The 72,089-nt window shown below is 42.6% G+C and overlaps 2 protein-coding genes and 1 long non-coding RNA gene across 3 annotated transcripts; 2 read left to right on the forward strand and 1 right to left on the reverse strand.

Moving 5' to 3' along the window:
• Nucleotides 1-13,332: 13,332 nt before the first annotated feature.
• On the reverse strand, nucleotides 13,333-14,908 carry LOC115203310 (uncharacterized). Its single transcript, XR_003880147.1, has 2 exons — nucleotides 14,649-14,908; nucleotides 13,333-13,528 (listed from the first exon to the last, which is right to left on the reverse strand). It is a non-coding gene; the product is annotated as an uncharacterized LOC115203310 (long non-coding RNA).
• Nucleotides 14,909-15,024: 116 nt separating this feature from the next.
• Nucleotides 15,025-39,673, forward strand: LOC115203309 (72 kDa type IV collagenase). The gene is made up of 13 exons (XM_029767887.1): nucleotides 15,025-15,356; nucleotides 15,803-16,029; nucleotides 16,805-16,953; nucleotides 17,523-17,651; nucleotides 17,854-18,027; nucleotides 18,829-19,002; nucleotides 23,199-23,372; nucleotides 23,605-23,760; nucleotides 23,980-24,106; nucleotides 30,764-30,900; nucleotides 35,073-35,232; nucleotides 35,538-35,647; nucleotides 38,626-39,673. Exons 1-13 carry the CDS (start codon nucleotides 15,201-15,203, stop codon nucleotides 38,730-38,732), a joined length of 1,980 nt encoding a protein of 659 aa, XP_029623747.1. The 5' UTR covers nucleotides 15,025-15,200; the 3' UTR covers nucleotides 38,733-39,673.
• A 1,329-nt stretch (nucleotides 39,674-41,002) lies between these two features.
• LOC115203311 (lysophosphatidylcholine acyltransferase 2) lies at nucleotides 41,003-51,953 on the forward strand. The gene is made up of 13 exons (XM_029767889.1): nucleotides 41,003-41,313; nucleotides 41,813-41,955; nucleotides 44,067-44,284; nucleotides 45,283-45,395; nucleotides 46,216-46,276; nucleotides 47,553-47,646; nucleotides 47,935-47,989; nucleotides 48,203-48,285; nucleotides 48,382-48,507; nucleotides 48,770-48,923; nucleotides 49,333-49,431; nucleotides 49,743-49,884; nucleotides 50,342-51,953. Exons 1-13 carry the CDS (start codon nucleotides 41,203-41,205, stop codon nucleotides 50,515-50,517), a joined length of 1,575 nt encoding a protein of 524 aa, XP_029623749.1. The 5' UTR covers nucleotides 41,003-41,202; the 3' UTR covers nucleotides 50,518-51,953.
• Nucleotides 51,954-72,089: the final 20,136 nt, after the last annotated feature.

Raw genomic sequence — 72,089 nt, forward strand, 5'->3', positions numbered from 1 at the left:
CACGCACGAACACACACACACACACACACACACACACTACCCGACTGACGGACCTAGCGTGTGGAAAATACACGCCTTTACTGAAGCTGGAAATCTGATATAGAAGGCTATACACTGCCCACTCACAGAGCTATAGCGGGAATAGACTTTCTACTTTGACATGTACAGTACTACTTTGACATGTTAGACCTACACTCAGCTACTTTTTTGCAGATAAGAAAACATATTGCAACATAGTGTGACTGTTATAAGAATCAATGATTGATCACAGGATATATTGCAAAGAGAAAAACACATTTGTTAGTTAATACGTGAAAAATGAGAAGAGGAGAGGCTATACAATCATGCAGAAGCAGTTGGAAATGAATACGTTTCTCATTCTGCATACATTTCCAAAGGTAGCAATGAAGTGCAGTAATGTTCCATGAGAGGAATTCACATGAATAAAAATCATTCCACTCTTTCATTTTTCTTTTCTAATTCAACCAGTCTTAACGCACGACACATTCCCCCACAAAGGCACTAAACGCTCTGTTGAAGAATGTGATTGGAAGGCGGGCGGGCCGGGTCATTGGTGTAATGGTCGCCTAGGTGATTATACCCCACAAATTGCTCTTTGCTATTAGAATAAGATTTCATGCAGATGGTGACAATGTGCTCCGTCTCTGAAATTAAAGGGCAGCAGTAATCTTAACGCCCCTCTCCTAAATATAATTTAAAGCGTTGTAGCGAGGAAACATCCCAATTCATAATCCCTGAAATATATCATTATTGGGATAATGCGAGTGGATGAATTACTTTGCATACACTAGCCGTCTGGAAGGCTGACCCTGGCTGGCAACAATTCCATACGACACTTCTCCAGAGCCATATGAATTCATTTCCATTTTCCTGCAATGGCTGTCCTAATCAGCATGCCTTATTGTGACAGAGAGTTCATTGTTGCTGTTCAGATTGCCTGGGTGCTATAGGAGTCTATGGGTGCTGTTCAGATCGCTGGGCCTGGGTGCTATAGGAGTCTATGGGTGCTGTTCAGATCGCTGGGCCTGGGTGCTATAGGAGCCTATGGGTGCTGTTCAGATTGCTGGGCCTGGGAGTTAGAGGAGCCTATGGGTGCTGTTCAGATCGCTGGGCCTGGGAGTTAGAGGAGTCTATGGGTGCTGTTCAGATCGCTGGGCCTGGGTGCTATAGGAGCCTATGGGTGCTGTTCAGATCACTGGGCCTGGGAGTTAGAGGAGTCTATGGGTGCTGTTCAGATCACTGGGCCTGGGAGTTAGAGGAGCCTATGGGTGCTGTTCAGATTGCTGGGCCTGGGAGTTAGAGGAGCCTATGGGTGCTGTTCAGATCGCTGGGCCTGGGAGTTAGAGGAGTCTATGGGTGCTGTTCAGATCGCTGGGCCTGGGTGCTATAGGAGCCTATGGGTGCTGTTCAGATCACTGGGCCTGGGAGTTAGAGGAGTCTATGGGTGCTGTTCAGATCACTGGGCCTGGGAGTTAGAGGAGCCTATGGGTGCTGTTCAGATTGCTGGGCCTGGGAGTTAGAGGAGCCTATGGGTGCTGTTCAGATCGCTGGGCCTGGGAGTTAGAGGAGTCTATGGGTGCTGTTCAGATCGCTGGGCCTGGGAGTTAGAGGAGTCTATGGGTGCTGTTCAGATCACTGGGCCTGGGTGCTATAGGAGCCTATGGGTGCTGTTCAGATCATTGGGCCTGGGAGTTAGAGGAGTCTATGGGTGCTGTTCAGATCACTGGGCCTGGGAGTTAGAGGAGTCTATGGGTGCTGTTCAGATCGTTGGGCCTGGGAGGTAGAACTTTCCTGTAATGCAGGAAATGTCAAACGTGTAGTGTATTTGAGGTTTATAAAGGATTCTGAAGTTTGTGATTTCCACTTTAAAATGTCAGACTTGATTTTCCCTTATGAAAAAATGTATCATCCCTACAAAAATGTCAATTAAATATAATCCACATAATAATTCATATTTCCTGTTACTGCAGGATTAATTTCCTGCTATAGCAAACTGGCTCAAATGAAGACCCAATATGGGTACTTTACTGTATGTTGTAACACATCAGACAGAAAGTAGGGTATGAGTAAAGGTTTACAGGATGAGGAACTGGGGGATTATAGTCTGAATAGCATCCCATCTGTAACCCAAACCAAACATAAGGTCAAAATAATCATCTGCCTGTATCTAAATCCTCACTCATAACCTAATTGTGACAGGAACATGCGACCCATGGGGCCAGAGAATCACTGCTTTACGGAGACTGACATCTATGGGTTCCAGGCAGTTTTACAGGACTTTTAAAACACAGATGGGAATTGCAGATAGGTGACATATGCATAAACAGGCCTGGTGCCGTAAATCCATACAGGCTTCTATTTGCATCACTTTGATCATGTTAAGGCAGAAGCAGGAGAGTAAGAAACACAAGCTCTGCCTGACAGGCTGATCGTTTACATTAACATTAACACCAGTAGCAATCTGTCTGTACCTCCATCTACACGTCCTGTCTAACACTAGGGGAGATGCCTTAGGGAAGACCAGACAAGTGTAGAACATCAGTGAATTGCAGAGTGCAAATGTACTGTAAGACTGCGGACATACAGTAACAAACATACTGTACCTGCAGTTAGTGTTGTTTGCTGTTAGGTGAGTGTGCACATTGTGCACAACCTGTGTCAAGTAAACCTCAAATCATACATAACCTGACCTGACCAATTTCATCATCTAGTCGTCTTGAGTAGTACTATTATCAAAAAGGTTACACATTTAAACAGAGAAAAAAGATCAGAATTAATACTTCCATTTCCTGGGAAAATTATAATCAGGGTATTGTAGAATTTGGGTCAACAGAGGCAATGTAGAATGGTGACCTCTGCACTTTCCTCTCTCAAACCCAATAGGCCTCGATATCCCCCCTCTCCCACCTCTCTCAGACCCCTTCTCACCCCCTCCCTGTAATCCTTTCAAGGATTGGTCCTCTTAAATGATTAAGCACTCTGATCTGAGGACACAGAGTGCAATTTCATACGTCAGTGATATTCACAATGCTGTAGGAAATTTCAGGGCATATTGTCCACCCCCACCCATTCACCGTTGTTCAAAACACACACACTACACACACACACACCGTAATCACCAAAGCGGGTTGAACAATGTTGTTGGTGAGGGAAATCACTGTCCCTGATATATTACAGAGATATAAAAAATGATGTGTAGGATTACGTCCTGACACCAGCTCTTATTTACTCCTATTGGTGTAATCAAAACACCTGCCTCCAGTCCTGACCCAATAGGATCAGAGGATTCATCTTGGTAAGACTAAATACATACAGATGGTCAGACAGGAGAAATTAGAAAAATATGCAATATGAATACATTCGCCTTGCGTAATATGAAATATGATTCATCTATGGAAGAGATTACAGCCTGATGTATTGGTGTACTTAGCAAAGAGACAAAGTTAATTTCTTTATAGGCCAAATGTTCCTGCCAAGACCTGGGAATAATAATGATTCTTCTGGGAATATCATATAAATTACAGTTAGGCCGTCTATCCGGGTTGCATATTAATGCTGCTGGGGTTAGCACAGAGCACTGATTCATTTCATTCCCTGTCACGTTCCCATATTAAAGATAAAATACACTCTGTCTAACATGCCTGTCATGTGCCTTTAGTTATTTTACATAGAAATAAAATGTTCATACCACAACTGAGAAACATGCACTGAAAACTAGAGGATAACAAACCTGCTACACAAACTTAATACACAAACCAGATACACGAACCTACTACACAAACCTACTACACCAACCCAATACACAAACCTACTACACAAACCTACTACACAAACCCAATACACAAACATACTACACAAACCCACTACACAAACCCACTACACAAACCTAATACACAAAAATAACGCACAAGCATAATACACAACCTATCTTTATTATATAGATATAGAGTTCATTCAAGACATCCTTATATTTGGGTATCTCAACACCAGTGGAGGCTGCTGAGGGGAGGACGGCTCATAATAATGGCTGGAACGGAGCGAATGGAATGGCATCAAGCCATGTGTTTGATACCATTTCACGAATCCAGCCATTACCACGAGACCGTCCTCCCCAATTAAGGTGCCACCAACCTCCTGTGCTCAACACAAGGCTCTCATCCCAGTGCTTTACAAACCCCCAAACACACAAACCTGTCCCCCATCAGACACAACTTCTGCTGTTACCTGGAGAGAGAGAGGTGATAAAGTAATCTAGAGCAACACCACCTCTGCTCCCCAATGGCCTGTGGGCCTCCACTTCCTGACAAAGGCCTTTTCCAATATCCTGTAAACTAACATCCCTGGCGGGCGGGCGGGCGGAGAAAGGAGAGAGGTGGCGTGCCATCCGGTGCTTAGTTAGAGAGGGGTCCTACGGGCCACAGACTGGCAGGCCTATACAACAGGACCCAGATCCTAGATCACAGGCTGCAGAAATAGGAGGAGGCATGGGCTTCCATGACCAGAACACTGGCTCATACATGGAACCACCGCCGGGCCGCCGCCTGCTAACACGCATCACAACACATTGCTGTTTTCATAACCTACCATGCAGGCCAGGCCAGTCTCTGTGGTGACAACATCCAGTAGCATGCCTCTGCAGTCTGAAGAGCTGCATGATCAGTAATAATGTCTTTATATCTGGATCAACAAGGCCACTAGTTTAAGGCTACGTGACTAAAAGTGAATCAGTGATATAAGGCTCCCGAGTGGCGCAGTGCTCTAAGGCACTGCATCTCAGTGCAAGAGGTATCACTGCAGTGCCTGGTTTGAATCCAGGCTGCATCACATCCGGCTGTGATTGGGAGTCCCATAGGGCGGTGCACAATTGGCCCAGTGTCGTCTGGGGTAGGCCGTCATTGTAAATAACAATTTGTTCTTAACTGACTTGCCTAGTTAAATAAAATTAAAAAATATATATACTGTGTGTCGTGGAAATTACAACCAGGTACACTCAAGTCAATCTTAAATGAATCATTCTTTATTACTATCAGCATGCTGGAGAGGTTCCAACCAACTCAATGCACCATAGTACACATGTCAATCAGGAGCTCTGCTGGGGCAGTCCCAGCAGTTGTCTTATACTGTATACAGCAATACACAGACAAGTTATATTTGCATGATTTAGCATAATTAATTCATCATTACCGTTTTGTTTCATTCATGTGACCGACCAATAGTGGCTCATAACATGTGACAGACCAATACCTCACAAGGCTTCTTCTCTCTAAGCCGAGACCTTGAAACTGAGATATCTTTCATTCTCAAAACAAAGGTCTGGGCGTACTGCCAAATTGCAGATACTGATAGTGAGGATTCGTTCAGTCAGTCACTTGCTTGAACATAGAAAATGGTTATTAGAAAAGCACATGAATAGAACACAGAAATGTGTGATTAGAAAAGCACAAACATTAAAAATGTCCTGCACAGGCGACTTCTTTACCAGTGTGTGATTCTGAGAGAGGCCTGAAAACAGTTGCACATTGACTGGGGTGTGTGGACAGTGTAGGCCAAAGAGTGATACTGATATAGCCAGTCTGATGTGTTTCTGTTTCTTGGGAAGGCTATAAAGGTTACATACATGGTGGAAAAGCAACGGTAATCCAACTCCCCTGGACTAACAAGGGTAACACGGGGTCAAAGTGAAAAGAATAAGTGACAGGTTTATTGAATCATGCTTCCTCACTTTCAGAGGTGATACTTTGGGTGTTATTGACAGGGAATAGGAAATTCACTTCTGTCTGGAATTTGTGACAGAGGGTACGAAACCATAACAATGCCATATTGAGCTTTAAAGCTATTACGTTTTTCCAGGAAGCAGGGCCAATAAGGTGACTGAGGGAGATTTGTTTGAACCAGTTCGAGTTGTGAGAGAGATTTAAGTTTAAAATATATATATATTTTTTTAAACATGTCAAAACTCATATTGAGGTAAGCTGTTGAAATGTGCTGTTTGATGTAAAGCGGGTAGATACACATTAAATCAAATCAAATTCCATCTGCAAGCCCAAAGCAGATTAAACCTGCTTACCTGGGTGTATTACACATTCTCTGAATTAAGAGCCTGAGGGACAAGCTGCTGGAGACCTCACATTAGACTAGAGAGAGGCAGACAGGCTATACTCAATGATGAGGTCATCTCAGCCACTAAGCACACACAGACACACACAGTGTCACACACATCACAATCACAGCACAATCACACACACAGACACACACAGTGTCACACACATCACAATCACAGCACAATCACACACACAGACACACACAGTGTCACACACATCACAATCACAGCACAATCACAGCACAATAACACACACACACGCTGTGTCGCACACACAGTGTCACACACACACACGTCTCACTCGCATACACAAAAAACAACACATTATGAAGACGACAGACTAGGGTTGGAATACATTAGTGCCAGCCAGGTGATGATACGAGCCCCCTGGAAAGAAGGAGAGAAGGGAGAATGGATTAGAGAGATGCTCCACCACCTCATGTTCAAAGAGGGATTTGTGTTCTCCTAGCCTGGGCCTCGGCATCTGCTCTCCCTGTCCCCAGAGACAAGGTAATGGGGCCTGGGAACATGTCGTTCTAAAGTGCCTATACATACCCTCCATTAAGAGTCAGTCATCAGTTACTATTCTACCATGATTTTTTTTCTCATGAGATTTACTATAGGTCAAACCTAACAACTGGAGCGCATTTACTAAAATAAGGAATCTCACATGTGTTCTTCTATCACAAAGCACTTATGACATATGTCAATCTTTTGAAGAAGGAAGGAAGCTAAATTACTAGCTTGAGATCAGAAATAGGACTCTGGAAAATACATTATAGCTCTAAAACAAAATGTGATATGCTCTTTAAATCATACACAGGCCACGGGTAAAGACATTAAGGCCATTGATTGACTACATGTAATTCCTACTCATCATGCTAATTTCCTTCACAAACAGTAATCACTAGAAACACAATTTTCCCTGTCCCCACCTGACATGTACAAACAGCATCAGGAGCTAATCTGCAGCAGAGCTCTTAGAACTGTCAGACTGTCAGACAGAATGCTTTCACTCACTTACATCATATTTCATTCACATCCCTCACCAGCGGTGCAGGTACATCCAAACCTGAACATGACTTATCAAGGCTATTCATTTTCTTCTGTGACGGCCGAATCAGAACAACCACTGAAAGATTAATCCCCTACTGTCAGCCTGCCAGCCTGTGCATAGCAAGCAAGGAAGTGAGGCTTTCCATTCCATAAATACCACTTTGAATATTTTACAATTACTAAAAGCAATTCAAGGTAACCATTCATATTTCATTTCCATGTCCGGGTACGTACCTCTCTGGGATATCTTTTGAGAGTAATTTGTCTTAGACGTGAAAAAGGCATCAATATTTGAATTTCTCTAAAACATATACATACAGGCCCAACGGTGCCATCATTGCCTAGTGGTGCTGATTCTTTTACAAACTGATTGTTTAGCTGTCTTGTATTGAGATGACAAAATGATATATGTACTACTTCACATTAAAAACTCTGATGCCTAATCTAAATCCCTGTTGTCTGACAGTCATAGATGTTAAGGAAGAAAACAAATAAATGAGAGAGAGAGAGAGAGAGAATAAAGCCCAAAGACTAGGTTCTGATGCCTTGCTCTCTCTTGGTCATTTCTATGATGTGTATTTGCGAGGCCCCACCACAGAGTGAAGCAGCAGGAGCATGAGGATCTATGCCTTGTAGTGACGCAGGGCCAGGGTCGGCCCCTTGTCCTATAAACACAATACAAATCATTTACATGCTGCACTCATCAAAGCCACCTCTTCCTCCCTCATCTCCATAAAGATTCACTGCTGATCTGAGCTCCAATTGCATCTTGGAGTGCCGCCACCGCTGCTAAGCTTTGCAACTGCCCAAAATTGTATACATTTTTTAAATACATTTTTAAAGAGACGCAAGTCTCTTCCTCTCAGCGCTATAATGGAATGTGTTATTGCATCAGTGTTTACACGGCAACACTAAAAGAGAAACAGAATGGAGGGGAAAAGCATTAAATAAAACAATTCTGTTCATGTTGCTCTCTGGGCCGGGCTCTCAGATTTCACATACAACACGTCAGTCAGTCAACTCAGCGAGTAAAGCTGTGATTCATTGCGTTTCAACTAACTTTGCTAGTTTGCAAGCATCCAAGAGGAGCAGACCTGGGTTCAAATACTATTTGAAATATTTCAAATACGTGAAATATTAATAAAAGTGTATTATATAAAAGTGCCAGATGGGAAGGGTTTACACTTCAGGGACTATTCTATTGGTTAATTACGACAGGCAAGTTCTACCAAGTACATATAAAGGATTGTAAATGTTTTTAAATAGTATTTGAACCCAGGTGTGGAGAGGAGCAGTGACACAATATGCAACAATAATGACCCAGTAGTGCTGAAGTGTCTTAGAGGGCTTATAAATAAAATATGTCCAAGATAATGGATTTATGTTCTATAATTCATCATCACAATGTTTCAAACTGAGTGATATAACATGTGTCATACTATTCGCTAACACAGTGCTTAGCCAAATTAAAATAAATGAATTGGTCAGGGGGAAGATGTTGGGTTTTGTTTACTCAGCAACCATTGCTTAATCATTTCAAACAACCAATCCTACCAGACTGATTGTCAACCTCTCTGCGTCAGTCTTAATTGCTCTCAACATAACAACTACAATTCCATCCCACCACATCGACTCGAATACTAAGGCATGCAAGGAGGGACATGGCTTCCCAGTCCCAGTCTCTTTCACTCAAAGCTGTGTATGCCACTCCATCCTCCTAAGTTCTACTACCACCAGAACCTCTTTACAACTTTGAGTGAGAGGAGAGGGTGGAAGTGTATGTAGAGGAACTGTGACTTTTACCATGTTGGACGTTTAGAGAATCATGAAGAGGTTTGGTGATTCATCAGAGGCTTCTAAGAAGAGCCAGAGGACCAAAGGAAGGGTGTGTCTTCTGTTGGACTGGGGTCAACCAATAGTACTGGAGCAGACCAAGGACCGCTGGAGAGGCTTGATACAGTAGAAGAAACTCTTCATGTCCAGTCTGTCCCATCCCTTGTCACATCCAGTGATTTATATCCAGTGCCTTGCAAAAGCATTCACCCCCCTTGGCGTTTTTCCTATTTTGTTGCATTACAACCTGTAATTTAAATAGATTTTTATTTGGATTTCATGTAATGGACATACACAAAATAGTCCAAATTGGTAAAGTGAAATGAAAAAAATAACTTATTTAAAAAAATTCAAAAAGAAAAAATTCACGGACAAGTGGTGCATGCATATGTATTCAACACTTTTGCTATGAAGACCCTAAATAAGATCTGGTGCAACCAATTACCTTCAGAAGTCACATTTAGTTAAATAAAGTCCACCTGTGTGCAATCTAAGTGTCACATGATGTCAGTATATATACACCTGTTCTGAAAGGCCCCAGAGTCTGCAACACCACTAAGTGGCACCATGAAGACCAAGGAGCTCTCCAAACAGGTCAGGGACAAAGTTGTGGAGAAGTACAGATCAGGGTTGGGTTATAAAAAAATATCAGAAACTTTGAACATCCCACGGAGCACCATTATATAAAATGGAAAGAATATGGCACCACAACAAACCTGCCAAGAGAGGCCGCCCACCAAAACTCACGGACCAGGCAGGGAGAGCATTAATCAGAGAGGCAACAAAGAGACCAAACAAAGAAAACCCTGAAGGAGCTGCAAAGCTCCACAGCGGCGATTGGAGTATCTGTACATAGGACCACTTTAAGCCGTATACTCCACAGAGCTGGGCTTTACGGAAGAGTGGCCAGAAAAAAGCCATTGCTTAAGTTCTCCAAAAGGCATGTGGGAGACTCCATTTTATCCTCATCACCCAGTGAACAACATCCCCACAGTGAAGCATGGTGGTGGCAGTATTATGCTGTGGGGATGTTTTTCCATCGGCAGGGACTGAGAAACTGGTAAGAATTTAAGGAATGATGGATGGTGCTAAATACAGGAAAATTCTTGAGGGAAACCTGTTTCAGTCTTCCAAAGATTTGAGACTGGGACGGCGGTTCACCTTCCAGCAGGACAATGACCCTAAGCATACTGCTAAAGCTACACTCAAGTGGTTTAAGGGGAAACATTTAAATGTCTTGGAATGACCTAGTCAAAGCCCAGACCTCAATCCAATTGAGAATCTGTGGTATGACTTAAAGATTGCTGTACACCAGTGGAACCCATCCAACTTGAACTAGCTGGAGGAGTTTTGCCTTGAAGAATGGGCAAAAATCCCAGTGGCTAGATGTGCCAAGCTTATAGAGACTTGCAGCTGTAATTGCTGCAAAAGGCGGCTCCACACAGTATTGACTTTGGGGGTGAATAGTTACGTACGCTCAAGTTTATATTTTTTTGTCTTATTTCACAAGAAAAAATATTTTGCATCTTCAAAGTGGTAGATGTGTTGTGTAAATCAAATGATACAACCCCCCAAAAAACTATTTTAATTCCAGGTTGTAAGGTAAAAAAAATAGGAAAAATGCAAAGGGCTGAATACTTTCGCAAGCCACTAGATGATTGACAGGGGGTGTGGTGTTTTGAAGCCACCGCGCCTCCATCTTGACACTCCCCCACCATTTTACATACATTTATGAATATTTACATTTGTTTTTTATTCTATTACAGACACCTTCATGCACACTTAAAAAAATATGAAAGAATATAATTACATTGTTACTTAAATTCACATTTTTGAATGTCACTACTACAACAACAAAAATACTTAAATACATGTAATTTTGTACTTGAAACATTTAATTAAAATACCATTCAGTCCTAGACAGCTCCTTCTGGGCTTTCAAGCCTCTCATTGGCCAATACATAGCATTAGCATTCCAGGGTTTATAAACATCATTGGTCACATCCCCATCCACAACAGGGCCACTGGGCACATTTGAGAAAGCTACCAATGGTATATTAATGACATGGGTATGTGTGGCGCATGTGACAAATACAATTTGATTTGAGTAAACTAGAGAAAGCATATTGCACACAAACTGAACATCTTCGCTATGTAAAAAAAATCTCTGCTAGCCAATAAATCAAATATATGTGGGATGTTTATGCTTATGTTTAGGCCCTGTGCTATGTATGAAGTTATATACTGTAAATGATAGAAGTACTATACGGCATATTCTATTACAATCAGGTTTGTTTCCCTTTAAAAGTCAACCATCAAGACGACATAAAATACAAAGGAGGGGATCAACACATGCAGACATTTGCAATCAAAACAACAAGAACACACACACGCATGCACACACACACGAAGGAGCGAGAACTTGAGAGTCGCTGCCTTCAATCTAAAGGAGCTGTGGCAGTAAACAAACAGAGAATAAAAGAAACAATTTACATGCAAATCAAAGTTTATCATCTCAATCTCTTTATGCCTGTATCCCCCGCAAATTTGCATTCATATGCACAAAGGCATTCACTTAGCTGTTACCCAAGTTTACACGCCTCAGCATTTTCTATTTGGAAAAGGCAGGGTGCATGTACATTTAATGGGCATCCCTCTCTATTTGTCAGAGATGTGAGAGATCTGTGAGTGTGTGTGTGTGCATGAGACTGTGTCTGTGTGTGTGTGTGTGTGTGTGTGTGTCCCACTCCCTGCGTGTCAGTCTGCGCAGATGGCTGCATGTATCAGTGCATGAAATGAAGCCCTGCTCTGCAGTGACAGGCCCAGGATATTGTAGGCAAATGGATGTTACATTTACTCTGCTTTAGCCACAAACAGGCCTATGCTATGAAAAATTAACTGTACTCTTGGCTAAAAGAACAGGAAATTGGTTTGTGAGATAAGCCACAGAAATCCTATTTGCTAGCTACAGTATATCCGTCTGTCTGTCAGATCTCTGGGTAAAGTCCTTTGGCTTCCTCTATTAAGGAGTCAGTCCACAGTCATACTGTCAGGGGTAATCCACAGTGATAGGAGAAACAAAGAGATGTCAAATGGAGTTAGGATATCTCTTAGAGACCCTGAGCCTATGTGATGCGGCTGGCCTAGTGTTGCTCTATGTGAGCTACTGATGAGAAAGAGATGCATGGCTTTGTTCAGCCACTAGAGGGAAATGATACAAATCCACAACCCTTTAATGATGAAGCTGCCTCACCACAATCCTTTACATCAAGCTGCCTCACCAAACAGGACAGGCTCCTATGAGCTGCTCTGGCTCGTGGAAGGCTACTTACTATATATCTGTTCTAGAGTATAACAACAGCTCAAGGATATGATGTTAAAGGGACTACAATACAGCACAATGTACAGTAACATACTGTATGGAAACAGAGGTAGCAAACATGAGTCAAGAAACACCTATGTCTTTAAACAAAACACATTTTCTAAGTGAGATAATGACAGCAAGCCAAAGTCTATGTTGCCTTGTGTGGTGCCCAATTAAATAGTTCCCCATGATTTTCCTGACTGCACTTCTTTCAGTACATAATGTATTTACACAGCATGACCACCAGATGTCAGCCTTTCACCTCATATTGCATCACACAGAGTTCCGAGATGGAGCATAATCTGGCCCAGACTGAGAGGACCTCCATGTATGCAATGTTGTAGTGGGTTACATCTTATGACTTTCTCTGGTGGTTTCCTTGGTCTACTACAATTTAAATAAATACAATAAATACAAATAAAATTGAAGTAAAGTCCTAATGAAAGGAAAAGATCAAAGCAGAAGCTGCTTGGCGTCTGTTGTTGAGCCATTCGACACATTCAACAAACCGCCATTATGTTGTATAGGCTGCTATACTCTACCATCCCTGTCATACTGAGGAGCCTAAGAACATAGGCCTATTATTGGGCCAATGGGTCCTTGTCCCATCTTCATTAGAGTCCGACTGAAATTGGGTTTGTGGGTCAGATTGAGATTTTTTGGAAGGACAAAATTTACCGATATATCTGCCAATTACAGCAGGAAATTCAAAAGTGCCGTTGTTCCACACTGAGTTCTCTTATATTGCCATCCAAAAGCGCACTTGTCCAAGAAATTGACACATCATGAGAATGGCCACAAGTGTTCAGATAAGAATGAGACTGACATTTTTTGAATATCGGTTATCGGTGGGATTGTCACACTATATCAGCTCTAATCTCCATGACACCACTAGAGATGATGTATTGTCACCATCGTGGTTGAATTATGAAAATGCCTTTGTTTTGCCATAGACTGCTTACTTTCCAAGATGATCATTTATTTTCCATAATACATTTTCCAAGAGCCACATTTTGGAATAAAAAAACAGTCGCACAAAATCAGCACAGAGGCTGTGTGAAGAGATTAAGGGATGATTTACTCTGCATCCATTGGTACCACTGTTCCCCATCAGAGTCCGAACAGCAAAAGGTCCAACAGCAAACTCTCAGAAGCTGTGAAAAAAAGAGCAGAATAAAGTGCATTCCATGACATGTTCACATGGAATTAGTGCTTGATATAGCTAGTGCTTGATGTAGCCTAGTCCATGAGAGCAACATTACTTTTCTTATCATGATTTGAAGCTATACATATTTTTTTAGCTAACACAACATTTAAAAAAATGTGGGTTATGGTAAGATACATTATTAGTAGGCGGTCTAAGCTTGCTAGGGTACATTCTTAGAAAAAGCGTTCCAAAAGGGTTCTTCAGCTGACCCATAGGAGAACCCTTTTCGGTTCCATGTAGAACTCTCTCTGGAAAGAGTTTTTACATGGAACTCAAAAGGGTTCTACCTGGAACCAAAAAGGGTTCTTCAAAGGGTGTTCTTATGGGGACAGCCGAAAAACTCGTTTAGGTTCTAGATAGCACCTTTTTTCTATGAATGAAGTAGTAAGAACACCTAGGCCCAGGATACTAAATGTGCTGTTCTTTGCAGCAACAGGTGTCAGGGAAACATTTTTACTAACGCCTTTTGTAGGCATTTTGCTAACATAATCAGAAACGTCTTAAGAGGGGCGCTGCTCACCTTTTAGCCAGGACAGAACAGGTGAACTCTCAACTTCAGGGCCTGGTTAGAGAGCGCCTTTGCTGAACTCATGTTCCAACTTTTTCAGTGGTTTTAACATTTTGTTAAACTTAACTATTTCTAGCGATATTAGGCTACACACTTTACCATTTCGTTGACACTGTTAAAGTGATTGTTTTGATTCCTTGCCGCAACATTTGTCTCTTTCCTTAATTCATGTCATTATCAGGTGTTTGGTCCTGAGTGGATGAATGCGGTGTATAGGAGCTCATAAACATTTGCTAACACTTCCGCTTTGAACACACCGACATAGTCATTGCATTTTGGTACACCAGAATTAAGTTAATTTCCAATGAAAGCTGCGTTTGCCTTGCAGCATTGCGTTGGATTTATTGAACATATGCGTCAAACTGTATGCGTAGATGGCTTGACAGAAATGGTAGCAGAAGTCTAATGTTGAACTTTTGTTGAATACATATCCAGATGATGCTGCTTACTATTTTGCGCAATGACCCTGTCGGTGTGATCGAAGCGTCACAAGACATACCCTGTAGTCCCGCGGCGGATGGCCTCTGTTCGTCCATAGCCTAGAAAGGCGCTCTCTTTTTTCCTTGTTGAGTTATTTTTATGCTATGACATAGACCTTGGTTACAACTGTGTTCATTGCAATTTATGCTGAATTTTCCCTATCTGTTTGGTTTCATTGTCAATCTATCTACTATTTATGCTGGATTAGTGCATTCATTGTACCCGTTTCAATGTATGCGCAAATACAACGAATAGGCCTAGCCTACAACGCAATGAAAACAGACCACAGAGGCTAGGAATTACGCAGTAAACTCGTAATTGGAACAGGTATCCGGTTACATTTCTCCAACGTTCCCCGATTTGGGGAGACTGCGCAGTCTGTAGCCTACACTTCCCGTGGAAAGCAGCATACAAAAATTGCATGTGTAAGCACAACTGAGTTAGCAGACCTGGGTTGCAGTGCAGAATGTCCCGTTGAGGAGAATATAAAGCAAGAGGACTACATCCAGCCCAGAAGCGTTCTGTTTTCTCCATCCCGATTACATACACAGCGATTCTCCACCGGGGAAAGATGGGGTGCCACACGGCATTTAGCCCTCGACACCTTGTCCTCAAAGTGTTTTTGGTACAGTTAATCGCCTTTCTCCAGAAAACCTCTGCAGCTCCCTCGCCCATTATCAAATTCCCAGGAGACGATAGTCCAAAAACAGACAAAGAAGTGGCTCTGGTAAGTGTTCCTTCAACAACTTTTCATAGTGGGAATGTAATGTGACTTTTGCTTCAAACTACTTTATCGGTTATTTTCAATAAATTCAGGAATAGCGAACTTAAATGCCATTATACCATTTGTGAATTACTTTAAAATGGCAAATCATTCATGAAATTCCTAATGTTTTGGCTTCAGACCTGATAGTTGGATACCCACTGGGTACACACTGGTTGAATCAACATTGTTTCCACGTCATTTCAATGAAATTACATTGAACCAACGTGGAACAGACATTGAATTGACATCTGTGCCCAGTGGGGATGTTTCATTGTGTAATGCACACAAATGTTCATGTATTCATTGATACAGTATGTCTACATGGATGAATGCACTATATAGAATAGGAAGGCATCAGAATAGATCTTATATCAACTCATAGGCTGTTCTTTTATTCCCTTCTGCAGCACTATCTGAACAAGTTCTATGGCTGCCCACAAGACCGATGTAATCTCATGGTGCTGAAGGACACCCTGAAGAAAATGCAGAAGTTCTTCTCGCTACAAGAGACGGGTGAGATTGACCCCAAGACAGTGGAGATCATGAAGAAGCCCCGCTGTGGAGTTCCTGATGTTGCCCAATACAACTTCTTCCACAGGAAACCCAAGTGGCAGCAAAACGCCATCACCTACAGGTCAGTGGTCAAAACATGTTCGTTTGGCCCAAATAGTGTTTTGGTATAGGGAGTTGTGCAATAGGCTTTGAACCCCATGTGCAATAGGGTTGTACTCCATATAACTCCCTATGTTGCTGTGCAATGTGCTGACTGCTGAACTAAGGAAATGACTCCTCCAGCCCCTGCAGCTTGTTTTGGGGAGATGAAAACCTCAACTATGTGCTGCCCACCAACCCAACCACAATCTGCTAACTCCAAGATTCCTGTACAATGTGTGCTTGTTTGATATTTTTAGTTTGAGGTTAAGAAGAGAGTAAACTTCTGTTGTTTACATCAGCCCTTTCTGTGTCCTCATGACCACTCACTTACTGTATGAACCATGGGGAGACTCAGACAGACTCACATAGCAGGGGTTAGTTGCTGGACTCTCTCATGAAGCATTCTAACCACATGAGTCATAGGCAAGGCCTGAAGACTGATGGACTTTTTGTCCAGAAGGGGGGTTTAGGAAAGCTCTGCTCTATTGCTTTTGTCCTGTAAATAGAAGAGTGGTGTGTACAAGCTTTTGTCTTCTGCATTTTGACATAGGTGAATCTCACATTTGAGGGTTTTATATGCTGACATTGGTCCCTCTTCTGCTTGCATTACGTGCATTTCCTCAAGCATACCTAGTCAATCACACAGTAATATTCCATTATGTAAGATGTAAGATGCAGCACATCTTCAGCCAGGGATGAGCTGTTTAATGAGTCTCCTCCTCAGTTTCTTCTCCTCTCTGTGTTCCACCTCTCAGGATTCTAGGCCACTCTCCTGACCTGGACGAGGAGACTATTGATGACGCCTTCTTAAGGGCCTTCAAAGTGTGGAGTGACGTCACCCCACTCAAGTTCACCCGCCTCATGGATGGAGAGGCTGACATCATGATTAACTTTGGCCGCAACGGTACGGTATTACAGAACAGTTTTGACTTTTATATTCTGCTGAATGTACTGTATGAAACGTCAGCAATGCCGGAGGATGAGTAGCCTAGTTAAACCAGACTTAATTCTGCTCTCACCTTCGTTCACACTGGTTTAACCAGGCTACTCATCATCCGGCTATTGTGCAAAAGGGCGGAAGTGGCTGGAAACTAGATTAGATGATGGGTGCTCAGTGCTGCTAATCGTATAGTACCCGTACGCCTGCCTATGTGTGAGTTACTAGTTGCTCTTTCTCTGGGTTCCCTGTGTCTCACATAAAGTCAATATTCTCGTAACGAGGCCAGACCTCAAGTAAGAACATATAGAGGTCACTGTCTGACCGACTTGTGGTCAAAACAAGCCCAGAATGACATGTTTTCATTACATGTCTTCATGGCACCATCCCATACGTGATCTACACTGTTGAAGTTTAACACTAGCTACTTCAGAGACAGTTCTATTCTGAGTTGAATCCATCCAGCAAGGCTGTAATTGTATACTGATCTGTGCCTTGAGTCCTTTTGTTTTAACCCTTGTTATGTGAATCCACAGAGCATGGAGATGGCTACCCCTTCGATGGTAAAGATGGTCTGCTGGCTCATGCCTTCGCTCCTGGACCAGGCACCGGGGGAGACTCCCACTTTGATGACGACGAGCAGTGGACCCTGGGAGAAGGACAAGGTACTGGAGACTGTACTGTCTGAGTTGTAAATAAGAGTTCATCCTGATCTAATATATAAACCTACTTGTTTTTACTTATCACCTATTTATTCATGGTCATACATGCCACGTTTTTACAGCAATTTGCTGAACCACACAGTATCTGATACAGCTCTGTTTGATCATCACCTCTCCCCTCACCCCATCCCCCTCCTCTCCACAGTTGTGAAGGTGAAGTTTGGTAATGCAGAGGGGGAGTTCTGTAAGTTCCCCTTCATGTTTATGGGGAAGGAGTACAACAGCTGTACCAATCAGGGCCGTGATGATGGATTCCTCTGGTGCTCCACCACATACAACTTTGACGACGACGGCAAATACGGTTTCTGTCCCCATGAGTGTGAGTAGGAGCCAACATGGCTGTGTTTTTGTTTTTCCTCTAAAGAGTTCCGGTGAATGTATTGTGCAAAAGAGTTCTAGTATGCGTTTTGATATCTACATGGAGTGTATAAAGTTAAGAGTGTTGCATTCAGCAGTCCCTCAAGGAACGTTTATTGTGGTGTTTTAGCTATAGTTTCTGACGAGGAGTAGACCAGGAGTTACTCCAGGTGAGAGGTTTGTGATTAGTTAGAACAAGCTGTGTTGCTGTTGGACTGGGACCAAGTGGGTGGGAGTCCAATCTGGGAAACTAGTGTTGTTGTCTGGGTCATAAAATACTCCCACTTCTCTGTGTTGCTGGGCCAGATTCATGAAGCTTTTCATCAATCCTTTTGTCTGTCTGTTTGTGTTGCTGTCCATGGTACTGACATTAGGGTATAGACTCACCATAAATGAGCGCAAAGACATATTGATACATATTGGCTTACGGTCGACTCATATGAGACCAACAGTCTTTATGAAACTTCCTAACTGGTTATCCGTTGATCTTGAGTAAATGGCGAACTCAGTGAAGTCTTGTGAAACATTTCTCTTGTTGATAGTTTTATAGACTGTTGATATACTGTAGCAATAAACATTTTAGTCTGGACAGAGTGGATGTGTAACACCCTGACAAAGAATGATTATGCGGTTCAGTTAGCTTAAGATTGAATCTGTGAAATCACTCAAACTCAGGCTCAACGTAACTGCCATGGCATTTTATTAAATTATGGAAACCTACTGTAAACTCTATAGATAATTCCTTCAACTTCCCATGTTACAGTACTCTTCACCCTGGGTGGAAACGCGGACGGAGCTCCCTGTAAGTTCCCCTTCACGTTCCAAGGGGAGAACTATGATGGTTGCACCACTCAGGGGCGTGATGACGGCTACCGCTGGTGTGCTACGACTGAGAACTATGACAATGACAAGTCCTACGGGTTCTGCCCTGAAACAGGTAGGTTCCCAGTTCATACTGCCCAAGCCTGAAGGGGTCTCTCCGTCCATATAGCATACAAGCCTCATCAGCTGTGTTAACCCAAACCGCTAAGGGCACTGATGCATCCAACTGTTGCATGGAAACCTTCATCTGAGGATTATATTGAAATATGTGTGTGCTTCGATTGAAATTGAGCCAGGTTGTGTGTGTGCGTGCTAGCGTGTGTTAGTGGTGCGCGGGTCAGCTGTTTCTTCACCCGCCCACTATTGCTATTAACCCATCCGCAACCGCCCGACTATATGTGATAGTGAAAGTCTGAGGCCCTCACCCAACCCTAACCCGTGAATGTAGAAAATGTGCTATAGGCTACAGTCAAAGACGGCAGAACAATGTTTTGACGGGGGGTACAGGATATTGTTTTTGCCTGATTTAAATATGTGTCTGCTTATAATTTATGACATTTTGGTGAGCTATTTGTTAGCCAACTTGTCTATAATTAGATACATGTGGCTGTCATTATACAGTGCACACATTTTGTTACGTTACAGCCTTATTCAACAATATATATGTTTTACCCCATAATGACAAAGTGAAAACAGGTTTTTAGAATTTTGTGCAAATGTATTAAAAATAAAAATCTGAAATACCTTATTTACATGCACTACTGTTCAAACGTTTGGGGTCACTTAGAAATGTCCTTGTTTTCCATGAAAATAAGTTGCAAAATGAATAGGACATATAGTCAAGGTTATAAATAATGATTTTTAATTGAAATAATAAATGTGTCCTTCAAACTTTGCTTTCGTCAAAGAATCCTCCATTTGCAACAATTACAGCCTTGCAGACCTTTGGCATTCTAGTTGTCAATTTGTTGAGGTAATCTGAAGAGATTTCACCCCATGCTTCCTGAAGCACCTCCCACAAGTTGGATTGGCTTGATGGGCACTTCTTACGTACCATACGGTCAAGCTGCTCCCACAACAGCTCAATAGGGTTGAGATCTGGTGACTGTGCTGACCACTCCATTATAGACATAATACCAGCTGACTGCTTCTTCCCTAAATGGTTCTTACATAGTTTGGTGCTGTGCTTTGGGTCATTGTCCTGTTGTAGGAGGAACTTGGCTCCAATTAAGCGCCGTCCACAGGGTATGGCATGGCGTTGCAAAATAGATAGCCTTCCTTCTTCAAGATCCCTTTTACCCTGTACAAATCTCCCACTTTACCACCACCAAAGCACCCCCAGACCATCACATTGCCTCCACCATGCTTGACAGATGGCGTCAAGCACTCCTCCAGCATCTTTTCATTTTTTCTGCGTCTCACGAATGTTCTTCTTTGTGATCCGAACACCTCAAACTTAGATTTGTCTGTCCATAAGACTTTTTTTCTAAATCTTCCTCTGTCCAGTGTCTGTTCTTTTGCCCATCTTAATCTTTCCTTTTTATTGGCCAGTCTGAGATATGTTTTTTTTCTTTGCAACTCGGAGTCGCCTCTTCACTGTTGACTTTGAGACATGTTTTGCGGGTACTATTTAATGAAGCTGCCAGTTGAGGACTTGTGAGGCGTCTGTTTCTCAAACAAGACACTCTAATGTACTTGTCCTCTTGCTCAGTTGTGCACCGGGGCCTCCCTCTCCTCTTTGTATTCTGGTTAGAGCCAGTTTGCGCTGTTCTGTGAATGGAGTCGTACACAGCGTTGTACGAGATCTTCCGTTATTGGCAGTTTCTGAATAGCCTTCCTTTCTCAGAACAAGAATAGACTGTTTCAGAAGAAAAGGCATTGTTTCTGGACATTTTGAGCCTGTAATTGAACCCACAAATGCTTGGGGGTAAAACAGTTTTTACCCCCAAGCCATAAGACTCCTGAACAGGTAATCAAATGGCTACCTGGACTATTTGCATTGTGTGCCCCCCACCCCTCTTTTACGCTGCTGCTACTCTCTGTTTATCATATATGCATAGTCATATATGCATGTGCCCCCGAACATTGGCTAACCGGGCTGTCTGCATTGTGTCTCGCCACCTGCCAACCCCTCTTTTACACTACTGCTACTCTCTGTTTATCATATATGCCAAGTCACTTTAACCATATCTACATGTACATACTACCTCAATCAGCCCGACTAACCGGTGTCTGTATGTAGCCTTGCTACATTTATAGCCTTGCTACTGTTATAGCCTCGCTACTGTTATTTTTCACTGCTTCTTTAATCAGAACAACAGTTTTCAGCTGTGCTAACATAATTGCAAAAGGTTTTTCTAATGATCAGTTAGCCTTTTAAAATGATAAACTTGGATTAGCTAGTTTCCAGCTACAATAGTCATTTACAACATTAACAATGTCTACGCTGTATTTCTGATCAATTTGATGTTATTTTAATGGACAAAAAAATGTGCTTTTCTTTCAAAAACAAGGACATTTGTAAGTGACCACAAACCTTTGAACGGTCGTGTAAGTATTCAGACCCTTTGCTATGAGACTTGAAATTGAGCTCAAGTGCATCCTGTTTCAAATGACCATCCTTGAGATGTTTCTACAACTTGGAATCCACTTGTGGTAAATTCAGTTGATTGGACATGATTTGGAAAGGCACACACCTGTCTTTATAAGGTCCCACAGTTGACAGTGCATGTCAGAGCAAAAACAAAGCCTTAAGGTCAAAGGAATTGCAAGAAATGCTTAATTCTGCAGGAGTTATTTTTAAGGCTATGTGAGAGGTTATAGACCTACAGTCAGTATCCAGATTTCAGTTTCCATTAACCAATCTTAACAGTAGGCTACAGTTCCCTAGACATGCCATAGGCCTATTTCAAGTCCCGTCTTGTGGCTGTGGAATTGGTGTACTCACAATCATCACACATAAGATAGCCGGTACTGCTATGTTACTGCTAATCCTCTTTTACCACTTTTTCTGGCCCTCCCTCCTATTTATTTTCAATTCTCCTTTCGTAGCTTTTGTCTTATTGAATTGAACTTTGACAATGTCCTTTTATTGCCTCTGTGTATAGACGTGTATAGACGTTCTGCCCATTACAAAAGCATTATTTGGCTTTCTGCCCATTCCTGAAAGCATTATTTGGTGATTGGCGGTGTAGGCTATTTGGCACACGTACAGTTAAGCCCTGAAGCTTAGGCTTATGCACTAATAGCCTAAAATATTGAAAGAAAAACCTCAATGTAACATATGTATGTATGTATGTATGTATGTATGTATGTATGTATGTATGTATGTATGTATGTATGTATGTATGTATGTATGTGTATATATATATATATACATACATACATACATACATACATACATACATACATACATACATACATACATACATACGTTACATTAAGGTTTTTCTATATATATATATATATATATATATATATATAGCACAAGAATTATACATTGATGGATTTTTTAAGGTATTGTTTCTCTTTATTCAACCCGCCCGCCTACCCACCCACCCTTCAGCCACACAATATTTAATGACCCTAAACCCATCCTCCCGGGACTGCGGGTTATGAGTCAACCTGCCCATCACTAGTGTGGGTGCTTGCATTTATTAGTCAAGGTGTGCTGTGCTGATGCCTTCATGTATTGGTGTAGGAGAATGTTATAATGTTCCAGACCTATGGTTTCCAATCTTGCAGCAGCTAGTCTCCTGAATGACTGTAAAAGTATTTTACTGAGTGGCTGCTGGCTGGGGTTATTTTCCATTGTGTCAGTGGGGCTGGCTCAGGGCTTTGGGGTGGGGTAGAGTCGGGAGAGTAAGAGAGCAGGATATGGGGAGAGAGAGAGAGAGACAGAAAGGGAGAGAGAGGGGGGATTTAAGGCTGAGGTTTTCATCTGGTTCTAATTGGTTGGGAATGCTGGCATGCAGTGTAGTCTTGTGTGTGTGTAAGAAGCACTGAATAAGAAACGGGCTGCTTAACAAACTACACAAGCCCAGTGCTGTACCAACCCAGATCCCAGATATAATATTATCATGCAGGAAAAGAAAAGCCACTTTTTGGAGAGTGGTATTTGGTTTTGTTTTGGATATACCGTAGACACAAAATACATCTGATGTCAATGTCATTACAGTCATGGTAGTTTCTCAAGAAAATCCATTTAGCAATTCAACCCAAATCAAGTTGATAACTTTAAGCACTACCTCATCGGCACACAAAGAAAAGTCCATTTGGTCCTGAAATATGTATTTTTGTTCACCCACGCAGCCATGTCCACCGTTGGAGGAAACTCTGAGGGTTCCCCCTGTGTGTTCCCCTTCACGTTCCTTGGAGACACTTATGACAGTTGCACCGCTTCTGGACGTAGCGACGGCAAGATGTGGTGCGCCTCCACCAAGAGCTACGACGATGACCGCAAGTGGGGCTTCTGTCCTGATCAAGGTAAATATGGAATCGATGACCTTTGACATTATGCTTGTTTGTAGGTTGTTTTAGCAGTTTAGTGGACAATGACAATTCATGTTTATTTATTTGAATCATTTGTATTATTATTCTGTTTTATTCATTAATGTATTTAGTCATTCATTGTCTATGCAGAATGAAGGGAAAGTGGCCATCAGGAATGCTTTGAATATGTGTTGCTGTATCTCTCACTCCTATTGGTGTTGTCCAGGCTACAGTCTGTTCCTGGTTGCGGCCCATGAGTTTGGCCATGCCCTGGGCTTGGAGCACTCCCAGGACCCTGGTGCTCTGATGGCCCCCATGTACACCTTCACCAAGAACTTTAGACTGTCCAACGACGACATCAAGGGCATTCAGGAGCTCTATGGTCAGTTTGAAATTCTTATGTACTGCTTATGGGTTATGTATGGGTTATGAAGTCATTATGTAGGTACCTTTTAAATAATTTGTAACCATGACTTCACCCGCCGTTTATAACCAGTGTACTTTGGTGAATGTCCTGCAGGTAACAAATGTATTTCTCCTTGTTGAAGGATATCACTCATCTACTAAATGCTCACCATGTTGCCTCTCCTTTTCCTCTCAGGTGCTGGTACAGACAAGCCTGTGCCTCCCACCCAGGGCCCAGTCACTCCTATGGACATCTGTAATGAACCTGTGGTGTTTGATGCTGTGGCCCAGATCAGAGGAGAGACCTTCTTCTTCAAGGACAGGTAAATGATTTACTGGGGATTCTACAGTATTACTTCTGATCGCCAATGGTTAGAGCAACATTTGACTTGTAGGTAATACACTTTTGTTTGGTCTTCTCAAAAAGCATGTTGCCAATCTGACCACCGATCTGTACACAGAAAACAGACAGAAAGAACATATAACCCGAAAGACTCTTATTTTAGACTCTGTGGTTAGAGTCATTGGAGCTTACCAGAGTCCACAAGTTAGACCTCACAATCCACAACTAAATAATTTCACCACAAACAATGGTTAGTTTAATAGGGGGCTTTGTTTGGTCTCAGAATGAATTATTTTCTCTTGGCAATCAGTTGTTTTGTTTGGGGGTGGTGTTCTCTGTCTGAGCTCTAATGCTTATCCCATACTGTGATAAGTATAAAGTTATGAAACAGCTGGTAATAATAACCACTCTCACAATCCTGTATCAACTATGGTAAACCAAAATGGCTGCCTGTTATTAAGATTGTAAACCAGACCCTACTATACAGTACAGGGTACAGACTTCAACTGGGATTGTCCTATGTAGTGTAGAAAAGGAGAAAAGGAATAGGCTTTCTGTATCTCTCCATCTTACATTATCTGTTGTGGTTCATTCTCAGCTTTCCATGACTCGGTGTACTTTCCCTCTGAAACATGAACTCTTCACCACAACAGATTAATCCTGTCTGGGACAAATTATGTTAGGAACACTTTCAACCCAAACAATAAGCTCTTGCATGCAATCCAAATTACAAAATTGTGACTGAAAAGCAGGTTTAGATTAGACTTCATTGGACATGTATATGTTCCTTCTCAGACATTACCGCCACATCTTTTAGCCTTCAAAGTTTTAAGGTGAGCTTTACTATATATCTGTCATTGCTGAGTTGGAACGGTGTCCAAAGCAAACAAGTAGACATTTTGGACTCAAAAGACTGTAGTCATTCAGCCTGCCTGGCTTTGCCCCCTGAGTCTGGGGCTGGAGGGAAACCACCCTCAAATCCTGCTTTAGTTCATAGAATCCTGCTTTAGTTCATAGAATCCTGCTTTAGTTCATAGAATCCTGCTTTAGTTCATAGAATCCTGCTTTAGTTCATAGAATCCTGCTTTAGTTAAGAGTTAAGTCTTCACTCGCTGTGGTTCACCATGCATTAAGGCTGTTCAGGGAACAGGGACAAACATCATGCTGAAGGCTGTTCTGTGGACTTTAAACTACTGTATAAACAGTGTAGTGTTTGGTTGATGTGTCAACGTAATATTAACTGTTAAAGGATGGAGGACTGCTAATTAAAACCGGAGTCTGGTTTTAACAGTAGAATTTCTCTCAATGGTTAGTTTAGAAATGATTTGACTATGCCTGTAAGTCATATCTTTGATTGGGTTAGTTTGGTTATTTTTTAGGTATATCGTCTGTTGTCTGCTGCTCAAACATCCTAGAGAATCCAAATCCACAAGATATCCAGCCTATGATAAAAACTGGCAGAATACCCATACAGTGATGTGTTGTGGACAAGACACTGGACCTGGGGATTTCTGGAGAGATTCTCCATTTCCTCATCAGCAAGATCATTGTCTCATTCAAAATGATTTGCGGTGTTCTAGTTCTAGATATCACATATACCATGATATCATTAACAATGACACATATTCAATGATAGCTATAATTATGGGGTGTATCTCTCAGATGGAGGGAAATGCCATTACGGAGGGAGTTACGGCTGTAGGATCTTCATTTGAGCCAGTTTGCTACAGTAGGGAAATAATCCTGAAGCAAAAGGAAATGTGAATAATTATGTGGATCATAATTCATGGACATTTTTTGTAGGGGTTGATACATTTTAATTTAGTGCAAATCGAGTCTGAAATGTTCTAAAGTTTGTAATTTCCACTTTAAAACGTGAATAAACTGCTGTGCAGGAAGCTTCTCATCAACAAAAGAGTGATCAAATTAAGATCCTACATCTCAGGTCTTCCCTGTGGCTCAGTTGGTAGAGCATGGTGTTTGCAATGCCAGAATGGTGTGTGCAACGCCAGGGTTGTGGGTTCGATTCCCACGGGGGGCCAATACAACAACAACAACAACAACAAAAAAATGCATGAAATGTATGCATTCACTACTGTAAGTCGCTCTGGATAAGAACGTCTGCTAAATGACTAAAATGTAAATGTAAAATGTATCTCTATGGAGGAGTTACAATAGCAAACCCATAGCTGCATGATATCTGGACTCAGAGGGCCAGTTACGCTGTATCTCAGGTTTCAGTGGTGGGATGACTTTGGTCCCTAGTTATTCATTGTTGGCTCTAGGTCACCAGATGGTTTAGCTATCAGAGCCATGGAGTGAGAAGAGATGGAACAGAGATCGTGAGAGTGAGGAGAGATTCAATATAAAGAGGGAGAGATGGAGACTCAAGTCAATAAGCAAAGATTAGGATAGAGACTACTAAGGTTATTGGCGTTCCGTTTCCTCAGCCAAAAAATTGTTTTCATGGAGCTGTCAAGGTTAATACAAATAGCCTAGGGCCCATTAGGATATTAATTTCTGTGTGCATCGATTTTGTTTTGTTTTTTAGGCTGTAGTGAAATTACAGAGACAGATAAATAGGGAAAGTCACAGACTGGAGGGCAGTCACCAGTCTAGTGGGTCAGTGTAATGTCTGGAGGGCAGTCACCAGTCTAGTGGGTCAGTGTAATGTCTGGAGGGCAGTCACCAGTCTAGTGGGTCAGTGTAATGTCTGGAGGGCAGTCACCAGTCTAGTGGGTCAGTGTAATGTCTGGAGGGCAGTCACCAGTCTAGTGGGTCAGTGTAATGTTTGGAGGGCAGTCACCAGTCTAGTGGGTCAATGTAATGTCTGGAGGGCAGTCACCAGTCTAGTGGGTCAGTGTAATGTCTGGAGTCTGGAGGGCAGTCACCAGTCTAGTGGGTCAGTGTAATGTCTGGAGGGCAGTCACCAGTCTAGTGGGTCAGTGTAATGTCTGGAGGGCAGTCACCAGTCTAGTGGGTCAGTGTAATGTCTGGAGGGCAGTCACCAGTCTAGTGGGTCAGTGTAATGTCTGGAGGGCAGTCACCAGTCTAGTGGGTCAGTGTAATGTCTGGAGGGCAGTCACCAGTCTAGTGGGTCAGTGTAATGTCTGGAGTCTGGAGGGCAGTCACCAGTCTAGTGGGTCAATGTAATGTTTGGAGGGCAGTCACCAGTCTAGTGGGTCAATGTAATGTCTGGAGGGCAGTCACCAGTCTAGTGGGTCAGTGTAATGTCTGGAGGGCAGTCACCAGTCTAGTGGGTCAGTGTAATGTCTGGAGGGCAGTCACCAGTCTAGTGGGTCAGTGTAATGTCTGGAGGGCAGTCACCAGTCTAGTGGGTCAGTGTAATGTCTGGAGGGCAGTCACCAGTCTAGTGGGTCAGTGTAATGTCTGGAGGGCAGTCACCAGTCTAGTGGGTCAGTGTAATGTCTGGAGGGCAGTCACCAGTCTAGTGGGCCAATGTAATGTCTGGAGGGCTACTAGATTGGACACAGTGTGCATCAGTTTAAAAGTGTTGTCACCCAGCTAACACTTTTTTGAGAGCAGATCTCTCTGGTGTAGGTAGAATCCTCTCTCTAATCTCTCTGGTGTAGGTAGAATCCTCTCTCTAATCTCTCTGGTGAAGGTAGAATCCTCTCTCTAATCTCTCTGGTGTAGGTAGAATCCTCTCTCTAATCTCTCTGGTGTAGGTAGAATCCTCTCTCTAATCTCTCTGGTGAAGGTAGAATCCTCTCTCTAATCTCTCTGGTGTAGGTAGAATCCTCTCTCTAATCTCTCTGGTGTAGGTAGAATCCTCTCTCTAATCTCTCTGGTGACGGTAGAATCCTCTCTCTAATCTCTCTGGTGTAGGTAGAATCCTCTCTCTAATCTCTCTGGTGTAGGTAGAATCCTCTCTCTAATCTCTCTGGTGAAGGTAGAATCCTCTCTCTAATCTCTCTGGTGAAGGTAGAATCCTCTCTCTAATCTCTCTGGTGAAGGTAGAATCCTCTCTCTAATCTCTCTGGTGTAGGTAGAATCCTCTCTAATCTCTCTGGTGACGGTAGAATCCTCTCTCTAATCTCTCTGGTGACGGTAGAATCCTCTCTCTAATCTCTCTGGTGTAGGTAGAATCCTCTCTCTAATCTCTCTGGTGACGCTAGAATCCTCTCTCTAATCTCTCTGGTGACGCTAGAATCCTCTCTCTAATCTCTCTGGTGACGCTAGAATCCTCTCTCTAATCTCTCTGGTGACGCTAGAATCCTCTCTCTAATCTCTCTGGTGACGGTAGAATCCTCTCTCTAATCTCTCTGGTGTAGGTAGAATCCTCTCCCTAATCTCTCTGGTGTAGGTAGAATCCTCTCTCTAATCTCTCTGGTGTAGGTAGAATCCTCTCTCTAATCTCTCTGGTGTAGGTAGAATCCTCTCTCTGGTGTAGGTAGAATCCTCTCCCTAATCTCTCTGGTGACGGTAGAATCCTCTCCCTAATCTCTCTGGTGTAGGTAGAATCCTCTCTCTAATCTCTCTGGTGAAGGTAGAATCCTCTCTCTAATCTCTCTGGTGTAGGTAGAATCCTCTCTCTAATCTCTCTGGTGTAGGTAGAATCCTCTCTCTAATCTCTCTGGTGTAGGTAGAATCCTCTCTCTAATCTCTCTGGTGACGGTAGAATCCACTCTCTAATCTCTCTGGTGACGCTAGAATCCTCTCTCTAATCTCTCTGGTGACGCTGGAATCCTCTCTCTAATCTCTCTGGTGACGCTGGAATCCTCTCTCTAATCTCTCTGGTGACGCTAGAATCCTCTCTCTAATCTCTCTGGTGACGCTAGAATCCTCTCTCTAATCTCTCTGGTGTAGGTAGAATCCTCTCTCTGGTGTAGGTAGAATCCTCTCTAATCTCTCTGGTGTACGTAGAATCCTCTCTCTAATCTCTCTGGTGAAGGTAGAATCCTCTCCCTAATCTCTCTGGTGTAGGTAGAATCCTCTCTCTAATCTCTCTGGTGTAGGTAGAATCCTCTCTCTAATCTCTCTGGTGAAGGTAGAATCCTCTCCCTAATCTCTCTGGTGAAGGTAGAATCCTCTCCCTAATCTCTCTGGTGTAGGTAGAATCCTCTCCCTAATCTCTCTGGTGTAGGTAGAATCCTCTCTCTAATCTCTCTGGTGAAGGTAGAATCCTCTCTCTAATCTCTCTGGTGACGGTAGAATCCTCTCTCTAATCTCTCTGGTGACGGTAGAATCCTCTCTCTAATCTCTCTGGTGACGGTAGAATCCTCTCTCTAATCTCTCTGGTGTAGGTAGAATCCTCTCTCTAATCTCTCTGGTGTAGGTAGAATCCTCTCTCTAATCTCTCTGGTGAAGGTAGAATCCTCTCTCTAATCTCTCTGGTGACGCTAGAATCCTCTCTCTAATCTCTCCTGTCTCAGCATGGTGATGGAAAGCAGATCTAGACATGAAGGATGAGTAAGACATCGTGGTGGTCTAACTTCAGTGGAATAATCCACTGAACTGAACCCACGCACACTGTCACTGTTCACTGGCCTAGTGATTAAAAAAAAAAATAATAATAATATTTAACCTTTATTTTACTAGGCAAGTCAGTTAAGGACAAATTCTTATTTACAATGACGGCCTACACCGGCCAAACCTAGACGACGCTGGGACAATTGTGCACCGCCCTACAGGACTCCCAATCACGGCCGGTTTGGCCGGTGTTGAGGTGGACTTGTATGGGATCGAGACTCTGAACGCAGACAGCCCTGCTAGCTAGGTTTCTCTAACCTCTCTGGCTGCATTTCATGCAGGAAGTGTATTACATATGCATCCAGAATGTGACAAGAGTGAGTGAAATGCTGAAATCTCTGTGACCCAGATATAGGATTTCCTGTAATCTCACAATCAGAGGTGGACATGGATTGTCTTCCTGTCTGATTTAGGGTCAGGTTGGCTTGTTTTGTGGGACAAATTCAACATACCTCAACCTTGAATAGATTGCTATAGCAGATCATCATATGACTACTTTGTCTATATCTGCATAGCATTTTATAACCATTAACAGGCTATCTATCTGAGAAATATCTGGCTCTTTGAAAAATAGGTCAATGGAAAAGACTTGGGGAGCTGCTGCTGCTGTTGTTGCTCATGCAGCTGCCTGTTGGAAATCTGGGCAAGATGGGTCTTGTTCCCCTGGCTTCGATAAACACCGGTCCTAACGAGAACCAGATGCTGAATGAATCAGGCTATTGTGGCTTCGCTGCTGAAACTCTCCCTCTCACTCACTGCCCCTCTCTCTCTTTCCCCCTTACTTCCCCCTCTCACATCTCTTACTGCCCTTCACTTTCCCCTCTCCCCTCTCTTTTTCCCTCCTCTCCCCTCTCTCTTTCCCTCTTCCCTCCTCTCCCCTCTCTCTTTCCCTCTTCCCTCCTCTCCCCTCTCTCTTTCCCTCTTCCTTCCTCTCCCCTCTCTTTCCTACTCGCCGCTCTCTTTCCCTCATTCCTCTCCCCTTTCTCGCTGCTTCTCTCCCGTCTCCCCTTCCCCCTTCTCCTCTCTTCCCCACTGCCCTCTACTCTCCCTTCATCTGACCCCCCCCTTTTCTCCCCTCTCTCCTCTCTGTCCCCTCTTACATGATTTGAACCAGTAGGTAACTCCTCTCTGCTCTCTCTATCAGGTTCATATTCAGGTCAACCAACTTCCGGGGCAAGCCTTCAGGTCCCATGCTGGTAGCCACCTACTGGCCTGAGCTCCCTGTCACCATCGACGCTGCCTATGAAAACCCACTGGAGGAGAAGACTGTGTTCTTTGCAGGTAATGTATGTATGGGAGACTGAGTTGTCACCCAACGTTGAGATGCAACGCCTTTGGAAAGTATTCAGACCCCTTGACTTTTTCCACATTTTGTCACGTTACAGCTTTATTCTAAAATGGCTTTTTTTTAAAACACACACTACCCCATAATGACAAAGCGAAAACAGGTTTTTAGATTTTTGGGGAAATTTATTAAAAATAAAAGTATTCAGAACCTTTCTATGAGACTCGAAATTAAGCTCAGGTGCATCCTGTTTATATTGATCATCCTTGAGATGTTTCTACAACTTGATTGGAGTCCACCTGTGGTAAATTAAATTGATTGAAAAACATGAGCGGGCGCACACCCAGAAAAATTGTTTTGTGTGGAGGTGCTGACTAACGGCGAATAAACTATACAAATAAAGAGAGTCGCACACTCCATATATAAACTCCCAGTAATTTATTGGGTAAATCGCCAACGTTTCGGCATCAATGTGCCGTTTCGGACATGATTTGGAAAGGCACAAACCTGTCTATATAAGGTCCCACAGTGGACAGTGCACGTCAGAGCAAAAACCAAGCCATGATGACGAAGGAATTGTCCATAGAGCTCCAAGACAGGATTGTGTCGAGGCACAGATCTGGGGAAGGATACCAAAAAAATTCTGCAGCATTGAAGGTCCCCAAGAACACAGTGGCCTCATCATTCTTAAATGGAAGAGGTTTGGAACCACCAAGACTCTTCCTAGAGCTGACCGCCTGGCCAAACTGAGCAATGGAGGAGAAGGGCCTTGGTCAGGGAGGTGACCAAGAACTCGATAGTCACTCTGACAGAGCTCTAGAGTTCCTCTGTGGAGATGGGAGAACCTTCCAGAAGGACAACCATCTCTGCAGCACTCCACCAATTGTTTAAAAAAATGTTTTACCTTTATTTAACTAGGCAAGTCAGTTAAGAACAAATTCTTATTTTCAATGATGGCCTAAGAACAATTGGTTAACTGCCTTGTTCAGGGGCAGAACGACAGATTTTGTACCTTGTCAGCTCGGGGATTTGATCTTGCAACCTTTCGGTTACTAGTCCAACGGTCTAACCACTAGGCTACGCTGTCGCCCCAATCAGGCCTTTATGGTAGAGTGGTCAGACGGAAGCCACTCCTCAGTAAAAGCCACATGATACCCCGCTTGGAGTTTGCCAAAAGGCACCTAAAGACTCTCAGACCATGAGAAACAAGATTCACTGATCTGATGAAACCAAGATTGAACTCTTTGGCCTGAATGCCAAGCTTCACATCTGGAGGAAACCTGGCACCATCCCTACGGTGAAGCATGGTGGTGGCAGCATCATGCTGTGGGGATGTTTTTCAGCGGCAGGGACTGGGAGACCAGTCAGGATCGTGTCAAATATGAATGGAGCAAAGTACAGAGAGATCCTTGATGAAAACCTGCCCCAGAGTGCTCAGGACCTCAGACTGGGATGAAGAGTCCCCTTCAAACAGGACAACGACCCTTAGCACACAGCCAAGACAACGCAGCAGTGGCTTCAGGACAAGTCTCTGAATGTCCTGTTTTTGCTTTGTCATTATGGGGTATTGTGTGTAGATTGTTGAGGAAAAAACACAATTTAATCAATTTTAGAATAAGGCTGTAACATAACAAAATGTGGAAAAAGTCAAAGGGTCTGAATACTTTCCGATTGCACTGTACATACATACATACATACATACATACATACATACATACATACATACATACATACATACATACATACATACATACATACATACATAATACGGTTGAATATTTTTCCGGTATTTTACAAATGTTCCATCCCAAGAATAAATCACTTTTCTCCCAGGTAACCCGGTAATTTTGTTAAAACCATAAGTGTCATTGAAAAGCATTATAAAGAATATAAATATGTCTGGATTTGATTAGAGCTTTGATCAGCATGAAGATTAAAACCTGATGCTACCTGATCCTGATGAGCCATATATTAAATACATTAATGAGACATATATTACATACATTTAATGAGTCCTACATTAACCATATTTAATGAAGCCAAAACCAAAAAAGGCCCAATAATTGTGCAGGTATCCAATAAATTCCCATTAGTTGCAGCTAGCTATATGCTCTCTTTGGTAGATAAATGAAACTATCTCCCGTAGGCTAATCTTTCTGAGTGTGAACTGTATTACTGTACTGTATTGTATTATACTGTATTATATGGACTGGAATTATGCACATCATTCAAACCATGATAAAGCAGAATAGAACATGCAATTCTGAAGCAGCACATGTGGCCTACGAAGTTAAAGTATAGCCTAGAAATGTAATTTTAATTTTGGAATTTGTAAAATTAGTAGGCTGACGCTTCATTCCTTCCTCGCTTTCAACAGTTAAATGAAATAAGTTTTGTTGTCCTTACCTTCATCATTCTAATGACATCCTTGAATAATATAGGAGCAGAATTAGATGCAGAAGGCTTTCACTTCTCTTCACGAAGATTGAATGGTTATGGGTCTGAATATGTAACTGTTATAGCCTATCACCATCGCGAGTTCGCTCTTATTACCCGTGAGTTCTATTGGCTGCTGTATTTAACATTCAGCAAAAAAAGAGCTTGCGTCCCTTTTTGAATAGTCTACTGGTATAATTGTCTATTGTCCAGCGATCTATTCTAGTCTAGCTTTTCCTGCATGGGACTCCAAGAGCTAAGGAGCTTTTTTAAGGAGGCCAGGGGAGCAGAGGTGCTTGCGTATTGCGCTAGAGACGGAGGCTATAAGTTATAAGCTTATTATGCATAACCCATCATTAATTAGCTAAATATAAGACTAATACTGCATTGAATGTATTACCTGATAGAGGTACGCAAGGACATCTATATATAGGGCTGTATATCAATCTAGAACAGGATGATCTATTTTTAATGGAGTTGATGGAGAGAGAGAGAGACTGCGCGGGCACTGATTTAAAGCAACGATATTCGAGTGACAGGCTGTTTTAAAACTCTGCAGCTGCAATACAAAACATGTTATATCTTTCCAGTTAAAAAACAAGGTGACCTCTGAAAGACAGGTTGAGATGGGTAAGTTAGAGGTGCATTCAGTCTTTATATTACTGAGCATAGACTATGCTGTAGCAAATGTAGGCCTCCCTGTCACAAGAAAAAAAGTTCCCATGATGAGATGATAGGTCTACATGCACTGAACTGCGCTCCGTACTGTGATGGGGTGTCTGTCCCCACCCTGAGCGTTGATTCATCAGGCCGTAGAAAAGCCAAATATAATAAATCATTTAACAATTCCATTTCACGACATGCTGTTCCTCTAAATAATTTATTATAATTTACCGGTTTCTCACTGTTACTGTATTTATCCCGGGAAAAGGGAGTGGTAAATCTCGGTAACCGGTTTCCCACCATTCAACCCTAATACATACATACATACATACATACATACAGTTATGGATGGATGGATGTGAGAGTATGTAGATTAGTTGTCATTCACTGTTGATACCCAGGAGAACAATCCAGAATTACACGCTTGCATATATGCAGTTCATTGTTGTGCTTATTGACTTGATCAGAAAAACTCACAATGACATTTTCATGGCAGTTTCCTCTCTCTATCACCGTTAAACGGCTGTGACAATTTCCAGTAAATAACATCCTATTTCTAAGAAGTTCACCGTTAGGAGAATCATAAGTGTCTTTTAGTATTTCAGTCAAGTATACTGCTAGTATGTGGTTTGGACATTTTGGACTTTAGTACTGTAAGTAGTTATTAGTGGTTTATAATACATGCCATGCATTGTAGAAGCATGCCATTCTCCTTTAGAAAAGCTCCATCTCCTATAAGACCATGAAATCAGAGCTCTTCCTATTTAAGAAGATGAATGCTTGGCCTTGTAGAAGAGAACCATTTCTGTTCCATCCAGCCCTTCAATTGTAAAGCTATGAGTCACATTTCCTCAATCCTTTATCCAGTCCTCCCTAACCACAAGATATGATCAAATGTTAGCCTGGCCCCAGATCTGTTTGTGCTGTCTTGCCAACTCCTATGATCATTGTCTCTCTGTGGCTAATGAAAAGGAAACAGTTTAGAGAAACTCTATCCTCACAAACCCTTCCCTGTGAGCATCTTGACCTGTGCTCATTTGCCATATCTCCCTTCCTCTCTCTCATATAGGAAATGAGATGTGGATCTTCAATGCAGACCAGATAGAGAAAGGCTACCCCAAGAGAATCTCCTCTATAGGCCTGCCCACAGACTTGAAAGGCATTGACGCAGCCTTCTCCTTCGGAAAGAGCCAGAAGACCTACCTGTTTGCTGGAGACCAGTTCTGGAGGTGAGTCACCACAACACAACCCAAAGCCTGTGTCTGGTCCACTCAGGATTGTAACGATGACATCGCTATAGAATTAGAATTACTTTAAAGTCATTCTAATTCTATAGACGTCACTGTGTTGATGTGTTGCTGTGCTGAGCCATGTCTGCTTTTAATGAGAGACCTTAGCTTCCACTGGACTGTTAAAACAGCTCACTCTGCTCTTACCTGACAGACTAACATAGTATCATGTACTTAACATAGTATCATGTACTCATGACTAAACATTGATATCATGGCCTCTGTGTGTTATCATGCCCCTCCAGGTACAATGAAGCCAAGAAGAAGATGGACCCTGGCTTCCCCAAGCTCATCGCTGACTCCTGGAACGGAATCCCAGACGGCATTGACTCTGCCTTTAGTCTGAATGGCATCGGTAAGCATACTAGAATACAATACTGTATAATATATACTTTATTGAACATCACTTAGAGTGACACCACCACACACACAGAGCAGGGGGGATAGAGGTAGAGAGGGGGGGTAGAGAGGGGGAAGAGAGAGGGGGGGAGGGTAGAGGGGGGAGAGATGGATGAGGGAGAGGGGGAGGGATATAGAGAGAGAGACCCACTGGACACAGACGTCTATTCCACTTTGGTTCAATTTAATTTCATTGAACTGACGTGGAAACAATGTTGCTTCAACCAGTGTGTGCCCAGTGGGATATCTACTGAAGAGAGAGAGAGAGAGAGAGAGAGATGTCAACTGGAAGAGAGAGAGGTAGCTGGGGCCTGTGTGAACATGGAGGGAGCACTGCTTCCTGCTTCAGTCTGAGCTGTACCGACACACCACTGGCTGCAGGCTTACATTCCTGGCAGTTAGAACCCAACCTGACCCAGCCAGTCCTCTCATTATGAACTGGCACCTGGCCTTAAAGCTGGAATTCTTAGTGGTGAAACTGCCACGTCTGTTTAGATATTACAACAACAAAGACGTTACATAAAACAACCAAAACTGTTTCATTCCCTCTCACATCATTGCACGCCCGATAGGCAGGAGAGAGAGAGCAAGCAGGAGGAGAGAGAGCAAGCAGGAGGAGAGAGAGCAAGCAGGAGGAGAGAGTGTAAGGAGAGAGAGTAGAGGCAGGAGGAGAGAGAGTAAAGAGAGAGAGAGTAGAGGCAGGAGGAGAGAGAGCAAGCAGGAGGAGAGAGTGTAAGGAGAGAGAGTAGAGGCAGGAGGAGAGAGAGTAAAGAGAGAGAGAGTAGAGGCAGAAGGAGAGAGAGTAAGGAGAGAGAGAGTAGAGGCAGGCGGAGAGAGAGTAGAGGAAGGCGGAGAGAGAGTAGAGGCAGGCGGAGAGAGAGTAGAGGCAGGCGGAGAGAGAGTAAGGATAGATAGTAGAGGAGAGTGCAAGGAGAGAGAGTAGAGGCAGGAGGAGAGTGCAAGGAGAGAGAGTAGAGGCAGGAGGAGAGAGAGTAAGGAGAGATAGTAGAGGCAAGAGGAGAGTGCAAGGAGAGAGAGTAGAGGCAGGAGGAGAGAGAGTAGAGGCAGGAGGAGAGAGAGTAGAGGCAGGAGGAGAGAGTAGAGGCAGGAGGAGAGAGAGTAAGGAGAGAGAGAGTAGAGGCAGGAGGAGAGAGAGTAGAGGCAGGCGGAGAGAGAGTAGAGGCAGGCGGAGAGAGAGTAGAGGCAGGCGGAGAGAGAGTAGAGGCAAGAGGAGAGTGCAAGGAGAGAGGGTAGAGGCAGGCGGAGAGAGTAGAGGCAGGCGGAGAGAGTAGAGGCAGGCGGAGAGAGAGTAGAGGCAGGCGGAGAGAGAGTAGAGGCAAGAGAGAGCAAGGAGAGAGGGTAGAGGCAGGCGGAGAGAGGGTAGAGGCAGGAGGAGAGAGAGTAGAGGCAAGAGAGAGCAAGGAGAGAGGGTAGAGGCAGGCGGAGAGAGGGTAGAGGCAGGCGGAGAGAGGGTAGAGGCAGGCGGAGAGAGAGTAGAGGCAGGAGAGAGAGAGAGTAAGGAGAGATAGTAGAGGCAAGAGGAGAGTGCAAGGAGAGAGAGTAGAGGCAGGAGGAGAGAGAGTAAGGAGAGATAGTAGAGGCAAGAGGAGAGTGCAAGGAGAGAGAGTAGAGGCAGGAGGAGAGAGAGTAGAGGCAGGAGGAGAGAGTAGAGGCAGGAGGAGAGAGTAGAGGCAGGAGGAGAGAGTAGAGGCAGGAGGAGAGAGAGTAGAGGCAGGAGGAGAGAGAGTAGAGGCAGGAGGAGAGAGAGTAGAGGCAGGAGGAGAGAGAGTAGAGGCAGGAGGAGAGAGAGTAAGGAGAGATAGGAGAGAGAGTAAGGAGAGAGAGAGAGAGTAGAGGCAGGAGGAGAGAGAGTAGAGGCAGGCGGAGAGAGAGTAGAGGCAGGCGGAGAGAGAGTAGAGGCAGGCGGAGAGAGAGTAGAGGCAGGCGGAGAGAGAGTAGAGGCAGGCGGAGAGAGAGTAGAGGCAAGAGGAGTGAGCAAGGAGAGAGGGTAGAGGCAGGCGGAGAGAGAGTAGAGGCAGGCGGAGAGAGAGTAGAGGCAGGCGGAGAGAGAGTAGAGGCAGGAGGAGAGAGAGTAGAGGCAAGAGGAGAGAGCAAGGAGAGAGGGTAGAGGCAGGCGGAGAGAGAGTAGAGGCAGGCGGAGAGAGAGTAGAGGCAGGCGGAGAGAGAGTAGAGGCAGGCGGAGAGAGAGTAGAGGCAGGAGGAGAGAGAGTAGAGGCAAGAGGAGAGAGCAAGGAGAGAGGGTAGAGGCAGGCGGAGAGAGAGTAGAGGCAGGCGGAGAGAGAGTAGAGGCAGGCGGAGAGAGAGTAGAGGCAGGCGGAGAGAGAGTAGAGGCAGGAGGAGAGAGAGTAGAGGCAGGAGGAGAGAGAGTAGAGAGGCAGGAGGAGAGAGAGTAGAGAGGCAGGAGGAGAGAGAGTAGAGAGGCAGGAGGAGAGAGAGTAAGGAGAGATAGTAGAGAGCAAGCAGCGAGAGTAGTATAACACAGGAGGTAAATCTTAGTCTATGGCAGTTAACCAGGGTTTTTTTATATCCTTGCTTCTGACACACATATACTATACATCACACACCGCGCTTCCCTACTAAGAAACAGTGTTTGATAGAGCCAGCCTGTGCTGCTTCACAGAGGTACCTCTGTCTTCATTCTAATTAGCCTGAGCTCCTCCACCGCTGATTCCTGATTGGGTGTTTTTACTGAGGAGACGAGTGACATCATCATGTCCTCTTCCTCTGGCTGAGACAATAGTGTGTTATACTAAGATATAAGCTTCTAGGGGACATATTTTACACTAGCTCAAATTTTCCTTTCTAGTGTGTAAGGCCTCGTGGCTTGCTCAAGGTGAAATTAATGTATATTTGATGCACTGAATGTGATGATTTTTATGTACCTTGTCTCGTCATAATGTTTGTGTTTTCCAGATTACACCTACTTCTTCAAAGGTGCCCACTACTTCAAAATGGATGACAGTAGCCTGAAGATCGTCAAACTGGGCGAGATTACAAAGGACTGGCTGGGTTGTCACTAAGCAACAGTGAGACGCATAGACATTGGCAAAGCTCTCAGCGGACTGATTCCCCCCATCCCTATCCAACCAGCCTTTCCTGCACCCTAGCCTAGAAACTAATGACACCTTCTAACACACAGTGGGACCATCTACACAGGCTGAACATAGGCAACAGGATTTTGTATTATATTACGGTGTGATATTATCAGTTTATGTGTTATGATGATGCAGATTTACTTTGATCTCTTTAGCCCGTTGTTTGTTATTAGAAACTCAGACATCAGGTATGTCCACACTACATAGAGACAGGCAGTGTTGTACTGGAAGATATTCTCCTATATAAATGTAGCTTCACCTGAGCAGTATTGCATCATCTGAAGAATGAATGCTGTCTATATTTACTGCTATGTCTGCAATCTAGAGAGTACATGATACTGCAATAGAATGAGAAATAGTCAATAGTAATTTCAGTGTTGTGGAATACATTTGAAAATATGAATTTGCACAATATGTCTGGACAGATAATGGTGCTTATAGAAAATGCTTATTTGCATGATCCTATATTTGATATGCAGTTTTTCTACATTCTGTTCAGACTATTTTCAGAAGTAAGTACTTATAGACATACCTTATTCTTCATATAAGGCTAGCACTTTGTATTAGACTATACAGGGGTACTGCACAAATATGGAGACCAAATTCTCTATTTTGTAGGATCTGTCTATTGTTTCACTGATGGTACAGGGAGATGAAAGGCACAGGCTGCCTAGAGACTGTATCTGGTTTGTTGTTGCATGATGGAGTCATGACAAGAGAAGTACCACAGAAGTATTGTGTAATAATCTTTTTGTATTGTTGTTTTGATACTAGTCATTTTGTTTTGATTCATATGCTTTTTTATAATACTTTGTGCAATGTGTCATTCTCTGTCTGTAAAATAATAAAGATGGATGGTCAATACATGTTATGTGTGTGTGTGAGTGTGAGAGAGAGAGAAAAGCCCTTGAAGTTTCTTACCAGATAGGACTATGTCACACTAGATAGGACTATGCCTTTCTGTAGCCCACTAGCACACAATTTGTAATCAGTAAATGAATAGTTTATAAATAGGTGTAGTTCTAAAATGTTTTTTCTCAAGTACACTTCATACTGTATATTTGTATTCAGGTCCTTGTTGAGCCATTCTGAGGGCCCTTACATACAGTACAGTACCTCTGTGGTCAATGTAAATGCCATATTTGACTAACAGGTGACATCTTGTGGATGGATGAAGGTCTGAAAAACACTTTGTTGTGGTTTTTATCATTGAGCAGAGCATTTTTACATTTACATTTACGTCATTTAGCGGACGCTCTTATCCAGAGCGACTTACAGTAGTGAATGCATACATTTCATACAATTTCATACATTTTTTTTTTTCTGTGCTGGCCCCCATGTCATCACGACAGCCATAGTATGCCTTTGCCCTTGAGATATGACTTAGTTCATTTCAAATGAACAACAATTTGACCCCAATCGCTAAGCTGTGAAAAGAAACCTCAATGACTATTCTTATCCTTCTATGGGTATTTCTGTGTTTTCTTTTCTTTAGGCCCTATATCTATTGAATGCCACCCTAATGTACATTAACTAATCTTGTAAAGTTGCTTCAAAATTATACATTTTGTAATTCAACATGAATATTTGACTTGTTCACACTTTATTTCAGCCAATCAATTTCAATTGAAGGGGCTTTATTGGCATGGTGTGCAAATAGTTAAAGTACAAAAGGGAAAATAAATCAGCATAAATATAGGTTGTATTTAAAATGGTGTTTGTTCTTCACTGGTTGCCCTTTTCTTGTGGCAACAGGTCACAAGTCTTGCTGCTGTGATTGCACACTGTGGTATTTCACCCAATTGATATGGAAGTTTATCAAAATTGGATTTGTTTTCGAATTCTTTGTGGGTCTGTGTAATCTGAGGGAAATGTGTCTATAATATGGTCATACACTTGGCAGGAGATTAGGAAATGCAGCTCAATTTCCACCTCATTTTGTGTGCAGTGTGCACATAGCCTGTCTTCTCTTGAGAGTCTGTACAGCGTACATAGTCAAAGCTTTCCTTAATTTTAGGTCAGTCAAAGTGGTCAAGTATTCTGCCACGGTGTACTCTGTTTAGGGTCAAATAGCATTCTAGTTTGCTCTGTTATTTTGTAAATTCTTTCCAATGTGTCAAGTACTTATATTTTTGTTTTCACCCCACCACTGCTCACTTGGCAAAATGTTACAATCCCACGTAAACCTAGTGCAGTAGGTGGGGCCTGAAAGTAGTCGGAGGCAGAGTGCCAGATCACTCTCGTCCTCGCTCTACCGTTGTTGTGAACGATGTTATCGCAACATTCGGAGAGCGAACAGAATTCGCAAGATTTGAATCGAGGAAGTGGGGTGATTGCAGAACTACTGTGCAATTCTAAAGCTTATTGACGCCATACCGCGACCCGAGCGAGAAGAATGACTCCCCGGAGAGTGTTCGCGCTACCCAGGCAGCAATCCCTGTTTCTTCCGGCCGTCATTAATCCTTTTGTGCAGGAGGTGAAATTGGCCAAGGCTGACATTATCAAAGTGAGTATAAAATGTAAAATAAATCGATTAACTCATTCATTTATCGGTCACAGAACTGAGGTTGGTATTCAAACGTAAACAGTTCTGCTCCACTACCCACCGCTGAGCGCAGCGCAGGTTGTCCTCTAGCTCCTCGGCTGTGTGTGTGGTGGTGTGTGACTATAACATACAGTACAGGTACATCGCTAATCTAAACCGATGAAACCCTGACAATCCTTTTGTAATGCCTTGTTATTGTGTAACACAAACAATGAATGCATTTGTGCACCCTTCTAGAAATTCCTCCAACCATGTGAATTTCTAGAATGAAAAGTCTATAACGTGCGTATTCCTTGGTCAATGGTTGCATTGTTGCGCATTATATGTTGGTTAGGAAATGTGTTTTAAAATGGCTCTTTAAAGTCACTCTTTCAGTGGCATGAAGTCAATAACCTAAACACGTTGTAGATCTGTAAAAAAAAAACTGGTGTGTGTGATGTTTTTTTCTCTCTCTTTGCAGTGTGTATTCCGGGGAATCTTCCTGGTGCCTATCCGTGCCATCTTCCTGACTCTGGTTCTCATGGTAACATGGCCTGTTGCTGTCGTAACAACATTCATGCACCCTCTCAAAGGAGCAGTGGCGCCCATGACCGGATGGAGACGGTAAATATACTGCAAAACACCATCCTGTGCCACTACTGACATACTGCCATTGGTCTGTATGTATAACTATATTTCAACTATGCATCCACTATGAGTACTTTAGTCATTAGTTCCAGAGGATGTAGAGAGTATTGTTGTTTATGACTTAAGTAGTTAGGCCTCTGGGCAGTTCCATGGTAACAGAGTTTTGAGAAAAGAAAGAAGATAAGCTAGCTGGGGTTTTGGACAGTACAGACAGCTTCAGCTACACAGGAGCTGATGTAGGCTACATTCCTTAACAGCTTGACAGTTCGTTTTTTGTTGAAGGTGAACAAGAATTAAGCTAGTGTGAAATTACGTAGTTGCGTTTCTCAATGTGTGAAATTCCCATCGCACTTGATGCATAGGAGCAATTCCACATTAACAGAACTGCACAAACAGCACAAACCATTATTCGTTTACCAAATGTTGCATGTGCACTGTGTTTTTGTAAAATTTTCTGTGGAAATAGTTCAAAATAGTCATTGTGCATATAGTTGTGTGGTTTGTTTAAAGTGAAAATATGTACGTTTTTGGGCGACGGACCAAATTCACATAGAAATATGAGTTATAGATCTATCATTCTACATGAAAGCAAGCATAGGAATCGGTAGATCTGTTCTATGTGCACTTTCAATGCTTCCCGTTAAGTTTTGTTTTTGAGTCTTTTACTTTCGGTTTTGTACACCAGTTTCAAACAGCTGAAAAAACAATTATTTTGATTATGGAAACTATATTTCAGAGAGGTTTCAATGGTACAATGATTGTCTACACTATACTAGCTTATTTTGTCATATAAACTGAAATTAGGCTAACTATTAGAGTTTTAGCAACCAGGAAATGGCATAGAGATTCCTGCATAGTGCAACTTTAACTTTGCAGTCATTGTTTTTGTTTGAACTAGATTTTAAAGTGAAAAATCTGTTTCAGCATCACTCTGTTACCATGGAATTGCCAATATACATCCAGAGCTGTGGGATTTTCACACATTGAGAAATGCATGAAGGACAAAGGAGTAACAACTACACAATTTCACACTAATTCTATTCTTGTTCATCCTCAACTAAAAACTGTGAAGCTGCTAAAAAGAAATGTAGCCTACATCAGCCCTTTCTGTGTATTTATTTATTTGTTTTTATTTAACCTTTATTTAACAAAACAAGTCAGCTAAGAGCAAATTCTTATTTAAAATGACAGCCTACCAAGAGGCAAAAGGCCTCTTGCAGGGACGGGGGCTGGGATTAAAAGAAAAGTAGGACAAAACACACATCACGAGAAGAGAGACAACACTGCATAAAGAGAGACCTAAGACAGCAACACATGATAATGCAGCATGGTAGTAACACAACATGACGACAACAACACGATAGCGACACAACATGGCAGCAGCACGACATGGTAGCAGCACAAACATTATAAGGCACAGAAAACAGCACAAAGGGCAAAAAGGTGGAGACAACAATACATGATGCGAAGCAGCCACAAGTGTCAGTAAGTGTAAATAATTGAGTCTTTGAATGCAGAGATGGAGATAAAACTGTCCAGTTTGAGTGTAGCTGAAGCCGTCTTCATTAGATCTTGTCTGTATCAAAGGAAACAGTATCTACCTCTTCTTCTTTATTTCCTCAGAACGGAGGGGGTCATAGAGATATGTTACATGAGGCCTGATGCAACACATGATAAATAAACCAAATGTGTTCTTCTGTGACTCAAAAGCAGCCCACTTCCCTCTCTCTTTGATTGTATGTGTTGATATGACGTGACCACAGCTACATGCAGCTGCTGGTTGTTTATCGCCCGTGTTCAGGTCTGTTTTATTTGATAGTTGTCAACACTAACTAGCTGATGAACATGGAGCACCAACTTAGCTCATAACAACTTAGTACAGTAGTACTGACCATCAAAAGGCTAAGTTGAGTTCCTGACAACACACAGGTCTATGTTGACTGTAATATTGGTCCATTCAGATGTAGGCTATATGTATCCATGTTCAGTGTCTCTAGGTGAATATTCCTGACAGTATACAACTGTTACTTTAATCTGTATAGTTTCATGCTACATGTCTGTTGATGTTTGACTCTCTGGTTCCCCAGGTTCATGTGTCGGCGTGTGATGGCGTTCCTGGGGAGGTCCTACTACTTCTTCATGGGCTTCAGGGTGGTGGTGAAGGGCCAGCAGGTGAGCAGTGCAGAGGCCCCCATTCTGGCTGTGGCCCCACACTCCACCTTCTTTGATGGCATTGTGTGCATCGTAGCAGGCCTGCCCTCCACTGTGTCCCGCACTGAGAACCTCGCCACTCCTATATTCGGCAGTGAGTGTTGTTTCTGTCTGGGGTTTTTTATTAGAGGGATTTTTTTTTAGAGTGTGTTTGTGAGTTAGCAGTAAGTGTGTGGGTCTGTCAACGATAAGTGTGGGTATTTATGCTGATTCTGTTTGCAGATTTAATTTCCGTTAGTGTTTATCTGATGTGTGTGTTTCCTCTCTCCAGGGTTTGTGCGGTGCCTCCAGCCTGTAATGGTGTGTTAGTGTTGAGCGATTAACTGACATTTTTAAACAACTAATTGACCAACAGGGGTTCAATTATTTCATTTCCATTTAGTTCTTTTTTTTCCTGTGAGCTCAATGCGTACATTGCACACATTCTCGTACATTCTCTAGAGATAAATCAGATACAGCCTGAACTGTGTGATATAGTAGGGAGTTGTAGTTTTCAACAGGCCAATATTATACATAGTTTAGTGCATAAAACGTGGTAATTAACTACAATGACGATAATCTTTTGCGCATCTGCTTGTCCGGTCTATGTTTCTTTTACACCTGCAGCGGAAGAGACAGAAGAATGCGTGATTGTGAGGTGATATAGAGAGCAGCTGTTGCTTCGTGCAGTATCTCTACCTGAAAATACATGATCAAAGTGATTGATAGTTGGTATTCAGCAGTCATAAAGTATGCCTTATTTACTTTGAAAAATGACAAAATAGTGATTTTGTCAGACAGCATAGGTAGCAATGATGACTTGAAATAAAATAATAAAGCCATCAAATAAAACAAATGTAATATACACAATTGAAATATTTGATTAAAGTAATGTGAATAAATGGTGGTTAATAAGTGATAAGCAGTAATGTGCAGTCACTACCATCATGGGACTTGTATAATTGTTTTATTCTGTGTAACAGCATTCAACCCACATAATGCATAGTGCATTTAATCTTTAAAAGAATAATCGTACTCGAAACACTAAAAAACACTAATTGCTCAGCACTAGTGTGTGAGTTTATCTGATGTGTGTTTCCTTTCTCCATCCAGGGTTTGTGCGGTGTCTCCAGCCGGTGCTGGTCTCCAGACAGGACCCAGACTCCCGTAAGAACACCATTATGGAGATAGACAGCAGAGCCAAGTCTGGAGGCCTCTGGCCACAGGTCTGTCGCACACACACACACACACACACACACACACACAGTCTTGAATAACTAGCCTTGTGGGGGGACACAATTCAGTCCCATTCAAAATCCTATTTTCCCTAACCCCTAACTCTAACCCTAGCTCCTAACCCTCAACCTAATTCTAACCCTAACACAAATTCTTAATCCTAACCTTAATCCTAACCCCCCCATAAATACCATTTGATCTTGTGGGGAATAACCAACTGGGTCCATTTTTTTTTCTTAGTTTACTATTCATGTGGGGACGCACAAGTATAGTTAAAAACATCCACACACACACATACACACAGCCATTTGACATTTTTTATCATAATTTATCATGTCTTGTCTAGCTTGTAGTCTGATAAGAAGCTTGGGAATGAAACATCACGCCTTTTCATACCAAGAATTTGCCTTGTCAACTTCCTCTCGCATGACATATCCTTCAAACACAATTTCTGTTGCTACTTCTTTGTTATAGAAAGTCTGCTTCATTCAGCATAGAATGAAACACTGGACTAGATCCACCTACATTGTCAGTGGCAGTAGCCTAGTGGTTAGAGCATTGGGCCAGTAACCGAAAGGTTGCTGGATGGAATCCCCGAGCTGACAAGGTAAAAATCTGTCATTCTGCCACTGAGCAAGGCAGTTAACCCACTGTTCCCTGGGCACCGAAGACGTGGATGTCGACTAAGGCAGCCCACTGCACCTCTCTAATTCAGAGGGGTTAGGTTAAATGCAGAAGACACATTTCAGTTGTACAGCTGACTAGGTATCTTTCTTTCCTAAAATAAACATTTAGTTATTTATGTTCCAGATCCTGGTCTTCCCTGAGGGGACTTGTACAAATCGCTCATGTCTCATCACTTTCAAACAAGGTAGGTTGAACTTCACTACCATGCTTATTTTAAATAGGAGTAGAAACACCTTTGTGTGGATCCAAGGTATCAACTTATACCAAACAGTGTAGTGTTGATAGGGCATGAAAATCATGTGGGACCCTACAATGTTCATGTTGTATTCCCATTTAACAGGCTGGTTGTCATTTGTTTATAGTGAAGACAGACAGCCTTCCAGACAGTCTGCTGGGAGAGACACACAGTACCATCCACACTAGTGGTGTCATTGACTTAATGCAAATTCACTTGATGCAAATTCACCATCATGCGGTTGCAGAATGGTGTTCATTTAGCTTCTTTCTGGGGTGCTTGTGTAACCGGTGTGAAATGACTAGCTAGTTAGCTGTGCACGCTAGTAGAGTTTCAATCAGTGACTTCACCCGCTCTGAGACCTTGAAGTAGTTGTTTTCATTGCTCTGCAAGGGCTGTGGCTTTTGTGGAGCGATAGGTAATGATGCTTCGAGGGTGACTGTTGTCGATGTGTGCAGAGGGTTCCTGGTTCAAGCCCAGGTTGGGGCGAGGAGCGGGACGGAAGTAATACTGTTACAATTGTTTTGACACAACACCTCTTCATTTACTCCCAGTATGCTACATGCTATGTGCCTCATTGTGTGGTCAGTCACCTGATGCACACACAATGGGCTTCTCCAGAGTGAAGGGGCCTGAGTGTATCCATTACTTCCTGAAACAGAACAGTAGCCATAGCGACATGGAATAGATTGCACGATGTAATAATGAACTTCAGAAGGAAATGACTGACTGATTATCTTCACTCAATACCAAAAACTAGGCTATTAGGATCTGAGTGAATTGTACAGTAGCACTTTCTATGGTTCAATGCTAAAGCTGTAAACCTGAGAATGCATCTAATAATCAATGCAAATAACAGCATACAAGACCATCAATTACACTCTATGGCATGTTACACTTTTTGCATAGACATTTGCACCTAACTGAATTACTTTGTTTTACTGCAGTGCCAATAGCCAAACCCACAGACCTAATACTAGTGGCTTCCTTACAGTACTGATTGGTATATTGATCAGGGTTAGATGAATCCAGCTTCTGGTCTTGTTATTGGTTGGACGTGTACTGTGGGTAAATGAGTTGTCATCGGCTGCACTCTGTCCAATTAGTAGGCTGTCTGTGCTCCTGTGTTTGCACATATAGGTCGTGTGTGTGTGCTCATTAAGTTAGAATAATAGTCAGTGCTGGAGGTCAGTAGGGTCTCACTCTGTCCCTCTCTCCCCGTCAGGTGCCTTCGTCCCTGGGGTCCCGGTGCAGCCTGTGGTCATGAGGTATCCCAACAGACTGGACACTGTGACTTGGACTTGGCAAGGCTTCAGCTCGTAAGTTTGCAGTGCACTCAGTGGATTACAATCATCAGTGTTGCCTCAACGCTTCGACGCTACATTTCCCCTGTTGTTTTCCGTACAGTCTCTCACATTGCAACTATGTTCCTGTAACTTCTCCTCATGGGCCATAGTTTGGCCTCAAACTCTGGGAATAGAGATTTTCACTGTTGAGCGATGAATTGTTTTTCAGTTTAGTAGGCTTACATTTCAATCTTGTTGTATGGGATTACCGTTATGCCCTTTGAATAGAGGTGATGATGATTCGTGGTGATGTTCTTTCAGGAAAACCCTGCTGCTTCTCACTCTGTCTCAGCTCTACACCAATGTAGAGATAGAGGTTAGTATTAACACACTACACAGGAATACTTACTTAGGCCAAGAGATAATGACTTCATAACACATTCATTAGCAGTACCTATGTGTTATGTATGGTTTATGAAGGTGTTATGTATGGCTTATGAATGTGTTATAAAGACCTTATCTGGGTAGCCCTCCAGTTAGCCTGTACTTCCTGGTTAGTCCCTGTTTTGACCTTTGCCCTCTCCTCCAGTTTCTTCCTCCAGTTACCCCTACTGAGGAGGAAAAGAAAAGACCTGTGCTGTTTGCCAGGACAGTACGAAATGTTATGGCCCAGTAAGTGTGTGTGTGAATGGTATTACAGCATTTAATAATAGCTTCCTTATGTCTATTCTTACCCATCTCTTCAATGCTATCCCTATGTGTGTGCAGGGCTCTGGGTGTGCCAGTGACGGACCACACATATGAGGACTGTAGACTGATGATCTCGGCTGGGGAGCTCACCCTGCCCATGGAGGCTGGTCTAGTGGAGTTCACTAAGATCAGCCAAAAACTTGAGTAAGACTGGCTCCTCTGCCGCTCTAATACTGTGCTATTGCCACTGTGGCAACACACTATGTCCTGTTATGTACTGTTGTGTCACCCACTGGCAAACTCCACACTGGAGTAACACTACCTTACACAATACTGCTTTATTTGTCCAACTGCTACATCGGCAATTGGTAATAGTTGGACACACACACACAGACCTACACCCTCTTCCTCCCCTGAGTAAGTCCTTGTGTCCTGCCCTCCTCCTTTCCTCCCCGGTCCCCCTCAGCCTGAAGTGGGACAACGTGAAGAAGGAGCTGGAGGGCTTTGCAGCCGTGGCCTGCTCCTGTAAAGGAGGCCGCATCACCATCCAGGAGTTCGCCAGCTTCCTCAAGCTGCCCATCAGCCCGGCCTTGCAGGAGCTGTTTGCTCTCTTTGACAGGGTGAGAGCCAGTCACATCTAGTTCGGTTCAATCTCTCTTCGAGGCTTTCCTAGGTTGTGTTGGATTGGTGCAAGCTTGGCTGGAGGAAGCCTACACCATATTTCTTACAACATTCCTTTGAAAACTACAAAGGGAAGTGTACGACTGCACTATTCTTTGAAAGCGTAGAGAATCAGACCACAGCTATTCTGTCTGTTCTCTCCAACCTGTGACTGGATGGGCTAAGTAACCGAGGATTTAGTATGCTGTCCCCCACTGCTTTGTTCATAGAGAGGGTGAACAAACTGTCTGAAGAAATAAAGGAACCATTGTTCATCTTGGAAAAACATACTGTATTGTAGTCCACTGAATGCAATGTGTAGTCTGGCTTTGTTAAGTGATACTTAGCTGTCACTCTGTCTCTCTCTAGGATGGAGATGGCACCATTGACTTCAGAGAGTATGTCATCGGTGTAACCATCTTATGTCGGCCAGCTAACACCGAAGAGGTCCTCCGCACAGCTTTCCAGGTTCGGCCAATAAAAACCCTGCTTGTTGCGAATGTTGCCGTGTCACATTTAGCTGTCCAACACATGACATTGGGGCGTTGGAATATAGCTGACGCAGACTGTCTGTGAGGTCTACCCATGGTTTGGAAGCAATAGAGCAGCACTCAGTGGCTATGATAAAGTCAAATAGGTGTGGGGGGTACTGTGTTTTGTAGTTGTCTGAGGGGAAAATGAAGTAGGTTTGAAAGCCACATGGTCATAAAAGCAATCTCGATTTCAATAAGCAAGCCTATGTGTTGTCATTACTTAACTAATTGTCTCCCTCTCCTCAGCTGTTTGACACTGACGAGGACCAAAGAATCACTCATGAAGAGTTCTCCTCCATGCTTCGCTCTGCTCTAGGCGTTTGTGACCTCAATGTCTCCAAACTCTTTAAGGAGATAGATACAGACAGCTCTGAATTCATCACTTTCGGTAAGTAGACCCTTGTGAAGGTCAAAGGTTATCTGAAGTGGAGGACTCCAGCATGAACTAAAGGCAGCTTGCCTTGCCGGAACACCGTAGAAAAGGCCGGGTTGAGCCTTGGATCTCTCCATTCTAGAAATATAGAAAGAGAAATACTATATGGATTTGAAAGTGGGTTATTAATATTTGTATATATTTTTTTTATGCTTCGTTTTTTTATTCCCATAGGATATTAACATTACTTTCACCAAAAGTAGCCCATTTTAAACAACAACTTTGTGGAATTTTATTTGAATTTTTATGATGTAACAGAATTGCTTCTTTAGTCGCTGACAATTTGAATATAGTTCTGATTTGATCCTCTCTGAAACTGAATTCCAGGTATTGTGAGCATTGATAATATACCAGATATACTACTTACTGTAAGTTCTGATTTGATCCTCTGTCTCTCTATTTCCCTCTCCAGCCGAGTTCCAGGCGTTTGCCCTGAACCACCCAGAGTATGCCAAGCTGTTCACCACCTACCTGGAGCTCCAGCGGTACCAGGCCCTCCAGGGGGTGGAGTCAGAACTCTCCTCCACCAATCACGTCTGCTCTGAGGACAACCAGGAAGAGAGCATCTCTGACAAAAAGGACGACTAAGTCTGAGGCAGAGACTGACGTTGTGTTCGAGAGCATTACCATACATTTTGCTCAGTAGCTGATCACGGACTGAGCAAACTGACTGATCTACTGTTAATAATACGGTTATTTAAGATCCAAGGTGATTTGTTGATCAGTAAGTCTGCAGTTGCCGACTGCAATGTTGTCGATCTAGATCATGTACAGAGACGGAGCTCTCAGTTGAATACACAGACAGACGGACTACTGAGTCTGATGAACCACAACAGTCTTTTCTATTGCACTGATTTTAGAGAGCTGGAACCTCATTTTGACAGCATAGTAAAGTATTGTGTTGACCACATAGGAAATAGGATGATGTATGTTTAAATTAATGTTGCTTTTTTACAAAAATAAATCATATATTTTTTGCTTAAATTCTTTCTATGATTTTTTAGTGCCTTAAAAAGATTTGTAAGCAAGGTTTGTAAGAGCTATTGTTTGTGTTTCTGTACAGATGGGGTGGAATCATAGACCTCCAAGTATATTTTTTCAGATCCTTGTTGATGGCAGTAATGTGGTCATAGGAAGGATGAGCAATATACGGATATCCACTTAATCCTAATGCTTTTAGGAAGTTGCTCATAGCAATGTTGAACTTTTTGCCAATGTTTTTTGTAGATTCCCCTGCTGATTTTGATTTAAGGAATCCCATTGTTTTGTCATAGTTTTGCCTCTTCAGATGAAAACCCAACTACATAGTGCCAGCCCATAATGTATGTAAATGACCTGGATACCCTTCTGAGATGACTGTATCCTGTACTCTTTAATGTGTCTACCTGTTCACCTCTGTTTTCTACAGAGGTTCCTTGAAGATAACTGAAAAGGCTGCCAAACGTTGCTTTCGTATGAGTTGAAAGTCTTTAATGTATGACTGGATTGCACAAAACGTCATTAATAAATGTTTCTAATGATATTAACCCAATCTGGCAACCCAGCAAAGGAGCAATAATACAAGCTATAACGATACATGCTGTGCTTTACAGTTTTTCCACTGCTCAGGGACACACACTGTAAGTAGTGCTGCTGTATAATTAGCTAAAGGTTTTGCTTTGCATCTGTTTCTATTTGCATTTCCATTGAAGAGTGATGTTGCTGAGGCAGCAGTGGATCCTTATGGCTTTAGCCAAACTAAAGCCCAAGCATCTACTGAAAAATAAGGCAATTTGTGAGCAAAAAGGCAAGTGTGCCTAGTAATACAACACTGTATTCCAGGGGGTATGTATGGTTTCAAGTTAACTAGTAATACAACAGTGTATTCCAGGGGGTATGTATGGTTTCAAGTTAACTAGTGTGCATTGTTATTTATTTAGCAGAGCGCGTTGTTGCAATTATGTTAATTTCTGTGAACACAGCAAACTTCCTTTTTTTGCAATAAAATCCAGTACAATTTTATATTGTATTTTATAGCTTTCAAACTTCGGTAATTAGTCTTTTTGCTTTCAACTTTCTTGTTCTAATTATGTGTATTCTCCCTGTTAGTGTACTGACTTGTGTGTATGTACAGTGAGGGAAAAAAGTATTTGATCCCCTGCTGTTTTTGTACATTTGCCCACTAACAAAGTAATGATCACTCTATAATTTGAATGGTAGGTTTATTTGAACAGTGAGAGACAGAATAACAACAAAAAAATCCAGAAAAATGCATGTCAAAAATGTTAGAAATTGATTTGCATTTTAATGAGGGAAATAAGTATTTGACCCCCTCTCAATCAGAAAGATTTCTGGCACCCAGGTGTCTTTTATACAGGTAACGAGCTGAGATTAGGAGCACACTTAAAGGGAGTGCTCCTAATCTCAGTTTGTTACCTGTATAAAAGACACCTGTCCACAGAAGCAATCAATCAATCAGATTCCAAACTCTCCACCATGGCCAAGACCAAAGAGCTCTCCAAGGATGTCAGGGACAAGATTGTAGACCTACACAAGGCTGGAATGTGCTACAAGACCATCGCCAAGCAGCTTGGTGAGAAGGTGACAACAGTTGGTGCGATTATTCGCAAATGGAAGAAACACAAAAGAACTGTCAATCTCCCTCGGCCTGGGGCTCCATGCAAGATCTCACTTCGTGGAGTTGCAATGATCATGAGAACGGTGAGGAATCAGCCCAGAACTACACGGGAGGATCTTGTCAATGATCTCTTGGCAGCTGGGACCATAGTCACCAAGAACACAATTGGTAACACACTACGCCGTGAAGGACTGAAATCCTGCAGTGCCCGCAAGGTCCCCCTGCTCAAGAAAGCACATATAGATGCCCGTCTGAAGTTTGCCAATGAACATCTGAATGATTCAGAGGACAACTGGGTGAAAGTGTTGTGGTCAGATGAGACCAAAATGGAGCTCTTTGGCATCAACTCAACTCACCGTGTTTGGAGGAGGAGGAATGCTGCCTATGACCCCAAGAACACCATCCCCACCATCAAACATGGAGGTGGAAACATTATGCTTTGGGGGTGTTTTTCTGCTAAGGGGACAGGACAACTTCACCGCATCAAAGGGACGATGGATGGGGCCATGTACCGTCAAATCTTGGGTGAGAACCTCGTTCCCTCAGCCAGGGCATTGAACATGGGTCGTGGATGGGTATTCCAGCATGACAATGACCCAAAACACACGGCCAAGACAACAAAGGAGTGGCTCAAGAAGAAGCACATTAAGGTCCTGGAGTGGCCTAGCCAGTCTCCAGATCTTAATCCCATAGAAAATCTGTGGAGGGAGCTGAAGGTTCGAGTTGCCAAACGTCAGCCTCGAAACCTTAATGACTTGGAGAAGATCTGCAAAGAGGAGTGGGACAAAATCACTCCTGAGATGTGTGCAAACCTGGTGGCCAACTACAAGAAACGTCTGACCTCTGTTATTGCCACCAAGTAATAAGTCATGTTTTGCAGAGGAGTCCCTTTCCCTCATTAAAATGCAAATCATTTAATAAAATTTTTGACATGTGTTTTTCTGGATTGTTTTGTTGTTATTCTGTCTCTCACTGTTCAAATAAACCTACCATAAAATTATAAACTGATTTCTTTGTCAGTGGGCAAACGTACAAAATCAGCAGGGGATCAAATACTTTTTTCCCTCACTATAAATGTATGGTTGTTTGACTCAGTTGATTAGAGCTTGTCATGAGAAACTCCAAGGTTAGGGGTTCAATTCCTGTAGGGATCACATAAACATACTATACATGTGTGCACTCACTGTACTGTAATCCCTTTGTATAAAAGGTCAGGCCCTACACCCAAACAAGGGCACTGCGTTCATCCACCTCTGGCCTGCTCGCCTCCCTACCTCTGAGGAAGCACAGTTCCCGCTCAGCCCAGTCAAAACTGTTCGCTGCTCTGGCACCCCAATGGTGGAACAAGCTCCCTCACGACGCCAGGACAGCGGAGTCAATCACCACCTTCCGGAGACACCTGAAACCCCACCTCTTTAAGGAATACCTAGGATAGGATAAAGTAATCCTTCTAACCCCCCCCCCCCCCCCCCCCCCCCCCTAAAAGATTTAGATGCACTATTGTAAAGTGGTTGTTCCACTGGATATCATAAGGTGAATGCACCAATTTGTAAGTCGCTCTGGATAAGAGTGTCTGCTAAATGACTTAAATGTAAATGTAAATATAAAAAGTGTCTGCTGGATGGCATATATACTAAACAAAAATATAAACGCAACATGCAACAATTTTAAAGATTTGACTGAGTTACAGTTATTAATATAAGGAAATCAGTCAATTGAAATAAATGTATTAGGCCTTAATCTGTGGATTTCACATGACTGAGCAGGGGTGCAGCCATGGGTGGGCCTGTGAGGGCATAGGCCCACCCACTGGGGAGCCAGTGTTTTTCCCCACAAAAGGGCTCTATTACAAACAGAAATACTCCAAAGCATCCCCTGTCCCCCTCAGATGATCCCACAGGGGAAGAAGCCAGAATTGGAGGTCCTGGACTGGCGTGGTTACATGTGGTCTGCAGTGAGGCTGGTTGGACATATTACCAAATTATCTAAAACAACATTGGAGGCAGCCTTTGGTAGAGAAATTAACATTCAATTCTCTGACAACAGCTCTGATGGACATTTCTGCAGTCAGCATGCCAAATGAACACTCCCTCAAAACTTGAGACATCTGTGGCATTGTGTTTTGTGACAAAACTACACATTTTAAAGTGGCCTTTTATTGTCCACAAGCACAAGGTGCACCTGTGTAATGATCATGCTCTTTGTAAAGGAAAAAATGCTCAATAACAGGGATGTAAACAAATTTGTGCACAAAATTTGAAAAAAAGACGCTATTTGTGCATATGGAACATTTCTGGGATTTTTTTATTTCCGCTCATGGGACCAACACTTCACATGTTGCGTTAATATATTTGTTCAGTGGTTTCTCTGCACGTTCTGTTCTGTAACCCACCACCAGGTGACAGCAGTCATCCACTTGACCAACATCATCCCTCTCTCCAAGGGAAGAGGATAGGAGTTGAACAAGCCAATTGGAAGCTGGGGATGATTACATTTCTTATTGTATGATGGCTGCGGGATGATTGTGGCTATAATTTAGATTAATGTTAGCAGAGGTGGTGCAGTGCACGTCTACAAAATGCTTGCTTTTAGCTTTTTGTTACTTGATTCTTCCTTACTACGTTCATTGTAAACTGGGAGACAAATACAACCTTTTAACCCCATGGTGGTGATAGTGATGTATGTATCACACAATAGCTGCGTTTACACAGGCAGCCCAGCTAATATTTTTTCACTAATTGTTATTTTGAGAAATCAGATCAGCACATGTATTTATTTATTTAACCTTTATTTAACTAGTTAAGTCAGTTAAGAACAAATTCTTATTTTACAATGACGGCCTAACCTGGCCAAACCCTCCCCTAATCCGGACGACGGAGGCCAATTGTGTGCCCGCCTATGGGACTCCCGATAACGGCCGGTTGTGATACAGCCCGGGATATAACCAGAGTCTGTAGTGACACCTCTAGCAATGAGATGCAATGCCTTAGACCGCTGCGCCACTTGGGAGCCCAAAGGGGATCTGATGTGAAAAGATCTGATGTGATTGGTCAACAGATCAATTGGTAGAAAAAGTTATCTGAATTGGGCTGGCTGTGTAGACGCAGCCAAACTGGCCCAACGTCTTTTCACTGCCATCTATTTACCAACATGCATTTTAGTTAACTATTTCAATTTCATTTTTACTAGTGTCCAGATTACCACAATATATACATGATAGAGACATGATGTTGATACTGTTGATACCTTATTAATTGCTCTTCTTTTCCTACAGTCAGGGGCATTAGTTAGCTCTGTGTAGTTTGTTTTTTACTCTCTTCTTTCTGTGTAAATCTCTCAGTTGACTATGGACCAAAAAATACTTTTCTGAAGAACTGTCCCTCAGAAAAGAAGGGGATTTAAATGAATGGGATTTAAACCTAACCGCAGCAGAAAATCTAATCGTTTGTGAAAGAAAAGTATAGCATTGATTACCATTCTCTAATATCTGGCCTAAGGAGGCTAAAGTCTATCTAATTACCTTTGGCTGCCACCATCGTTAGCTTGACGGGCCCTCTAGCCAGTCGGTCCCTATTGTCTGTCTTACTGAGATGCCAAACACAGGGACAATGGCTGCCATGCAGTGAGACGGTCCTAATTAGAGGCTGCTAGCTGGGTATGGTAATACCTCCAATGTAAAACCTCTACTAGGGTAATACCTCTCCTCTCAACTAAAGCTGTTTTACCAATCTCTTCTGTGGGATTTTTACATTTATTTATTTCACCTTTATTTAACCAGGTGGCCAGTTGAGAACAAGTTCTCATTTACAACTGCGACCTGGCCAAGATAAAGCAAAGCAGTGCGACAAAAACAACAACCCAGAGTTACACATAAACAAATGTACAGTCAATAACACAATAGAAAAATCTATGTACAGTGTGTGCAAATGTAGAAGAGTAGGGAGGTAAGGCAATAAATAGGCCATAGAGGCGAAATAATTACAATTTAGCATTAACACTGGAGTGATAGATGTGCAGATGATGATGTGCAAGTAGAGATACTGGGGTGCAAAAGAGCAAGAGGATAAGTAACAATATGAGGATGAGGTAGTTGGGTGTGCTATTTACAGATTGGCTGTGTACAGGTACAGTTGCTCTGACAGGTGATGCTTAAAGTTAGAGAGTGAGATATAAGACTCCAGCTTCAGTGATTTTTGCAATTCGTTCCAGTCATTGGCAGCAGAGAACTGGAAGGAAAGGCGGCCAAAGGAAGTGTTGGCTTTGGGGATGACCAGTGAAATATACCTGCTGGAGCGCGTGCTACGGGTGGGTGTTGCTATGGTGACCAGGGAGCTGAGATAAGGCGGGGCTTTACCTAGCAAAGACTTATAGATGACGTGGAGCCAGTGGGTTTGGCGACGAATATGTAGCGAGGGCCAGCCAACGAGAGCATACAGGTTGCAGTGGTGGGTAGTATATGGGGCTTTGGTGGCAAAACGGATGGCACTGTGATAGACTACATCCAGTTTGCTGAGTAGAGTGTTGGAGACTATTTTGTAAATGACATCGCCGAAGTCAAGGATCGGTAGTATAGTCAGTTTTACGAGGATATGTTTGGCAGCGTGAGTGAAGGAGGCTTTGTTGCGAAGTAGTAAGCCGATTCTAGATTTCATTTTGGATTGGAGATGCTTAATGTGAGACTGGAAGGAGAGGGGTATGTGGAGAGTGACCGTCTCTTTTTTTCTTCTTAAAAAATCTGAGTGTTACTCCATCTCCAGCCTGTCTCAGTTTTAGTCTGCGTCCCAAATGGCACCCTATTACCTATGTAGTGCACTACTCTTGACCAGAGCCCTGTGGGCCCTGATCAAAAGTATTGCACTTTATAGAATAGGGTACCATTTGTGTCATGCAGCCACATTCTGCTGCCAGTACAGTGAAGGCCAAGAGAGGCTCCCAGCCTAGAAAAGGCTGCTGTAAAACGTGTCATGTATATTCTCTGTTTAGACCATAGATTGTGGGTTTGGACCAGCCAGAGAAAGAACTGTCATGGGCGTCATAAGGATTGGACCAAGACGCTGCGGGTATAGTGCTCATACTTAATTTATTTAAAGATAACACTTAAACAAAATAAACAAACGACGAAAAACAGTTCCATAAGGCACACAGGCTATACAGAAAATAACCACCCACAAAACACAAGTGAAACAAACCCCAACTAAATATGGCCTCTAATAAGAGACAACGACAACCAGCTGCCTCTAATTGGAGGTCATTGCCAAAAACCCAACATAGAAATAGAAAAGTAGATTTAAATATAGAAATAGAAAACATAGAACCTAAACCAAAAACACCAAAACACACAAAACAAACATCCCCTGCCACGCCCTGACCAAACTACAATGACCAATAACCATTTTACTGGTCAGGACGTGACAAGAACAGAGTATGTTTTCTTCCATTCAAAGTTTGTCTCTATCTGGAATAGTTATTGCTAGCTAGCCTCTACGGGCTAGGGGGCAGCATTGAGAATTTAGGAAAAAATATGTGCCCATTTTTAACTGCCTCCTACACCAACTCAGAAGCTAGAATATGCATATTATTGTTCAGGTTTGGATAGAAAACACCCTAAAGTTTCTAAAACTGTTTGAATAGTGTCTGTGAGTATAACAGAACTCCTATGGCAGGCAAAAACCTGAGAAGGTTTCATGCAGGAAGTGGCCTGTCTGACAAGGAGTCGTTCTTCTTGTCTCTGTTTATTGAAGAGTAAGGATCTTAGCTGTAACGTGACAATTCCTAGGGCTCCAATAGGCTCTCAGAACCCGGGAAAAACCTGAACGATGACGAGGCAGCCTCAGGCTGAAACACATTATCGCCTTTTCCAAGTGTCGCATCAGAGGACAATAGAATTAGGCGCGTGCGCGATTCGACCCCGTGGAGTATTTTCCTTCGGCTGTTTAGCTCATTGCAGATTCCCGGTCGGAATATTATCGCTTTTCTACGAGATAAATTGCATAAAAATTTATTTTAAACAGCGGTTGACATGCTTCGAAGTACGGTAATGGAATATTTAGAAATTTTTTGTCACGTTCTGCGCCATGCGCACGACCGTGATTTAGCATTCTGATAGTGTCTAGAACGCATGAACAAAACGCCGCTGTTTGGATATAACGATGGATTATTTGGGACCAAACCTACATTTGTTATTGAAGTAGAAGTCCTGGGAGAGCATTCTAACGAAGAACAGGAAAGGTAAGACCATTTTTCTTATAGGAAATATGATTTTGATGAAGGCTAAACTTGCCGGGTGTCTAAATAGCTAGCCCGTGATGGCTGGGCTATGTACTTAGAATATTGCAAAATGTGCTTCATCCGAAAAGCTGTTTTAAAATCGGACATATCGAGTGCATAGAGGAGTAATGTATCTATAATTCTTAAAATAATTGTTATGCTTTTTGTGAACGTTTATCGTGAGTAATTTAGCAAATTGTTAGTAAATTCCCCGGAAGTTTGCGGGGGGTATGCTTTTTCTGAACGTCACATGCTAATGTAAAAAGCAGTTTTTTTATATAAATATGAACTTGATTGAACAAAACATGCATGTATTGTATAACATAATGTCCTAGGTGTGTCATCTGATGAAGATCATAAAAGGTTAGTGCTGCATTTAGCTGTGGTTTGGGTTTTTGTGACATTATATGCTAGCTTGAAAAATGGGTGTCTGATTATTTCTGGCTGGGCACTCTCCTGACATAATCTAATGTTTTTCTTTCGTTGTAAAGCCTTTTTGAAATCGGACAGTGTGGTTAGATTAACGAGAGTCTTGTCTTTAAATAGCTGTAAAATAGTCATATGTTTGAGAAATTGAAGTAATAGTATTTCAAACGTTTTAAAAATCGCGCCACTGGATTCAACTGGCTGTTACGTAGGTGGGACGAATTCGTCCCGCCGGTCCCATAGAGGCTAGCATGACGACAGTCAGAGACAAACAAAATCCACTTTATCCTAGTTAAGTACTACAGTACAGTCTCCTGTTGCTGTTATGTAGTCTCCTCCAACAGCTGGATGCCTGGCACACAAGGCTGGCCTTTTTGTCTCTCTAGGCTATTAAAACATGCTGCCTCCTTTTCACATCTAAATCCCAGAGTTTGAGTACGGTAAACTAAGGTGGTCAGGAACGGACAAGTTAATATCCGAACCATCAAAGGGCCAACACATACCCTAACCACCTGTTGGATGGACAGGGCAAGCTCCAACTGGGCTCTGGCCAAGCTTCCTATTGACCCATTCAAAGACTCTTGTCTTCCTTGCAATTCTCCGTTGCTGTATAAGAGAATGTTCTCAGCTCAATTGACCAGTTAAAATAAGGATTAAGTAAAACAGAACCGGTGAGAATATGCAAAATTGCTTGAATTTCAGTAGAATTACTTGAATTGGTTGACAGGTGTTTAGGGTTAGAATCATATATTGTATGAGGGGTGTTTAGGTAGTTTATGCAGGGTGTTTAGGTAGTTTATGCAGGGTGTTTAGGTAGTTTATGCAGGGTGTGCAGGTAGTTTATGCAGGGTGTTTAGGTAGTTTATGCAGAGTGTACAGGTAGTTTATGCAGGGTGTTTAGGTAGTTTATGCAGAGTGTACAGGTAGTTTATGCAGGGTGTTTAGGTAGTTTGTGCAGGGTGTACAGGTAGTTTATGCAGGGTATGCAGGTAGTTTATGCAGGGTGTGTAGGTAGTTTATGCAGGGTATGCAGGTAGTTTATGCAGGTACGCAGGTAGTTTATGCAGGGTGTACAGGTAGTTTATTCAGGGTGTGCAGGGTGTAAGCCTATAATACTGTAAGTGTGTGGGGGGACTGACAGCTGGAATGTAGTGAATATAGTAGTTACTGTAAGGACCAAGGGTCTACTGTTTATCTAATCGTATTCTCTGTGCCACTCCATCTTCTGTATGGCCACTGTAGAACAGCAGAATAGAGTTCAGAGCAACCCTAACCAGATGCCCTGACATGGATAGAAATCTACCAGATAAGACAAATGGATATCTTACTCAAGTCTTGGCACAAACACCTATTGCACTTTTTTATCAGATCACGAAAACACTCTGCCACAGGACAACACACTTAGGGACTTTACAGCGTATGTAACTAATTGTAACATGAAAAGACCTCTCTGTAAAATACAGGATAAAACAGTGCTTATAGATGGATTGTTTCCTTCTTTGACAGAAGCATCCTACTGTACTCCCATCCCTGGGTTTTTATAACTCTTTCAGAGAACAAACACATAGTTTACAGTATCTAATAGCTACTTTATGTATTCTTATTGTTTCTCCCTTGATTCGTATAGTAGTAGTACTATAATAGTATGGCACGTGTTTCACAAATACTTGATATGAAAACATGCATATGAACTCCTCTATGTTTTGTCTATGTACTTTTATTTCGCAATATTGTACTGCCTGCCTGCAGGTGTAAGTGTTATGGACAGACTGATGCCTGTCAATACACACACACACACACACACACCCACACACACACACACACACACACACACACACACACACACACACACACACACACACACACACACACACACACACACACACACACACACACACACACACACACACACACACACAGCCTGGTCTGACGATGCTCCAGGGGCCTCTCACACACACTCATTGCCGGTCCTCGCCTCGGCCTCCCAGGAAATCCGCTGCAGATGGACAGGATAACATCAAGTCCACTTCCCCAAGCCTGTGGTATGGCTGTAACAGATCCCAGAGAGAGACGCTGCTGAGCAGAGGACTAGAACTAGAAAGGATATGAGAAGAGGGAGAGATAAGATCTACAGTATACTCCATAACTCTGAGTCAGGGAAACAAAGACTACAGAGCTCTCTCTCTCTCTCTCTCTCTCTCTGTGTCTGTCTCTCTCTCTCTCTCTCTCTCTCTCTGTCTTTCTCTCTCTCTCTCTTTCTCTCTCTCTCTATCTCTCTCTCTCTGTCTCGGTCTCTGTCTCCCTCTCTCTCTATGTCTCTCTCTCTTTCTCTCTATCTCTCTCTCTCTCTGTCTCTCTCTCTCTCTCTCTGTGTGTGTGTACGTGCGGTAGCCACATATCCCCTCTGCCCATGTCTCCCCCCTTCCCCCCTTCCCTGTCTCTCTCCACCTCCCTCCTCTTGTTTGTGTTGTGTTGGCAGCAATATCCCAGGTGTGGTTGCAGTGTTGCACATGGTGGGAACTAGCACCGGTGTTGTGACCACCACCACTCTGACTGGGTTCAAAGTGTTCAAATATTCGGTGTCCCAAATGGTCCTGGTCAAAAGTAGTGCACTATATAAGGAATAGGGTGTAATTTGGGACACAACCAATGTGTTACGTAACTATCACCTTCTGTGGTGATAGTGTGTTCTTCTGGTTCCTGAATGTACATTGCGTCTTCTTGGGCAGAAGCTTTTCTAGTCATACTGTACCCTGAGGTCAACATTTTTAGCAAATTGCTGAAGCGCCACTTCTCCTTGATCATGAGATCATTGGATTTCAAAGGGCTTCCTCATAGTGCAAGTGCAATGATATTATGCATGGCCATAGGGGAGATGATGCTGTAACTGTATATCTACAAGATGTGTAGAGTAGGGTTAAGGTTTAAGCTACAAAAATGGTTTACTGTACTTATCATATTCCTAGAACTGACTTACCAGGCATTGGTCATGGATTTACTTGTCAATGTTTTGGTGGTTAAGTCCATAAATTCTTTGTTCTGAGGTCTTCAACTGTTCCACAGACGTCTCATATAGCCTACAGACATAGATGATATACTGTTGTAGACGTTGATGAAAGAAACTCCTAGAACTGTTTAGGAAACAGCTTCTCATTGTTATTATGTGCATGATGTCAAGATTGAGTAAAGATAGTCTTGTATATTGGTTCTTGACGACAATAGGCTACAACACATTCATCTACCATGTGAATATAGGACACAAGAGCCTCTGAGGACCTACTGTATCTTAATTTCTAATACAAACAAGCTAGGGTTTGTTATCATAGGAGGGATAAATAGCCAGATAACTAGAGTTCATTGTGGGTTCAGTTTCAGTGACGCACTGTAACTCACTCATCATAATAAACAGCAATAATTGGGCTACAGTAGCTTTTTAGACTGAACAGCCTGCTTTTCTTACCTGAACACTGGAGTACGAGCATTATGATGTCGTGTCACGTAAGACTTCATTGTATTCTGACTTGATATATTGATATGTTTCAATGGAAAATGAACAGCAAAGACATATGCCTACAAACTTACACAACCCCCCTGACTCACCCTGACTCAGGATTCTATTTTCTGAAAATCACAGTTGGTGTAGCCCCCCTGTGGCTCAGTTGGTAGAGCATGGTGTGTGCAACGCCAGCATGGTGTGTGCAACGCCAGCGTTGTGGGTTCGATTCCCACGGGGGGCCAGTACAAAAAAAATGCATGAAATGAATGTATTCACTACTGTAAGTTGCTCTGGATAAGAGCGTCTGCTAAATGACTAAAATGTAATGAGAAAATCAAGTGAGAGTTGGGAGACACTTCTGGTTGATACTTATCTTGACAGCAGAATGGTTTGGAAGATAGCAACCCACTGTCTTCTTATCTTGTTGCACAGTCATCATGCCTTTATGCAGCATTTCAGAAGCTAGACCTCTCCTCACCTGGGCTCATGTGGTCACTTTCTCCACAGAGGGCTCTTTGGCTGGCAAGAGAATGTACTTCAACTCAATGTCTCACGACAGTGACACTTCCAGTACAGTAGTACTGTACCAGCACAGGAAACGCATGGCCAAATCTGCAAGAGTTGAATCCCTGCTCACACACATGTAACCCCATATGGCAAGGTCAAGCAGATACCCGCTTGACCTCTGAAAGACGTCAACGCACCCTGGCAGCTGACAAAGCAAGACACGGTACTGCAAAACAAAAAACAGCTATGGAGGAAACATACTTGAACCTTAACAAACTCTTAGAAGAGCTGAGACGTGACTGAGTGAGGACTGCCCACGGCCCGCTGGCTGGCTACACAGAGCTGAGCAGCAGAAATTGTGTATCCAAGTTGTGATCTCACTCTGTTTATGCATATCATCTCATAGGCATTCTCATCTCAAGAGAATATATATGTTTTTAAGAATCCTCTTTGCATTCTTGCAGCTCCATCAAATGCAGTTTTTCCTACCAGAGATACATTTTTTAGGGCTCTATTCAATCCATAGCGCTGAAGATCCACTTTATAGCGATTGACAATTAAAGGCAATGTTGCCTTCGGTCTCGCGGACTGCACTCACATTAAACGCAGCATATGTCGGCTCAATCGGAAATATCCTTTACATTTGAACACGGATTGGATTAAATCCAGCCCTTAGTTATGAAATTAAGGGGGAAACCTTTTACCCAGATAACATTCGCCATGTACTTTTCTCAGCATAATGAAACAGCACTATTCAATATTGTTCATGTTATACGTTATATGTAATATGTCTGACAGGAGTTTCTGTCTGTCATGTTATACGTTATATGTAATATGTCTGACAGGAGTTTCTGTCTGTCATGTTATACGTTATATGTAATATGTCTGACAGGAGTTTCTGTCTGTCATGTTTGTGAAAGTCCAGAGCCTAATACTAATATTCCAGTAAATTGATAGGGTTGTGACCTGAGCCTTGTGTAGGTGGATCATACCATCTCTAAATGAACATCATTTATGCTTGAACTCTGCCTATAATATGCCAAAAGTCAAACCTCTCTGGAGGTTAAGTCTAATAAATCGATTAAGTCTAATATGTTAAATCATATCAGAGTTTTTTTTTCTGCCGTGAGACTCTGTGAATTCAAGCTCAAGTCCACAAGATTTAGGAGCCGTTGCCAATTCATTTTCTACTGGATCTGTCTTCTGTGAAAATCCTACAATGTTATTCCAAACAGTGACATCATGTGTTATAGTAGTCTGATGGTGAAAGAAGACATTGTTCTGGCAGGGAGACATTAACCGTGAACAGTTAAGCAGAACAGTTGTAATATTATTAGAAGCCATTGTCGTTGCAAACACAAATGTTAGGGAGAGGGCCAAGAGTTCATTCTTAAGTATCTTATAGAATCACAACAATAAATTGTACAGGGATGTCTATATTTATCTAACTTTGGTGTTGTAGACAGACATGTCTGGCTATGTCAGAGAGCATTGCTTAACTTCTACGACTAAAAAGATTGCAGTAATGAAATAATAACAATATGGATGTTGAATGTCTATTCCATTACTAACTATATGTCTCAAAATGATAGTACCTGTAGGTTGGCTTAGATAGTTGGTAACATGTAGACTATATTTCATCTCCAATGTTTATTGAAAACATACAATAAGTTGCACAATGAGCACTTGTCTCTTAAATACATTGTTACAGTTGTTGGTTAGCTAGTTAGCAAATTTGAGCCATATGAGCATAGATATGACATCAGCCAAAACACCTCAAAACAAGACATGGTATCAATAACAAGACCAAACTAGCTGCAACAATCCACTTACAATTCACTACATGGCAGTTTATTGTCATTGTTGCAAGCTATCTGGCCATCCACAATGACAACAATACACAGCCTTCTGTCCCTTTGAAGTACACACATTGGGAATAACCAAAATGGAACCGATTTCGTCATGCATGTGTCCCACTATCTAATGGAAAGAGTTACTTCTCTTAGTTGGAAAGACATCCCCCTCAACCATTTGCCAGTTCATTCTATAAAAACATGTTCATAGATTTGTATTTTTTTATTTAACCTTTATTTAACTAGAATGCGTAACAATCTCTGACCTGTCGATTTTTAAGACTGGCCTGCTCTTAGCAACCCAACAAAGGAAATTATAGCAGATATTTTAAATAGTAGCTTCATTAAATAGTACCCACAAAACACCAGTCTCAACATCAACAGTGAAGAGGCGACTCTGGGATACTGGCCTTCTAGGCAGAGTTGCAAAGAAAAAGCCATTTCTCAGATTGGCCAATAAAAAGACTAAGATGGGCAAAAGAACACAGACACTGGACAGAGGAACTCTGCCTAGAAGGCCAGCCTCCTGGAGTCGCCTCTTCATTGTTGACGTTGAGACTGGTGTTTTGCGGGTACTATTTAATGAAGCTGCCAGTTGAGGATTTGTGAGGCGTCTGTTTCTCAAAGTAGACACTCTAATGTACTTGTCCTCTTGCTCAGTTGTGCACCAGGGCCTCCCACTTCTATTTCTATTCTGGTTAGAGCCAGTTTGTACTGTTCTGTGAAGGGAGTAGTACACAGCGTCGTACGAGATCTTCAGTTTCTTGGCAATTTCTCGCATGGAATAGCCTTCATTTCTCAGAACAAGAATAGACTGACGAGTTTCAGAAGAAAGTTCTTTGTTTCTGGCCATTTTGAGCCTGTAATCGAAGCCCACAAATGCTGATGCTCCATTTACATTTACATTTAAGTCATTTAGCAGACGCTCTTATCCAGAGCGACTTACAAATCGGTGCATTCACCTTATGATATCCAGTGGAACAACCACTTTACAATAGTGCATCTAAATCTTTTGGGGGGGAGGGGGGGGGGGGGTTAGAAGGATTACTTTATCCTATCCCAGGTATTCCTTAAAGAGGAATTATGTAATATGTCTGACAGGAGTTTCTGTCTGTCATGTTATACGTTATATGTAATATGTCTGACAGGAGTTTCTGTCTGTCATGTTATACGTTATATGTAATATGTCTGACAGGAGTTTCTGTCTGTCATGTTTGTGAAAGTCCAGAGCCTAATACTAATATTCCAGTAAATTGATAGGGTTGTGACCTGAGCCTTGTGTAGGTGGATCATACCATCTCTAAATGAACATAATTTATGCTTGAACTCTGTCTATAATATGCCAAAAATCAAACCTCTCTGGAGGTTAAGTCTAATAAATCGATTAAGTCAACTAGTCTAAAGAAGGCCAGTTTATTGCTTCTTTAATCAGAATAACAGTTTTCAGCTGTGCTAACATAATTGCAAAAGGGTTTTCTAATGATCAATTAGCCTTTTAAAATGATAAACTTGGATTAGCTAACACAACGTGCCATTGGAACACACGCCTCTGTACGCCTATGTAGATATTCCATAAAAAATCTGCCGTTTCCAGCTATATTAGTCATTTACAACATTAACAATGTCAACACTATATTTCTGATCAATTTGATGTTATTTTAATGGACAAAAAAATTGCTTTTCTTTCAAAAACAAGGACATTTCTAAGTGACCCCAAACTTTTGAACGGTCGTGTAGGTACGTGGTTGCAAAGGGCATCAGTGTTCCAAGGCAGGATACTCTGAGCGCAGCCAAATCCAGAAATCTAGCAGTGGCTTCTGATTAAATTCAATTTTCACAGAACCGCTTGTTGCCATTTCGATGAGGCTCTCTTGTTCAGATATCGGTAAGTGGACTGGAGGCAGAGCATGAAAGGGATAACGAATCCAGTTGTTTGTTTCATCCATTTCGGGAAAGTACCTGCGTAATTGAGGACCCAACTCACTCAGGTGCTTCGCAATATGACATTTGACATTGTCCGTAAGCTTGAGTTCATTTGCAAACAAAAAATCATACAATGAATGACCTGACAGAGAAGAGCTCCAACTTCTTAATCATAGCCTCAATTTTGTCCCGCACATTGAATATAGTTGCGGAGAGTCCCTGTAATCCTAGATTCAGATCATTCAGGCGAGAAAAAACATCACCCAGATAGGCCAGTTGTGTGAGAAACTTGTCATCATGCAAGTGGTCAGACAAGTGAAAATTATGGTCAGTAAAGAAAACTTTAAGCTCGTCTCTCAATTAAAAAAAACGTGTCAATACTTTGCCCCTTGATAACCAGTGCACTTCTGTATGTTGTAAAAGCGTTACATGGTCGCTGCCCATATCATTGCATAGTGCAGAAAATACACAAGAGTTCAGGGGCCTTGCTTTAACAAAGTTAACCATTTTAACTGTAGTGTCCAAAACGTCTTTCAAGCTGTCAGACATTGCCTTGGCAGCAAGGGCCTCTTGGTGGATGCTGCAATGTACCCAAGTGGCGTCGGGAGCAACTGCTTGCACGCACGTTACCACTCCACTATGTCTCCCTGTCATGGCTTTTGCGCCATTAGTACAGATACCAACACATCTTGACCACCAACGTCAATTTCATGTCACAAAGCTGTCCAGTACTTTAAAAATATCCTCTCCTGTTGTCCTGGTTTCTAGTGGTTTGCAGAAGAGGATGTCTTCCTTAATTGACCCCCCATAAACATAATGGACATGTTCCAGGAGCTGTGCCAGGCCCGCCACGTCTGTTGACTCATCCAGCTGTAACGCATAGAATTCACTGGCTTGTATGCGAAGCAGTAGTTGTTTCAAAACATCTCCTGCCATGTCACTGATGCGTCGTGAAACAGTGTTGTTTGATGAAGTCATTGTCTGTATAGTTTTTAAAAACTTTTCCCCCAGCATTTTCCCAGATATATCCGTGGCAGCAGGAAGAATTAAGTCCTCCACAATAGTATGGAGCTTGCCTGTCCTAGCCACTTGGTAGTTCACCATATAAGATTCTTCTCACAACTGTCAGTGTCCATGCAAGCTGGGCTAACAACAAATGTAGAATTACTGATGCTAGCATTGGATGTGCTCGTGGAAGCAGAACAATTTGTGTCGTCGACAGGTGCAGGTGTAGTACTGCTGGCAGTAGCAGTACAACCAGTAGAGCTGGTATGTGTCTCTATGGACGCGGGCCTTACTTTATTGAATCATTTATCCATTTTCGAGCAAACGGAATGAGCAGCAGCTATGTTTGGCTACATATGGACTGTTAGTGAAATTCCCGTGAGAGAGTAACGGTTAATGTGATTGGATGTTAATTATTTGACTAGGCTACCTGTATTTGTGTTGTTATGTCACTGAACACTAGATAGTTTAGTTCTATTTTTGGCAGTGAAACGAGGCTACTCAGGCGAGAATAAAACCTCACCCAAATGTATAGCCCCGATGGGAAATATAAATGGACTGTTTGAAAATGTGAAAAAAAAATAAGAATGTTTATTTTTTATGTGAATCACATTTTTATTTGCCGTACCTCCGACGGCATTGTGCGTACCCCAGTTTGGGAATACCTGACCTACAGTATACTGTCATTCACACTGTGCCACAGAAAGAGAAAGGGACCTAGAGTCCTAGACCGTGTCAATGTGGTAAAGTCAGATGACAGATGAATCCAGGCCTGATCATTAAAGAGGCTGGACAAACTTGGAGAGCATCTGGTGTCCTCTGAGAGGAGGAGAAGATACATCTGTACTTTCTCTTTCTCTCTCTTTCTCTCTCTCTCTCTCCATCCTCTCTCTCTCTCTTTCTCTCTCCCTCTCTCTCTCTCTTTTCTCTCTCTTTCTCTCTTTTTCGCTCTCTCTGTCTCACTCTCTCTCTCTCTCTCTCCTTCCTCTCTCTCTTTCTCTCTCCCTCTCTCTCTCTCTCTCTTCTCTCTCTCTCTTTTTCGCTCTCTCTGTCTCACTCTCTTCATTTCTATATTTCTCTCTCTCTTTCCATCTCTCTCTCTATTTTGCTCTCTCTCACTCTCAATTGCTCTCTCTCTCTCTCTCTCTCTCTCTCTTCTCTCTTCTCTCTCTCGCTCTCTCTGTCTCACTCTCTTCATTTCTATATTTCTCTCTCTCTTTCCATCTCTCTCTATTTTGCTCTCTCTCACTCTAATTTGCTCTCGCTCTCTCTCTGACTCTGTCTTTCTCTGCTAATTACACTGTTCTTATTATCAGCCTCTGTATAGAGATAAGGGGAGGACTCTATTGTATCAGAGACAACGGACACCTGGCTTTGACAAAGTGCTCAATCAAATCACAGAAGAAACAGAACTGCATGGGAAATTATGCATCTTGCTCATTTATTTTCATATAACCAAACTTCAATTTGCAGGAAATTTAGTTTTCATCAAGTCTATTACATCCTTTCAGGATATTGAATAAAGAGATGTCTGGTTTAAATGTCTGTGGTTACTATGAGCTTTTTATGTTTAACCTCAGGTCATGGAAATACATGATTGATGGAAACAACATTTCCAGCAAATTAAAGTTTAGATATTTGAAAACAAAGTTTAGTCTTGTGTTCAGCTTTACCAAGAAGATGTCCAGTTGCTAGGTTACTGCTATAATGGAGTCTCCCAGTGGGTTTAATTAGACACTTGTGTGGCCCACTACACTAGCTTTGGGACAGGACAAAACAATCCATGACAATCCCTGTCAATATGGCCAACAGAGCCACTGTGGACACCCTAGCCATCCTTTGGACACCTCATCTTCAAAGCCCTCATCTATGTGGTTGCTTATGGGACAGGGCAGGGTCCAGTGTAGGTCTGCTGGTGGTGGTGGTTATGATGGTTGTAATGGGGGTGGGGGGAGAGGTTACTGCCGTGGTCCAGGGAGAAAACAGGAAACATGTGCACTGAGGCAGGCACATCCTCCCTGGAGTGTGCCCATGTGATGATAATTGTTTTGTAGCAGAAAGGAATGCTGGTCTAGCTGTTAACTGCACCCTCGGTGTCCACAAGCTGCTCTCATTGGTTCCTCTGAGTCTAATGGTCATATTGGTCATGTGGTCATGTTTAGCCTTGGTTAGACCCACAACGTTGTCATCATGACTTGCCTTTTGCCTTGGCTACAACCGCTGGTGTTGTGACCCTCACTGAATGAAAATGGAATGTGGTCCTACTGCACCCCACCCCCTTAATCCCATAATGTTGCATGTATGGAACATACTGTACTATCACTACCACTGCACACTGACTGTTGTTCTAAAGTTTCCTCTCTTCACTCACCTAAGAGATAATGACTTGCAGTAATCTCACAACAACTCTGCTGCCTATTCTAGTGTTGTGACATCATAAGGAATGCAACATGTTTCGGCATGCCGATGGAATAGCTAATGGCATATTACATATATCAAACAGTATTGGTCTTATAAGCAACAGCAAACGTCTGCCATTGAGCCTGCAGACAGAGACTGATACAACATGTGTGTTTTTCCTGGAGATTGCCGACCGCAGAGGAAAAACACTCATCCTTCAATAAGCTTTCCTCCCCGTCCAACAAAAACAACCACAGGGAATATTTACTGTACTAAAGAAGATTATTGATGCCTGACTTCCTGTGTTACATCCTAAATACTCCATAAACGATCAAAATAAAGAGAGTCGCACACTCCATATATCACCTCCCAGTCATTTATTGTCCCACAAACTTAGGTGGGACAAACACCAACTTAAATATGACCTCCAATTAGACACAACGATGACCAGCTGCCTCTAATTGGAGGTCACCCCAAACAAAGCCCAATATAGAAATACAAAACTAGAACAACCCAACATAGAAACACAAAACTAGAACATAACAACATAGAAAAGCTAAACTAGAAAACCCCCCTGTCACGCCCTGACCTACTCTACCATAGAAAGTAACAGCTTACTATGGTCAGGACGTGACAATAACACTATGAGGACAATGATCAAGTGTGTTGCTAATGGAAAACTATGTTGAAACAAGCACTTCTATTGAATTGAACATCATGCTGGTTACTACTTAGTTTCCTAATACCTAGAACCCTCTCAGGCTTGAACGTACGCTGGGGAGAGATATCATTGCGTAACACAGGGAAATAGAACAACTTAAACACAATTAAGGCCCAGGAATGCTTGTTATTGTGGTCAGCCTAGTGAAATGTGCAATAACTCATGTTAACCTTGGCATTCATTTGTGAGCTCATGGAATCTGATATTTGTTTTATTATCTCCATTCAGTTGCTCAATTCCTTCAATTTACAACATTGTTTACCTACTGTGGTTGTGGGTGCCAATGGTACTTTGATTTATCATGTGTAAAGCCTCAACAAAGATTTGTCTGAATAATGTTCTCCTCTATGCCAACCACACATCTGAATTCCACCAAGCAGACCTCTGCATCTATCTATTTTTAACAACACCTTCTCTGTTCTCTCAGAGGCTACATCCATCAAGGAGTCTTTAGCTGCCTGCCATCAACAGGAGGAAAGATCTGTCGGTCACATGGATTCATCTCCACCAATTGGATTATAAGTAGAAAACAAGGCTTGGATATGAAGAAGAGGTAAACCTAAAAAAAAGTCCTTATTTTCTCCCCAATCGCATTAGCTCTGCACAGAGCCAGTAATTAGGAGGCTGTCTGTGGAAGGCCAGCTCCAACTTGACTTTTATTGGCTAAACAAATTTGGTGAAAGTTTGTGGTTTTGACCTTTTTTCTGCGTTGTGTTAAGGCCCAACGGGAGGTTCAGAGAGGCAGGCAGAGATAAGACTGAACGAAATGGAATGGCAGACGATGTCAGGGCCTTATCAGAACAGATCACCAGAAAGAGAGAGAGGGAGAGAGAAAGAGAGAGTGAGGGATAGAGAGAGAAGGAGAGGGAGAGAGTGAGAGAGAGGGAGAGAGCACGAGAGAGCGAGAAAGTGAGTGAGAGAGAGAGAGAGAGAGAGTGAAGGAGG

Source organism: Salmo trutta, chromosome 12, assembly GCF_901001165.1.
Source record: "Salmo trutta chromosome 12, fSalTru1.1, whole genome shotgun sequence".
Lineage (NCBI taxonomy): Eukaryota > Metazoa > Chordata > Actinopteri > Salmoniformes > Salmonidae > Salmo > Salmo trutta.

What these genes read in the sequence shown, in the direction of transcription:
- LOC115203309 (XM_029767887.1), top strand. Translation starts at nt 15,201, where the DNA reads ATGGGGTGCCACACGGCATTTAGCCCTCGACACCTTGTCCTCAAAGTG. An exon ending in GGGCATTCAGGAGCTCTATG is followed by an intron (nt 23,761 to 23,979) that starts GTCAGTTTGAAA and finishes TTTTCCTCTCAG; the next exon opens with GTGCTGGTACAGACAAGCCT. An exon ending in ACCTTCTTCTTCAAGGACAG is followed by an intron (nt 24,107 to 30,763) that starts GTAAATGATTTA and finishes TCTCTCTATCAG; the next exon opens with GTTCATATTCAGGTCAACCA.
- LOC115203311 (XM_029767889.1), top strand. Translation starts at nt 41,203, where the DNA reads ATGACTCCCCGGAGAGTGTTCGCGCTACCCAGGCAGCAATCCCTGTTT. An exon ending in CCCATGACCGGATGGAGACG is followed by an intron (nt 41,956 to 44,066) that starts GTAAATATACTG and finishes CTGGTTCCCCAG; the next exon opens with GTTCATGTGTCGGCGTGTGA. An exon ending in AAGATCAGCCAAAAACTTGA is followed by an intron (nt 48,508 to 48,769) that starts GTAAGACTGGCT and finishes GGTCCCCCTCAG; the next exon opens with CCTGAAGTGGGACAACGTGA.